Source organism: Centroberyx gerrardi, chromosome 8, assembly GCF_048128805.1.
Source record: "Centroberyx gerrardi isolate f3 chromosome 8, fCenGer3.hap1.cur.20231027, whole genome shotgun sequence".
In the NCBI taxonomy this organism is placed as follows: domain Eukaryota; kingdom Metazoa; phylum Chordata; class Actinopteri; order Beryciformes; family Berycidae; genus Centroberyx; species Centroberyx gerrardi.
Window position 1 is genome coordinate 9,422,406 of NC_136004.1, and position 58,991 is coordinate 9,481,396.

A 58,991-nucleotide genomic window follows, 5' to 3' on the forward strand; every position below is an offset into this window, starting at 1 on the left:
TGAACACATTGGATATCACTTTCCTCTGGATTCAAGCTTTGAAAGAAAGTCGTGCGTCTTCAGCACTGCCCTTGATCTTACACATCTGGGAACAACACATGCGAAAGGTATTTTAGAGTGCAGTTTCCCATTAAGATCTGCTGCTTTCACGGCCGAGGCATCAGACAGTGATGCATCTGTGAGACTGGATTAGCACGGTGACAAATCACAGATGGTCACACAGTTACAATACAGGTGTGATATTGCCACATGGGTTCCTCAGTGGAGCACCAATGTCACACAAAGGACATTCCAATAAAACTACAGCGTCGGACGCAAACAAAGGGAGCGTGTTGGTAAAAGTTGGCACACGAGTGAACACTCAACACTGCACTCATCTTTTACACCTTACCTATAAACATTCACTCATACATTCCTGTACATCAAAGTGGAGACATTCTACAAGACACATAGTAATGCCATGTCGAGGTCGAGACAGAACGACAGCAATCTACCCATACAGTAAGTTATATAGTGAGAATTAAAGTGCAAAAAATGATAAGTTGGACAATCATCAGCTAGGCTACAGCAAATTCTGCCTCAGTTGAACTGGAGACCTTTTCAGGAAGAACACTTTTTGACAGAAAGTGTGAGGTGATTCCTCGCTCCGTAAGATTCAAGCAGTTTGAATTCCAGTATCATTCAGGTTTGGATGGCTCAGAGATCTTAGCATGTCCTCTGCTGTACTCAGTCAAGTATAGAGAGGGGCAAAGCTTCACATTCAGGACCGATACGTTTCTGATCAGTCGTTCTGTCCGTCTTAGCGAGACATCATTCGTACGAACTCTGTGAAGAGAGCGGGTGAGAGGGACAAAATGGAAGATGGTGAGTGCAAAGGGAGTCGTGCAGCAGTTGTACCACATTGTACGATATATAGCGCTGTAAATGTCCTGGTGTACCTTCAAAGTCAACAAGCCCGTCCCCGTTCAAGTCCACATCCCTCAGGATATCTTCTACATCCTTGTGACCCACCTGGGAATAAAAAAAAGTTGGCATTAAAAACCAGAGGGTATCCATAAAAGAATGGTTTAACTGTCAGTTAAACATAATCCAAACCTCACCTGCTGGCCCAACAACTTCCTCATTGCCTCCCGGAGCTCAGATGTGCTTATTGCACCGTCTCCGTTAGTGTCAAACTGACAGAAAGAGAGAGGTCAAGAGGAGAAAGCAGAGGAAGAGAAAGGCAAAACTAAGGTTAAGAATGGAAAGGTAAAAACTGAAAAGGTCACCAGAACAGCAGAGCAAAAGACAGCAGAACTCTTGCTCTGTAAATCTTTATCCACGGACTCTCACCTCTTTGAAGGCATCCTTTAATTCCTTTATTCCAATCATGTCTGCAGTTTCGGCGAGGAGTTTTGGGCCCATTAACTCTACGAAATCCTCAAAATCAACATGTCCTCCCACTTCAGAAAAAGAGACAGAGAATTTGATGTCAAAAATAAAACCATCACACAACTATAAAGCAAGACTGTAGCATGCAGTACCATTATTTGCATGATATACACAACGTAGTAACGTCCTTACAGTTCATGTTGATCTGCTGGCTCAGTTCTATCAGCTCCATTTCAGTGGGCATGTATCCCATGGTTCTCATACAGTTTCCAAGGTCTTTACAGCTAATGAAACCGTCTTTGTCCTTGTCAAACTCTTTGAAAGCGTCCCGCAACTCTGTTGAGTAATGACGCAGAGAAATGATTGGAGACACATGAAACTTGTCTTTGCTCTCTTTGTTATGACTTGCCATGTCTTCAGCCAAGAAAGAGAAACTGAACCCCGACTTACCATCCATCTCCTCTGGCCTCAGCTCTCTGTCCTGTGAGGAAATAATATTAAATCAGTGATGAGAACAACAACACATGAAAGTAGCAATCATCATGCATTATGAAGACACTCCTATATTTCTACGTATAACCTACAAAGAAACATACCGGAGACAATGCTGTGACTGGAGTGACTGCTAAACCAAAATCAGTGAGCTTCTCCATCTCTTCTATCTACTTGTGAATCTGAAGCAAAGGACCCCAAATCGTACAGGATGTCATCAGTGGAATGCAGCTCTCTCACACCTCGATGACACTAGTTCCATGGTACGGTAATAGACCGATCACTATCGAGCACGAGTGGGAAACGCATCCTCTCAGAGTTCACAGAAGAATGCGGCCGTTTCTATTTTTTCCAGCGCTTGCTTACAATGAACGCAACCTTTAAAGGGCACAGAGGGAGAGAGACATATCCCAGAGCCCTCAGGGGTTAACAGCGGGAGCAGTGAGAAGTGTAAACACAACACTCACTCTTGACGTCAGACCCAAAGAACTGCCTGACCGGAACCACTGACACAGAAAACACAGGAGGCACATGGTCCCGAGGAAGTGGAACCAGCCAGTCTAACGGGCCGGCACGCACAAGCACCACCTTCAAGTCAGTCCATCAGTCAGTTGATGAACCATCTTTGCCCAGCAAAACAAGAAGTCTTCACATAAAAAATGTCCACGTCCTGATCCGTCCCCGACCGATGAAGTATTTTTAGGTGCATTACTAATATTTATGATTGGTATAATTTATGATTTTCTTTGATGGTTGCAGGAAAGATAAACATCTTCAGAAAGGATCCTTAAAATTTGCCTAATTGTAATTGAGGTCAAGTTAATAATGTGATTGTGCTAAAATCTCCTTGTTGTGTCATTTTTACACAGGCATCATTGGTTAAATACACTGAATGCACAAAATATTAGGACACTTACTCTTTTCATTTAGTGCACTGATGAGGTGAATCTAGGAAAAGCCATTATCCCTTATTGATTTCCCTTATTAAATCATCAATCACAAAGGAGGAGATGTAGATAAAGAGAAGCAGAGGAGTTATAGAAGGATTTTGAAGCTTTGAGACAACTGAGATGTGGATTGTGCAAATACTTGCATCACTATACAGTATCTGTTCGACCCTAGACCTGATCTACAGTCCTATCACTAGATTTGAAAAACCTTACTACATGCACACTGCATAGGCATGTTGGAACATCACACATAATCATCATATGGGTGGATTCATTAAAGAAGTTGCATGTACTTTTCATGTATGTATATCATGTATGCTCATTGTTCGTCATTATATCGTTATGAAATTGGTTGTGATGACACATTGTAATGTGACAAACAAACATAATAGCTGCTGTTACATGCAGAAGCCTCTATGACTGATTTCTTGCAGCATTTTAGGAGCTGAGATTGAATCTCCAGGCAAATCTAAAAAGTTCCTTCCAGAAAGTTGGTAAGACACCATTCAAAAGCAGCAGTGGAAGTAACAAAATATGGCAATAGAAAATAGTTCAAAGGATGTCTACAATGTAGTGCTGATAGTTGTTGCCGCAGTTCTTTTGAAAATTATATATTTAGAAGAAAAATCCTATACAGGTTAGCTTTAATACTGATTTTAATGCAGACAGTAGCAGATAAAAGGGTGTTTGTGTGTGTGTGTCTAGACTTACGTACAGCCTGCCTGCTCTTGGCCATGCCTTTACTCAGGAAGATACAGGTTTGCCCAAGTATGTTGCTCATGAGAGCGCAGTTTTGTGTCATGGACACAAGGGACTCCTGATAGGGCCCAAGACCCCCTGCCTGGCCCCTCTCCTCACAGGACAGTACCCCTCTGAATCCCCTCTCAGCGTCCCGGAGCATCTTTCCAGAGGGGTGCAGGTGGGGGGGCAGAGACAGTGTTAGAGACCCGTAGCAGTTTCGGAGCAGAATGGACATAGAAATACAGGTTGAGAGAGGAGGTGTGAAGGAGGATATCCATGTCAGTGAATGTCGACTTTCTATATTCTTGACTGTAGACTAAATGTTGTGCTGCTGTAAGAGTGCACAGGATCTTCTGTGTGTGTGTGTGTGTGTGTGTGTGTGTGAGAGAGAGAGAGAGAGAGAAAGAGAGAGAGAGAGAGAGAGAGAGAGAGAGAGAGAGGGAGAGAACGTGTAAAATAGAGGAACATGGCAGGAAGATGAATCTGCCACATCAATAAAATAGCATGTTGCCAACTTTCCGCTCATTATTCATAACAGTTTACTTGCCACATTGTACGGACTGGCACTTCACACCTATACACTGTCACAGGGACAGTAAACACACATAGAAGCAGAGGAGAGAAAAGATTTCGCACAAGGGAGCAGGCTGCACATGTACTGAACACATTATGCTCTGAAGACATTAGGAGACATTGCCCTCTGCGAGACATACAGTCCTGGTTAGAAAATATTTTGTGTTGAGCACCAAAGGTCCATTAATCTAACAGGAGTTTGACAGCTACACTCCAGAGCCACTTACAATGAGAGCAGCGGTGGAGTAACCTTAAATTCCTAGATTACCAACATTACAAACAACCAATAGTAAGGAGTGCGGGTTGTTGTTTAGCTCCTAACTCCATATGCTAAACCCAAGCTGAGTCTAGTCTGACCATGATACACACTGATTTTTGATCATTTTAAACCAAGGCAAGGCATGTCTCACAACTATGCCCATGTTTGGATATAATGGGTATAAAAAGACTCTTCTAGTGGTTTTGAAATATGATGACTGACTCTATTTGCACTTTTAAACAGAAAGAACAAACAGTGCCCACAACTGCTGTATGCGGTGGAGTGCTACTAAATCAAGCGTCGTCGTCAACAAATTTTGCATGAAAGTCCTGGTACTGTTCAGTTTCACGCCCCACTAGAATGAGATATATTTCAGTTTGAGACCCTTCATGTGTATTTACATAATCATTTCAATTCAGAACTGCACACCACAAAATCCACCAAATGGAACCTTTAACTGAGAAAAAGAGGGTGCTGCATGCTATGAGTGCATCACAAAGATGACGATCTTACCTTTCTAAGAGGCGATTCTAAGCAGTTTCCCATACCAAAGGAGAAAAGACGTGCTAAAAAAGAGCATGAGGACCTTCCTTCTGTAAAGTCTACAGTTTGGGTTTTGAGAGGAGAGCTGGTTTCAGCAAGACCCATGAAGACGTGGGTGTTCACCTGTGTCTATGCCTGACTGAAAGAGTAGTGAACTGCAGGGTACCACTAGCTAGTGTGAATGAAACTAACAGTGGTAGGGGTAATACTAACACAGAGGGAGGGAGAGACAGAGAGAGAGTGAAGAGTGAGGGTGAGAAACTGCATGAGGGAGGGAAGCAGAGCAAGGAGGGAAATGGAGAGTTATGCCTATTATAGGAAAAAAGGATGATCCACTGTCTGCAAGTTATTTTCACCCAGCTGTCACAGTGGCCAAACTATTATAGTTATTCAATAAGCAGCAGAGGTGATACAACAAGTGAAATAGTTTAAGGATAAGCAAGAAATGGGGTGAGAGGATGCATGTAAATATAGTCAGCTATTCCATAAAGCTGCACCTAACAAGTAACCTTTGCTTTGGTTCGGCACAAATATTGTAAGGCGTTCATTTTTTCTAGGCTATGGAAATCTGTACCAGGCAAGTTGACTGAGAACACATTGTATGCAATGGCCTATTTCCAGTCTTGTTTTCCTCCTCACCTGCACTCACCTGCCTCTCAACACTGAGTCCCTCTCAAAAGGTTGCATTTGAATTCACATATTGATTTCCAAACACAACAACAAAACAATTATTTTCTATACAGCTGTACCTGGGTCTGCTCCGTTTTTCTTGTCTTCCACTACACCCCCCCCCCCCCCCCCCACCCCCCCCCACCCCACCCCACACACACACACACACACACTCATCATCCACTGCCCTCTGTGAACAAAGACAAGGTCACTCTGACCTCGCAGCCACATGGAGCCAAAGGGGATAAGAGGTAGAGATGGTGAGAGGCAGGAATAAATAGTATTGCATTCATATTGGAATCACATTCAGTTATAATCCATCAGTTACAGTGCTTTCTGATGAAATGCATATGTGTATAGCGCTACATGTATACTGTACGATTATTAAAATATTCAATATTCAAATTACAATGACAGTGTGACAATGGGCTAATAAAGCAATCTTTTTCCAAATGCAGAAAGCTAATGCTTCCCCTTCATGCGGGTTTTAAAACCATTTCTGTCCCCAGGTGCCTGGTCTCCCATCTGTTTTGCATGTATTTCCCTCCTGCCTAGTCCAGAAACCTAAATGACATGGAGCCAGTGCAACCAAATGATAACTCTATTTGTTTTGTATGCATTGTTCAAACGAAATGCCAAAGGCAGTGTGAGGATCTCAAACCATGTGTTACATTTCTGTCATTCAGCTCCTCTCCACATAGCTGTCTCATCAAAGACCTTATTCAGGTCACGCTAATGTTTTTACAGGCCTGCTCACAGACTGACTCACAGGATATTTGTAGAATAGGCTTTCATCAAACAAGTAGGCTTCCTTCCTTGGAGCCCCAATAGCCGATCTCCATCTTTCCATATTGAGCCCATTCGATGGCCAAGAGGTTCAGAAATCAGCGACCCGATTAATTCTCAAATTAAAATCCAGCCAAACACCCTATATGAAGGCAACTAGAATAACACCCACTCTGAATGCTGTGGAAGAGATTGGCAAGATTCCCTCATATACAACATATTATATCAGGGGATTTAGCAGCAAGGTGGACCTTCATGAAACCAATTCCTTTGAGAGCCCTTCAGCTCTGTGGGCCAAAATGATGCGAAATCATGTGTCACTGATAACAATCCAAGCTTAATATAGTTAGCTGAACTCTTTATCCTCAAATATCACATGATTCATTTGTATAAATAGCTTTGTGAGAGATGCGATCGACTCAAAATGTTCCTTTCATCATCACAAGGCACATCAAAGTGATTTCCTTCAAAGACACAAATCACTGTGGTCTTTCTGATTAAATGACGCAGAAACATGAATATATCTTGGTCTCCAGCCACACACAAATTAGCACTACAGAGATTTCTACCTCTCTGTCTGTACCGGCACACTTTATTCAGCCACAGCACATCGACTTTCAATAAACAGTCAGTGACGACAAGTCTGCCTGGTTGAGGAAATCTGTAGGAGGTAGCACTGTATCCATAAATTACATAATAAATGAATATGTAGAAGATACTTTTCCCTCTATAAGTCTGTCCAATAACGACAGTGTTTGCAGACTGCATCACAGACCACACTAGCCTATATTGATTGTGGGTTGGACGTCACTGAAGGCACAAGCACAGTTAACCACTTCACATCTGTGTTACTTTTGCAACAAGAATAACAACAAATTGCTCTTGTAGTTCATAAGCAGAACAGATATGGTGTGCCTCAGTGCTTTACAGGAACATCTATTATTAAGGCAAGTGAATATTTTCTTAGTGAGATTAAGCCTGTACCACAAAGAACAAGTGTTAAACGAGTGTTAAAAAAAATTGCTGTACCAACTGAGAATTGCCTTCAGAAGCCTATCAAGCAGTTCAATCCTTACAAAAAAGAACTGTAGTAATCCTATAATACAATTTTAGAAGGACACTATACAATTACCACACCAAAACTTTAAAATATGATGCAGCCACTATAGGTTAAAAAATACACCACAGACAATCCTATAGCTAGTGATACCATAGCAGATAAATATACCAGAATGTAGTACCATAAATCCATTATAAGTCCCTATAGGAGCATTACAGTGATACCAGGAGATAAAGATGCCATAAAGTCCAATAAGGTCACCACAAACTCACTATTGAGTTATCAATAGCACGTCCAGGATGGAGGGGGCACTACTTTATCAAGTTAGATAAATTAGGGTGGGGGGGTCAGGGGCCCAGAATTTATTGTAGCACCCCTGCACCTTAGACACTAAAAGTCTTAGGAATATTATAGGTGGGGTGATTTAGGCTACATTAACCAACTGAAGATATGGCATTTAATTGCCTTTATGTTTTTAGCAATGTTGTGATATGCATCGACTTGATGTCCCATAACTTGTACTACAGGCCCTTACCTGCCCGAAGAGTGAATTGAGGATGGTGCGCAAATTGACATCAGACGCAGAAGACGCCGCACTGGACCTCCGCGAGCGGCGAGAGGACCTGCTGGACAGCGGGACCAGGGAGCAGGAGGACGGGGACGGACTGCTGACCTGACCGCCGCTATTGGACAAACTGGCCCCCTTGCGGTCCCTCGGCTCAAAGAAAGGCGCCGTATCATCGTTGCTGTCCGACAGAGAGGGGACCCTGGGGACCGCGCGGGTGTGTGTGTGACAGCGACGGTGATGTTCGGGTTCAGGGGGTCCCACCGGTGGCTGGGTTTCCTCCCGGTTGGGCTTCCTGCGGTGGTGCCGGTGTGTGGGTTTGGATGACCTGCAGCGCTCCCTCACACCTCGGTCCGCGTCACCGTTTGGCTCCGACGGGTCGGGAACTTGGCTATGAGGGGCATGGGACCTGCTCTTGCCCCGGGTGGTTGTATTGTCCCGGGTGCTGAGGAGGGAGGGGTGGCACAGGGGTCTCCTCGCGCTGACGTCGCACTCGGCCGACCAGAAGGACTCCTCGGCGGTGTTGCTGCTCTGGAGAGCGGCGGGACGGTGATGATGCTGGTGCTGGTGCTGATGCTGATGCTGACTTCTCCGGCTTTCCGCTGTGCGTTCAGGGAGGTGTGTCGGTCTCCTCGCCGAGGATGATTTCAGTAAGGAGGTCGTGGATTCGGATTTGGGGAAGGAGGAGCTCATCGCTGCGGATCCGGTCTCGTCTGTCTCGGTGGGTTGATCATTGACAGCGTAGACTGTCGTTTTCTGTCCATTGTCGACCCATAATCTGCAGCAGAGCCTGCCCGCGTTAAGTTACATTTCACCACCTGATTGCTGTGCGGCAGCGCGGCCGGAGCGCGCGCAGACAGCGAAATACGGGGCACACACGTCCCTGCAGAGCGCGTCACCTTTTCATTGATGTGAACGCTAGTCTCTGACATCTTGACAATGATGTGGGTGTGGAGGATAGTAGGCTAGACCAGCGGTTCCCAAACTTTTTCATGGCAAAGAGCCACCAAATAGATATACATTAGACCATGGACCTCCCATTTGCTTTGCTGAGATTTCCCAAGGAACCACATGAGATTTTGTTATTGGTAGGCTATAGAATTGCATAGGTGGGGTGATCCACAATGAACAGAGTGAAACCTATGATCAAAATACTTATCCTTACACATTCTCTGGTTGTGCTCATTTGCAAGTTAAAGAAATGAAATCGAAATTAAACTATTCTTTGTTTTGTTGGGGACCCCTGGAACCCCTCATGGACCCCTAGAGGTCCCTGGACCCCACTTTGGGAACCACTGGGCTAGACTACTAAATAAGGAGGTAATGGATTCGCCTATGCATCTCTGACCTATATAGAAAGACAAATTTTATTACATTTCTGCGCCCTATAGGCCCGTCTGAGTATTTGCAACTCTATGACTCAATGATGTCTGTGTGTTTGTCAGTAGCCTAATCCTTATACATATCTCTGTGTATGGCCTGGAGCTTCAAACTGTTCTCCCATCTCACCCTGCAACACCTCTCTGCTTTCTCTCTCTCTCCTTCTCACTCACACACACTCACTGTCACACACAGTCACGCTCACTATTCTGATGTCCTACCCTTTAATGACACCGCAACCAACCAATTCCCTGTCTGTATCATATAAGCACTAAGGCCTATCTAAACGAGTTCTGTGTTATTATTGATGATTATTAGCATCAGCCTCTCAAGTTTGATGGAAACTTGAGAGGCTGATGCTAATAATCATCAATAATAACACAGAACTCGTCCTTCTATTGATAGATGGTATCAATAGAAGTTATGGGGCTTTAGATGGGGAAACGCTAATAGCAGTCAGAAAACTCAGAACTCATGAGCCTTGAATTTTATCACACAATATGACCAGAAGAAGAAAAGCCTTTCCCAGTGAAGAATGCCGAAATAATGGCAGCACTTGTAGACTCGAATTTGTGTTGTGATTCCATTTGCTTGGCTGCACAGACAGCTGTAGGGCCTAATATGAACCCGTTCCTAATTCACAAGACTCATGAACAGGCTCTGTTGAAACTGCTGTTTTTATTTAACAGGAACATATTTTTTGCCTCAGTCAGCATCGGAGTGCTTTTTGGCTTCATATCCTTCCAAGGCAGCACAGCTCTGACTGGAAATAACTGCTGTTATATGGAGAAAACAGAGCTCGGAAAATGTCATTGCATGCCTGCGCCTCCCTGTGCCACGAATATAAAACTGCATCTGGTTGCAAGTAAGCAACACAAATGTCCTCTGCTGGTGTCATATTGCAAAGTCTATTATCAATACCAGAGTGGTATATTTCTACAAAGAGCATTTGCTGAGGTCCTTTATTCTTTATGCGTGAACTGTTCAGTTTTTCAGATTGTACACTTTGGAAAGAAGAGAAGAGCTGTATGAAACAGCACTTATAGTTGGTTGATTCAGCAGCATGGACTAAAAATAAATGCAAGGCTACCTCTTGCTTCATATCTGTGTAATAGTGACACGTCTGACAACAAATGGTTAAATAAGATACTTGGCCATTTATTAAATGTACAGAAATACTGTTCAAAATCCACACAAGAATGAGTTAAAGGCCCAATCCTTAATCCAAATGTAAACAAAATGGAAGCCCCATCATATGTATAAAGCTAATGCATGGGGAATGACAATTTTCATACTCTAAAGTGGACTGACAGCACTGTTGATTTAAGACCTAATTATGGACAGCTCAATGTGAGTGTCAGTGTATTTTGATGTTGTAAACAGTTTGTAAATGTTCATATTCATTGTAAACATTAGAAATGAATAGATATCTTGAATTGTGACGGGTTGGGAATGCTGCAAAATGTTACTTTTCATATGCAACAAATCCTACCCTTTAAGATTGTGTGCATCCATGATATGCCGTTCAAGAATTAAGGATTGTGGCTTTAATAATGGATGTCGTCACCATATGGCGCCGAAAAATTACAGAATGACTAAACAGAAAAAACATCACTGAACAATATCACTTGATAAACATTTTATAGAACCTACAAACTGAATCTATCAAAATGACTTCATCATGGTTGGTGTTTTGGAGCGGAGAATGAAAATGAAATGCAATCACTTCACCTGTAAATCAAGACAACACAATACTTACAGCGTTTAAGACAATTATTTCAAAACATCTCAGATTGTATTGTTTTTACTCCAACCCTATTTACAGAAATACAAACCTGATATCAAATACAACCAAATTACAAGGATTTAGTAAATTTACCAAAAGCACTTCCCAGTGTTACAGCACAGGCCGACTCACACAATTTGATCTAAAAATGTGCTTATCTAACCATGTCTTGTGAAAGCAGGATTGATTCTCAAAAGGGGAGCACAACAAACTATCACACACCGGCAGGGATAATGACAGAGACATGGGCTGAGTCTGTAAACATTCATGTAATGTTTCACATTGGACCTCACTTATCAAGGAATATATGAGTGCATTTGTTCAGAAATTGCTTGGAAAATGATAAACACAAGGAAGCTTTTGGATATGAGATTTTTTTTGTATAAACGTTACGATAACACTGTGTGCACATGCAATGACCTTCTTGAGGAATAAATAAGTTTAAATATATGTAAACAGTTGTCAGTTTATTCAGGATGGTATAAGAACCGATTTGTGCGTCACATAAGCAACTCAACTCCAAAAATTGGCTCACAGAATGATGTTTGCGTGTTTAATTATGATCTGCCAATTATACGAGGTAACAGCTACTTAGTGATGTTTTTGTTATCTGGCTTGATGTAATGTGTTTATTAGAAACCTTTGCACAGTTGGCTTAAATGCAACCAGCACTGTGCAAACAATTCCTGCTTCTAAACTTTGGCTGTGAGTTTGTATCAATCATCATGGGCACAGCGTTCACCCCAAACATTTCCCCTTTCTGCCAGCGGGAGACTGTCCATCCATTCATGGCTATTTAAGTTTCTACAGTATGTTCCAAATGGCAAAGGGAAAATGTGCAAAACCCACTGACTGATCTTGTTTGTCTTTATTTTGAATCAAAATGTGAACATCCACTCTAGATAAAGCATGACCGGATATGCTGATTAATATAAAAAAAAGGGGATGCTTCTTCATTATCGGCTCAACAAAAATGATCAAACGTCTCATAGCCCTTGCAGGAATGTAGGTGTTACAGTAAGTGTTAAGCAATTAGTAATATGTGTTACATGTCAGATACGTGTTAAGTAATAACACTGGCAAAATGGAATGTTTTCTTTAAGGGTTATTCAGTCTTTCATCATGCCTGGGAAGAGGTCAGGACCATAAACGCTTCACTGTTGGTTTTAATTCATGTACCGCTAATACAATAGGTTTCCCCGCTATAAAAGGAGCATGTACGCCGAGCAACAGCAAGAGAATGACTTTATTGCTTGGCTTGTTAAAGACTTGGACACGAGTCAGTCTTTATGCCAATAATGTTCTGCTCTCTACCAGCACACTGTTAAATTGAACCAGGCCACAAGCAAAAACCTATAGATATCCATCATAAATAACTGATACTGGATGTACATCAAAGCTTAACTTCAAACAATTTTAGCCCAGAATTCCTTCCAGCCATTATGAGACCGATAAATCATTCAAGGAAACATTTTGCCCCGATTGTCGGAAAATTAAATGAAAATTTATCAGACATCTGAATAGGGGTTCACTTCTTTTTCTGTAAGGCAGAATAAAAGGTTGAATATATGGGGGAACTGATTAAAAGGTTGTAACTTTTGTAATTGTCCTATCACATCATTTACCTATATGAAACGTCATGAGACAGTGAGATAGAATTTTGATTCAAAATAAAATACAAACTACAGATAAGCAAAAGGATTCCCTTGCCACCGCATGAATGCATGTTAATAAAATGGTTGCATGAGCGAGCGAGGACCTACTGACATTTGAGACTTATGGGACTGAAAAAGAACTTTTTAGTACGGCTGCAGTTTACTCGTAAATATACAAGCAGCATGTGAACAGATTGATAAAAGAGGCCCATTGTTTGGTCAGTCGATAGCTGCTAAGAGGAGTTACGGTGAGCAAGAGGGTATGAGACAGAGAATATGTACACAGTGAATGTGAGCGTTGGTCTGGAAGCTGAAAAAGAGTTGCTCCCCAATCCTACAGACACTGCTCTTTGCTAAATGTCATCTGTCTCTTGCTTGGACATGGTTTCTCACACACGGCTATTCCCCCCCCCCCCCCCCCCCCCCCCCATCCTCCTCCTCTTCCTCTTCTCAGCGACCTGGGGTAAAAATGTAGTCCAAGGCCTGCCTCTCAGCGGCGGCCACGTTGGGGTGCCAGAGGTCCACCATGAAGACCACCCTGGGGCCGTCCTCTGCACTGCCTGGACACACAGAGGCACAGAGGTACAAAGATCAAGAACCCCGTCTTGTCGTGGTTCCTAATACCCCCAATCACACTCAGATTAAAATTCTCGAAACAAATCACATTTGCTAATCGGCTTTCGCTAAAACATTTGTAGCTTTCTCTTCACTTTTTTCTTTGGCGATATTGGTGAGGAAAGTAAAAACTCTGGGATTACCATTTTTGGGTCAATCCTCTTTCAAGGAAAAATCCAAAGAGACAGAGTGCAATAAAAACATCTAGTTTGAATCCCTTCTTACCCTCATGGAAGGCCCTGTGGAGGAAGGAGTCATCAAAAAGCAGACAGCTGCCCTCAGACCAGCACTGCGGCTCTCCACCAACCACCAGCTCACAGGAAGGGGGCACTCTGAGACCTGCAGGAGAACGACAACAAGTCCGTCCACACATACAGTATGTAGCCTATGTCCTGACAGAGTGTCATTTAAGAGCATCCTGCAAATGAATCTCACACAATAGTAAACGTTGCTATTTTTAACCGTCTCACAGGGACACAGTTGGAAAAAGAATCAAAGCTCAGGTGCAATGAAAAGAAAAAACAATTCATAGCTTGAGCCAGTAGTTCTCAGTCATGTGTCATCATGACCTGAGAGTATTCAGGTTTTCATTCCAACCAAATACAGCAGCTCATTTCACTGATTAGTTCCTCATCTCTGGTTGAAGGTGCTAATCAGTGAAATGAGCTGCTGTAGTGTTTGGTTGGAATCAAAACCTGCAGACTCTTGGGCCTGGACATCAACACGGTTGAGAACTGTCGTCTTAAGCAGTTCTCGCCCTCTAAGCAGTTCATTCTCTTACCCAGGTGGCAGCGCAGCCTGACATTGGTGGGACCGTAATGCTCGGTGATCAGAGCTCCGGGCGTCAGCACAGAGAAGCAGGCGTTTCCGAACACGTTGTTGGCGATGAAGGTGCGCAGCTGGCCCAGCACCCTCCAGGCCCGCGGACACCTCCTGGCATTGAGCGCCAGAGGAGTGCCTTGGTTGACCAGGTAGTAGGTCCACCACTGCCCGTGAGGGGTGCTGTTGGCTTTCCACCCCGGAGGCAGGGAGGAGCCGCCCCGCGCCGGAGGGTGGTGGTAGATGTTCTCGAACTCAGCCAGGAGGGCCGGGAAGCTCCGCTCCAGCAGCTCCACGTCGTGCTTCTGCGCGTCCCGGGAGAAGAACGGGGCCGAGGGGAGGTCGGGGAGGAAGAACACCTCCGGCCGCTGGATGGTGGGCCGGCTGTTGAGGTATCGGCCTTGGTCGCGAACCCCTTTGTGCACCCTGCCCATGCCGGACCAGGTGTAGCGCTTGGCGTAATCCTGCAGGCTGTGGTACAGCCTCTGGTTCAGGCCGTCTCCGGTGCTGGTGCAGCGGAAGCACTCCGTGGACTGGCAGTAAGCGAAGCCGTTCTGCTCTTCCACCGTGGACGACTGCCTCCCTTTGGACCTGCCGCCGCCCTCTGAACTCATCAAGACCCCCCCGCCCCCTCCGACGCGGCCGGGCTCTCCGCCGTACCGCCCGCGCAGGGGGCTGGAGCTGTGCTCTCGGCCCACCCTGTAACAATACCACACAAAGAGCAGCAGCAGGCACATGGCCGTGCCGAACGCGCTGGACTCGCACTCCCTCATAGACTGCATCCCTCCAGCCACCATCTCCCTCACGCTCTCCAGTGACCACTCCATCTCGGCTCTTCTCTGGATCGCTGAGTCTGACGGAAAGAAAGCGCTGATGAAAGATCAGTTAACGCGGCTTGCTTGATGCTGACTGAAAGGGGCCTTAAAACACACACAGGGTGTTTCGTGAGTCTAGTGGCAGGCAGCTCTTATCAGCCCCCCCCTACTGTAAACAGTCTGCTGATTTGATATGACACACTCGGTCTCCAGTCCTAACATTTCAGCACTCAGGGACGAGGGGAGGTTTTTCCTTGCATGGTGTCTGGCTGTGCGGTATTTGTGCTGCTCCCTCTCTTGTTCATTCAGACAAATGCAGACAGACACCGCACCTTAGGGTATCTGTGGTCTGAAAAACAGAGAGAGAGAGAGACAGAGAGAGGGAGAAGGAGAGAACAGGACACTGTAATTAACGGCTTAAGTGCTGCTGTATAATATTACCCATTCCGATTCTGTTTAATGTTGGTGTTGCTGTGTTCACACAGCTGAATGAGTTAATCTGATTACACGCAGGTCCCATTACACAGCTACGTTGCTTCAACACATCTGTGACACATCTTCCTCTTAAGCGTTTGACAGAAAATACACATCATCTATGCACCACATCTAAAAAACACCTGCTGAAACTCACCCACACACTGTGGACTTCAAAATGACTGCACCGTGCACGCACACACACACACACACACACACACACACTTTGAAGGCAATTTGGAATTCAGCTATCCACACACCCCTGTACTGCACTGTATAAAACCATGAGTCATGGGCACATTGCTGCATTTAACACAAATCTCTTTCTCTTTCTTTCTTTTGCGCACCACGCACACGAGCGCGCGCGCACACGCACGTACACGCACACAGACACACACACACACACACACACACAGTGAATTATGTAAACGTAAACAGTGTTGATACCCACCCACATTTATAATAGGCATTCATAGGTTGCTCAGCAGTAGGCTGCATAAATGGATCCTCGGGGGGTTTGGCGAGCTGTAGTCTGTGCAATCGTATGCTACCTAAGTAAAAAACTGGATTACATGGGTATGATTACATAATGATAATGGTCCAGCAGCCAAAACTCGAGGACTCTATGCAATGCGTCAACAGTGATCACAACTCCACAATGCTCTCTCACCAAAAATGGTCGGGTAATCCTGCTCCAACAGATCCTCCCCTCTATCCTGTCTGACAGCAACAAGACGCCCCCACATCCCCCCATACTCCCGCTGCTTTTAGGACAGACCAGCTCTGGTTATCTAACACAACCTTTGGGAAAACCAAAACCATCTAAAGCAGACAGCCTCTAGTATTATTCCTCCACTAGCCCCCTCATTGGCCAACTGTTTCCATGTCATCTGGCCATTACACGCCTGCCTGGGCTGCAGTCATCAGGCCAAGGTGTCATGTCAGCCCATACAAACAGATGGCCAAAATACTGATGAGCTATTACGTTCAATAAACCACGGTAAATAAGCAGATAGCTCCTGTTTTTTTTTTTCCTAAGCTACATGGTTGGTGTGTTGATTCGTGCACAGGTTTGCATCCATACCTACTCAACATTCATGACTGTGGCCAGTGGAGAGGAAGCAGCGGCGCACAGGTGTTTCTCCAGGCGAAGCTGCGCACCACTGCAGTGCAATAGGTAGACGGATATCACTCGCCAACATTATAGGAAATATTTCCAAAATGCACAACAGGAGTCCTAACTGTAACGAACACGCATCTTATTCCGCGAAAAAATGACAGTAAACAGCCCTACCGACGGCTGGAAAGCCTCCCTGTTGGTGGTGAACAGCGGCGTCGGACTGTGGCTTCTAACAATATTGTTGTAAATACTGGAGCTCCACCGGGGAAGCCAAGCCACATCAAGCGTCAAGCTGCCTGAATGCACAACACCACTTCCGGTTACCGCTTTCAAAATAAAAGTATTATTGACGAACATGAAACGAATACATTTCAGGAGGAATTTGTCGTAAATTAAAGTACACTTTATGTTTTTATGCCAAGTCCTTCATACAGATCTATGTGAAATGTTACGGACACTCCATATTTAATGTATTGATTCCACTGAGTATTTTGCTGTTCTGTACACCCAAATACATATGCCTTTTTCAAAAGTGACTAATTTTATGCTTTTACTTTGAAGGCAAAATCTCATTCTTTCCGGTATTGCTCTGGTTATCTCCGGCTGACTTGACACAACTGGAAGCCTCCCTCTTCCGTATGGCACAAAGGCTCGAGACTGAATGGCTCGCCCATCGACAACTGTTTGATCAAGCTACAGACTACAGTTCCCAAGATGCAGTGCAACTTGCGAGGGTTGCGCCCACAGCACCCATTAAGCAATTGCTTAGTGATAAAGAGTTTATTACAAGTGTGGCAGCATGATACGCATGTTTTCCTGGAAGTTTGCAACAGTACATAGGCTACTTTCAACAAGTTCCGTTTTACATTATTCTCAACGGAAAACAGGCTACAGATGATTAGCCGAGTCAAAGAATTAAGGACCCTTACAAAAAAAACACTATAATATGCCTACAGACACTTACAGTGTGTCTATGGTACTCAGTGGTGAGTTTTTCTTATAATATTCCCATATGGATATATAATGTATAGTTTCCGTGATATTTGCATATTTTCCCTCTAAAAAAAACATCATATGATTAATATAGCCTTTTTCGAAAGGTTTTTCAAGTGACTTTAAAAAAGAATCTAATATTTTAAGACTAAAGATATTTTTTTAAGTTTATGTCTGGTTACAGTCTTACCTGCGATAATAGCTCCACATGCTTCAGACATATGTCATTGCAGCCTGTTATTATAAGAGATTGACATTAATCATGGGACAGAGGTAAGACATACCTCTGCTTTACCTGCTGCTGCCACTGAAAGTCAGACTCGGACATATACAGCTGATATTGATGGCCAACTCATGCTGTGATATTGCAACTGTATAACTCAAGGAAAATATTTTCTTGTGCGCGCTATTGAAATGGCTGATTAGTGGAGAGTACACCTACACTTTAAAACCTGCTATTCCAGAGCCCCTAATCTACCAACCCACCAGGTACTGTAATATTGAGTTAGGCTTGTGCCAAGTCTCCCAACTGGCCCACTCTGGTGTGCGGGACTGGCAGGTGTCGCCTACTGTAAATGTCTCAGTAGATTTAATGTGGATATACTCAGGTCTAATTCACTGTCGCTCCGCCCACAGATCAGTAACTTCTGCATCATGGCTTGAGGTAAAGCTCTTTTGGCATGACTCAACAACAACCGTGCCACTGTTTGTGTCAATGACAACTTTCATCAGGCAGGGGGGGCAGGGGGGGGGGGGGGGCGGAGCTAGACTGTGCAGTACGCCCCTTCAGACGGGGGCAACCGGGCAACCAGTCAGCCAGCCAGTCAGTCAGTCAGCAAGTCAGTGAAGTTATAATAGTATGTCATTCAGAAGAGACAGCCTACAATATTAGATCAGATGAAACTTGAATGATCCCCGTGGAGAAACTGGATAATATCAGCCATGGCGAGGTCAAAGGCGAGGGTTTACATGTGCTGGTCACTGATGCTGCTCTGTGTAGTTGCTATAATTGTGTGTATTGCTGTATTTGTGAGGCGACGCTGTCCAGAGGAGGCTTTTCCAAACGCTGCAGTGGCCGCAGACTCTGCAACATGCTCAAAGATTGGACGGTAAGTGGCAAACACACATCTTACCTATTTGTTAGGCCTGCACACATATTTCCTTTTGATTGCACAGACTGAATCTGTTTGGGAATTGGCTTGGAGGAACAGCAAAAACTGCACACAAGTAATTTTTTCATCATTCATTATCCTATATAAGAATTCAAATATGCGTGAAGAGAGTTGGTGACCATTCTGGATCGAGGTTAGGAATCATGACCAAGTAATAAATTGCCCCTTTAAGTTGTTATTTCCCTACAGTGGTCAAATCTGCCGCTGTACATACAAAACAATAAACATGTAATAATCATCTGTATGTAGATCTCAATAGCAGGCTAAATTAAAAAAATATATGGTTCATTTGCTGGTTTTATTAACGCTGTTCAACGTTGGATCAAGTCAAGTCCAACTTCATTTTTATAGCACATTTCATACACAAGGAAACTGAGTGTGCTTCACATGAAAAGCCAGTTAATGCAAAACACATACAAAAGGAGTGCAAACCCGCCATATATCCACATATCAGATGCATGTGCCATAGAGAAAATACACAGTGAAGTTATTCAGTCGCGGCTTGTGTGTGAAATCTTTCAGAGACATGCTACGGAGAGGCGGATCAGCGGTAGATGGCGCCATTGCTGCGCTGCTGTGCACCTCGGTCATCAACCCGCAGAGCATGGGCATCGGAGGGGGGGCCATCTTCACAGTGATGGACAGCACCGGTAACAGACACAGCCCATAGCCCACCAGCAGAAATAATGATTTTTTGTTTTACTCCTGTTGGGAACACAAGGCTGATTTTCATGTTTCTTCTTCTCTAAGGTAAAGTGAAAGTCATCAACTCCAGAGAGACCGTCCCCAACACCTTCAAAGCCGACCTGCTGACTGCATGTCCCAAGACCTTCAAGTTGGTTTCGGGTACTCGTCTTTATGTAAACAAAATACGTATTGCATAATTATGGGTAGGCTACACAGATGCACCAACCGCGCACACACGCAGACACACATAGTTTCCTCTTCTGGTTTCTGTTGTAAGCGGCCTTTCTTGTTTTTCTTGCTCTTATTGTTGAATTAGGTATTAGGTTACAAATGTGGAGCACTATCAGACAGAGGAAAACCTGGTGTATAGGGTTAGGGTTGCACACTAGCCTTCCTTCACGAAGCCCTCTCTGACTGTCTCTTCCTCTGAGTCTGTTGTGTTCAGCCCAGTTCAAGTCAACAGGACTTTAGTTACAGTGTGAAAGATGTATGTCTGGTCCAGTTCGTCACGCCCGGGGCTGCAGATGCTGTCGGCCCTTTCTTGGACTTGCAGATGGCTGCGTTTCTTCCTTTTCCTCTTCCTCCATTCAGTACAGTCTGATTGTATACACACTGGGGCCCCAGCGGCCCTGACAGAGGAGCCGGCCACGTGCTGAGCGCCGAGCCAAGACCACACACGGTGGAACGGCGGACCTAAGCTGCCTATTAATCTTGTTGTGACATGTACTTGTAAGCCTACCTAAGGAGAGAATAACAAGGAAGTACAATGTGTAACTGATGTAGAGAGAACATCATTAGTCTGGCTTCCCGCACACCTTACCTCCCTGAATCTGTCTCTTCCCGTGTCAGTCCAGCTGCTGTGGAGCTCAGCGGGTAGAAGATGACGTTTTTTATGTAGTATGCAATATAACAATCAAATAAAAGAAGAAGAAAAAGAATGCTAAGAATAGAAGGTAAAAATGCTAGAATAAAAAAAAAAACAATCGGATAAAAGGCATCACATAAAGGCAAGTCTATAAAAATAAGTTTCAAGAAGTGATTTAAATGATGGAAGTGATTCTCCCAGTTTATCTATCTATCTATCTATCTATCTATCTATCTATCTATCTATCTATCCATCCATCCACCCATCCATCCATCCATCCATCCATTTTTCCCAGGTAGCCAATGGATCGGGGTCCCAGGGGAAATCCGAGGTTATGAACAGGCACACAGGCTGTATGGGAAGCTGCCGTGGGCCGGTCTGTTCCAGCCCACTATCAAACTGGCCAGAGACGGTTTCCCCATTCCTGAAGTCCAAGGTCGCTTCATCCACATGCTTGATAACAACGACACCCTGCCGTTACGGTACGAACAACAACTGATGGATAAAATACATGAATGTGCTGCAAGGAAAGCATTTCACCTCTCTTCATCTGCAACGTTTAGGCCAATATAGTGTCATGTAATGTTGTCTTCCCTTGTGTCTGTCTAGCAAGTTGTTTTCAGATGAGAATGGAAAAATGCTGAAGACCGGTGATACTGTGAAGTTCGAGCGGCTGGCCGACACACTGGAGACCATTGCAAATGAAGGGGCAGACGCCTTCTACACTGGAAAAATAGCAGAGGATTTAATCCGTGACATACAGCAGGCAGGTATTGTCAAATGAGTCTCATCATGCTCTCTTTTCCCAGCCATTTTATACCTCCACCTGACAGAATGATCTAATTACAAATGAACAAATCAATCAGTCTGTAAGGCACTAGAGTGATCACTCACAGACTCCACTGTGCCCTGCCCGGATCCATTGTGAGCACTGATTATGTAGGGCTGAAATGCATTTATTCAGTTTTGCTTGGCAGAACAATTTGTTTTAATATTTTTGCCCAGGAGGAACGCTCACGATGGAGGACTTGGCATCGTATAAAGTCACGGTGACTGATGCGTGGGCCGTTCCCTTGGGAGACTATCAGATGCACATACCTCCGCCCCCTGCGGGAGGCGTCATCCTCAGCCTCATCCTCAACATCATGAAAGGTGCCTATATAGGCCACATAGCAACCGCTCACCTACTCTGTCCGGTCTCAAACTGGAGCTTGTAAACCATGCGCTGCTATTCCCATATGTGTGTATGTTCTCAAGCAGAGCCTATAAGCCGTCCCTGAACGCCAAATGTATCTTATTGATCAATTGAGTTATTTCCATATCATCTAATTGTTATAATATACAGGATACGCCCTGGATTCTGCTTCTCTGATGGGTGAACAAAAGACGCTCACCTATCACCGCTATGTTGAAGCCTGTAAGTTCGCCAACGGACTGAAGAAATACATCCGTGATCCAAACTTCAGCTCAGAAGAAGTACGTTTCACACGATTTAAAGATGAATATTCACATATAGCGCACTAACTAGTTATGTTACTGTCATTTTATCCCAGCAGCATTTCGCTAAAGGATCTCAGAAGTCTCGACAACATACTGAAATAATGAATTATTTGTGTAGATTTCTGCATATTTTACACATGCTATTACTTATTTATCAAGTTTATGTTTGAGTAATTAAGTTTGTTTACGGCTTGTGTGGGATCCCACGTTCAGAGTTAAAACATGGATTGTTAATCTCCTCAGAGTTTAGGCCTGAATTCATTCTTTTATTGTTTTCTCTGTGAGACGAACAGAGAGCTGGAGCCGGCTCTCAGACCAACACTGCAGCTGAATACATTTGTGTTAGTGTGATATGTGATTTCTTTTTTTTTTTTTGTTGTTTCCTAAAATGATTTCTCTGTTCTTCTCTCAGATGGCGAAGAAGTTCACTGAGCAGAGCTTTGCCGATCACATCAGGAGCTTGATCAGCAGTGACAGGAGCCACGAGCCGCAGTATTATAACATCACCCCGTATGTAGACAGCATGGGGACCACACATGTGTCTGTGCTGGCTGAGGATGGGTCTGCTGTTTCTGCCACCAGCACCATCAATCACATGTGAGTATCTGATCCCAAGAGCTTTGAGAGATCCACCGTTACAATGATTGTTGGTAGGAAAACAAAACTCAGTGTGGGCTATTCTGCAAATTGTAAGCTATCATAAGACCTTTTCTTGTAAAATCGCATATTTATCTGCATTTTGAATATTGTGCACTCAAGATTAAGGAAGTGGTTTTCCTATCTAGAATAGAATTTGGAATGAAACTTACCAAAAAAGTCTCAAAAAAGTCAGCACTGTTAGTATATATTGTGTATAATCATTTAATCTCTCTTAATAAACTCATGTGTGAAAGATGCTGTCCAAGTATGAAACAGTGTGATTTCTCCACATCATAAGCATTACACTGTATATCCAGCTTGTCCAATGCATTTTTCCATAACAGATTTGGCTCGAAGGTGTTCTCTCCGAGCACTGGAGTCGTCCTCAACAACGAGCTGTCAGATTTCTGTGGGAGAACAGATCACATGATCGCGGGTAATGTGATGAACATGAAGCGACTTTTTCCATTATCACTGAAGAACTGCGAAATACAGATAATCTATGTTTTTCTGATTCATAAAGTAGCATCCTTGCCCTTATTTAACTGGGCAAGTTGACTGAATTAATTTGTATTTATAGTGATGGAAGTTGCAAGGGGAGGGAGGATTACATACACACACACACACACACACCCCGCTGATGTACATACATTCACAGCATTCAAAGTAACTCTCCTGACGGCCTTCATAATTGCTTTTTTTGTTCTCTCTTTACATCGCTGTTTCTGCGTTGTCAGCCGAGGGTTTTGTTGTTGTGTTCACAGGAGAGCAGCCTCCCTCCTCCATGTCTCCCGCTGTGTTGACGTCCAAGTCGAAGACGCTGGTGGTCGGAGCGTCTGGTGGGAGCATGATCACGGCTGGGGTGGCCTCGGTACGTGTCCACGGCAATCACACAGAGTGCCGTTAGGATAAACTGCCGCAGACAAACACCCCTGGTCAGAGTGATAGCAAGTGCCGTCCTCACCGTCCACCATGTGCTCCGAATCCAGTCTGTAATAGTCACCTTCTGACTGTAATGTAATGTTTCTGGCAGCAGCGTCCCTCTTTAACTTTATTTCTGTCTCTCTTCCAGATGCTCATGAACCACCTCTGGTTTGGAAAGAGTCTTGAAGAGGCGATTGCTGCTCCAGTTGTCTTTGTAGACTCTAAAAACGCACTGAAGTTTGAATCCAACTTCGATAAGGTAATAACCACACTCATCTATTCTGTAACGCATCTTATCTATTCCCTTCCAACAATGCGATGTTAAAGTGGTAATCCTTTTTTAAAATTTTGGTGACATCTTTGCAGCTTTGCGGTGTTTCTGCACGGCACTTTCCAGAGATCACCTGTCAATCAAACAGTGTTGTACTGTACTCCAGTACTGTGACGTCTTTTTCCTGGGATTTTCTGTTGATGAATTTTGAGTTTCTTTGTCTGTTCAGCCATGGTGGCTATCGCTCATGTTAACTCCTCAGTTCTTCTTCTGTTTATTCCAAACAAACTGCTGTTGCTGCTGCTGCAAACCTAAAACGCATCACTTCTTGTATACCAGACGATTTTTCCCAAGAAAAGACTTACCAGACACCGGTTGTTTAGAACAGCAAATGTAAAAGCTTTCATGAACTGAATACAGGCTGAATCACTACTGTGTTATATCATATTCATATAAAAATGTCATGGATTTTCACTTTAAATGAAAGAAATGACCAGCTTAGAAATGATTGATTTCAGCCCATCACCTGTAACTGAGATCTTTCTCCATTCCTAAGGTTGTGGTGGAGGCTCTGACAGCTCTGGGACACACGCAAGAAAACGCAAAGTACTTCTACAACGTGGTCAATGCTGTGGAGAAGGAGGACGGCTGCATCCGTGCCATATCTGATGCCAGGAAACAGGGCGAAGCGGCTGGTTACTGAGAAGAAGAGCCGCTGTCTTCGGTTACGCAGGATGACCTCAAGGTTAGTGGGACCATCCTGTAACCCGGAGGGCCACAGGTTCAATTCCCCAACAGACGGTGTGTCTCCTGCCATTATCTCCTTGAACAAGACACTGAATCACAGCTAGGCATCGGCTAAATGCATAGCCTCTCCACAGAAAGACTGTAATAGTGACATGATGGATCTGGTCACGCAAGAAGAAACTACTTTCCTGTATCCTACCTCTTCCTTTTTCTCATTTGTACACACTTCTATCTCTCACTCCTGCTCTGTTTTCTATTGTAAGGGTAGAACAGATGATGATACTGATGTACAAATGTTCATTTATTCCATTTTTTTTTAACATATTAGAAGTGACTTTTGATAGCTCCTCTTAATGCCTGAAATGTAAGATACAAATAGGCCATTTTAGAGCTCCTCATTAACCAAGCTGTGCATGTGTGTGTATCTGTTACAGGTGCCATTCAGTTGTATACAAATTCAGTGCTGGAGTTATTCTTTCACCTTTTTTGTATGAGCTGTTTTAGCGACTGATATCCCAGCACTATATACCACTGTCCAGTGAATATATGTATGAGCAATTTGTAACACTTGTAATATTCAAATATTAAATATGTTGTCTTTTTTTAACATATGTTAGAGTGAATACTATGTTGAAGCTGATTGTAGTATAAGTAACTGAAAACCTTCTCCCTATAAAGTTGGTATTCAGGATGTGAATTCCCTGCAAGAAACACGTTGGATTCCCACACTTTGAAGGGATATTTCAGATTATTATTAGATATTTTATTTTATATGAACTTTGAGTTCTTTTGCTTCACCCAAAAGCTCTGTTTTGGTTTTTGAAATATCAGATGAAGACATTAGTAGCAATCCTTGTGGTCGTCAATGGGGTTAACAACCCATGCCATTCTTAAATTATAATAAATTCCTTCTACACAGTGAACAATGTTGTGAAACAGTTGGGAAACAGCTTGGAATGTACTACACGTGATTTAATGGGTTTTTATCCCCACTGATTTACACTGGCATTGCTAACAAAATAAATAAATAAATAAAATCCTGCTTCCAATATATTAAAAAACAAGCATTGAGGGAAGTGGTTTTGGATGCACTGAAGTGACCCTCAGTAGATGATAAATCAGATAGGCCTGTTAAACCTAAAGCAATCCCTTTAAGCCAAGGACATTTCTATTGAAATCTGCTCTATAAATCTGTTCCTGCATGCCATATTGTATTCAGTAGAATCTACGTGACTTCCCTGTGCTGTTTTTCATAAATCATTTTTCTTTTTTGTGCCGGAGCATGCCGCAGCTGAAGCAAGATAATCAGATCAAATAATGACTCATGCAAACACAAAGCTCCTTCCTGAGTGAAAGTTTCTGAGGAATGCGACGCATTTCATGTCTCAGCTCATCGGCATTACCTGTGAAATACTTTGGATCCGCGCAATACGTTATGGGCTTTCACAGGTGGTTTCTAAACTCTGACTCAAAATGAAGAGGAAATTAATTGATACTGATCGGAAAAGGTCAGATAATAAGACCCTGGTGGTTTCCTAGCGTGTCTCTATTGCCCTGCATCATGGTATTTGGACCTTGGGGGGTGTGACAGTCACACTGTGCCCTGACCTTATAGGAGCCACCTGTTGCAAATGCCACATTACCATCTCTGGCAGCAGGGACAAAAGGGTGCCTGGAGAGGACCATGGGTAGGGCCTCATGCGACGACCACCCTGCCTTGCCCTGGCACATGATGGCAGCTCCGGCGTTTCCCCGACGCCGCGCACCGACGCAGATCATCTACTAAACAACGTCAAACAACCAATCCAAAACAGCACCGACTGAGCTGCTTCCTCTTATTGCCCTATTTACAGACTAATCTGCATAAATAAATCCTCTGTTTGTTTCGATGAGCAGCTGCAGGTTCTGCCGGTGACCCAGATGTGCAGCGCTCTTTCTTATTCTGGAGCTCTTCAAAACCACAACAAACCCACAGATCACTTGATTTTTGATCGGTTCTTTTATTGGCAGTCAATAATCAATGTTTGGCATGAGACAAATACACACAGGCTACAACAACTAAGAGTTGGACGTTGACACACAAAACGTGAACTGTGAACCAAGTGTACAGTGCTCTCCCTTATTCAGATAAAACATTTTACATAAAAGTGTCCGCACTAATTGCAACAACTAAGTATTCCCAGCTGAATTTACATTTCGCGGTAGTCTAATCATATCAGGCATGTCCCCTTTGTTTGCTTCCCAATTGTTTCAGCTTAGGAGGTTACTGTGCTCAGTTTCATAGTCATTAGAGTAATTATTATAATTATCAGGTTGGACAAAAGACAAAACACCAAAACAATAACACAAATAATTACAGCAGTAATCAGACGTTTCACAACGACAAACACACATAATACACACTTAAACATTTATTATATATCTGATGAAGCGAGTATGATTTTCAATGATCCCTCTAACAATCATGAGCCTTTTGGTCATCAATTCACCTAAAAGAGGTATGCTTTCAAATGATGTTTTGTAAATATGATCTCCGATGGAATTCATAGTCAAAAACAGTGTATGTGCCCATTGAGGAACTGAAAAAGGTCTGAGTACATGTTAAAAAAAGAAATAGCTCCTTAAAGTGCATTGCAGTGTGTCGGTCAGTCTAACTTAATCACTATGTGCTACTGCGAAGGATATGACCGCTCAGTCCAGTGCTTTGTCAGTCTGCTCTGACTACAACCAACACGTAACAGTCATGGCTGTGCCTCACAACAAACACAGGGCCACGTAGGTATAAATAAACATAAATTACAACACATTTGTAGAGAGGATCGGCAGTAGGAAGGGCTCAACCGTGACTCCGTTTGCGGTGCCCTTACTACTCAGACTCAGCGGCCCACGTTAGCGGTCGGCTGCAGTGTCATATATGCATTGTAACACTGTAATTCACATGATAATGACTAGAATAATTCAATAACTACAAAGAGATGAATATCAGCATTTAGGCAAGTACAAAAACAATCAGTGACAGCTACCCATTGTTGAGTCCTACCTGTTGTCTTCTAAGATTGCTTTGTTCACCAAAAGTGCACAAAAATAGCCTGTGGAAATACAACAGAGCCATGTTTTGTGTCCTCATTTACATCTACACAAGTGATGCGTGGGTATTCACAAGTGGACATTTCGAAAGGGGGGGAAAACGCAAAAAGTCTTGACTTAGCAGTTTTGCCGGTATCACGTGACGGGTCGTCGGCTGTATAGTCTGTTGAACTTGTGTCATAGCTTTTGTTGAGAGATTAACAGAGAACACACAATGTGGAGCTAGGCCCTGCCTGCCAGAGAGAGTCTCAGTCCTGGTAGAGAACCCAGAGGGATCTACTGTTTCCAAACGAACTCTAGTTCCACTTCACCTACCACCGGGATGCTGCTCCTCCACCCAACCAATTGATCTAATGTCCTTGGGATTGGCTCCTCAGCTGCCACTATCAGAGAGAGAGAGAGAGGGAGAGAGGGAGAGAGAGAGAGCACCGGTTCATTAACTCTTCCAGCCCCCCTCCAATGAAACCGCACCTTGTTCCCAAGAGCACCATCCGCCAACACAGTAAGTCCACCATCGTGATTGTCACTTTGCCGTCATCTTGTGTGGGTTAACTCATAGATGGTTAAGATAGGCTTTGGTTGCCGTGTCGGGACAAGGGTTTCACAATGTGGGCACTGGACTCCCTCGTGCCTCAAAGGGTGACTGGGCTCATGGTGTGAGGGCAAGAGGGCAAAGGAAGTAACAGAGTGCTGCGGGACGACATTTCAACCACAGTTGGGGCGAGCCTACGGGAAAATACCCCATCACCTCTCACAGTAGTGGAGGGTGAAGTCTTTGCAGAGACGCTTCCCCCCCAAGCCCCACGGCTCCAGCTCCAGCTTGTTCCCCATGTCGTCCTCGTCGTCCTCGTCATCCTCCTCCTCCTCCTCCTCCTCGTAGTGGCTGGGCTCCTCGATAGACGTCTCCAGGTGGTAGCAGTAGGGCTGGCCCTCGGTGTACTCGTAGATGGTGGGCAGGCTGCTCTTCAGGCTGCAGCGCCGACGCAGGGCGACCAGCAGCGGCTGAGGCATGGTGAAAATGTCCACGTTGTTGCCGAGGTCTATCCAGGCCAGGCTGGAGAATTTCTTGGGGTCTTTCAGCATCTCTGTCAGGTCTTTGACTATAGCCAGGGTGAGGCGGTTGCCGTTGAGAGCCAGGGTGCCGAGTTTAGGCATCGAGCCGAGAAGAGGCAGGAGGAGCCGCAGGTTCTCGTCGTGGAGCTCGGTGAAACTGATGTCCACAGACACGACGGCGTCCCCGTTGTTCTGGAGGTAGAAGGCCACCTGGCGGACGTCCCGACTGGACAGCGGGATGCCGGACAAGTCGACCGTGTCACTGGACAGCTTTTTCTGTAGGGTTGTCTTGAGACTGTTAGGGGAAAAAGGAAGGGGAAGAGAGTACGGTTATTTCTAAGGAGCATCTTTGACATGAAAATGCATACAACAGTTCAGGTCAGGGTTTAGCTGAAGAGGGAGAGGGGCGAAAAGCTCTTCGGGGTCTGAATGTTAGCATTCTTGCCCCAAGTGTATCCTCTACCTGACCTGGGAACATGCCCTGGTGTCATGTTATGTTTCCTGTGTTGTATAAAGGAGGGGGTGGTGGGTTGGCTTGGAGCGGAAGGCTGACATAGAGACTCCAGCATGGGGATTTACTAGTGTAAACAGAAGAGCCAAAACATCCGAACGAGCCAGCAGCCTGAGCTTAAAGCACTAAGGGCTAGAAGCCCCGAGCTCCTTATATCACACAGCCAAAATCCTTTATTATTGGAGTGTGTGGCGAAAAAAGAAGTTTGAAAATCCTGAAATAGAAGCCTTACTATGATCTAGTCTAGAAAAAGATGGAATGAAATTTAAGTAAAAGACATTTGGCCACTCTAATTGTAAGACAGTCAAGTACATTAGAAGGAGAGAGATGAATCAAAACTCATAGAATTGTAAGAAGACACAATTTTGTGCATTAAGAGGACTTAAGACATCTCAAGATAAGATACGGGTGATGGCTGAGTATGACACAATATATTGAAGTGATTCATCAGATGTATGTCGGTCATTAAAGGCAGGATCAGGCTTTATTAAATGTGACTCATCAGTGCTGTCAGTGTGTGCTGGATATCTGTCTGTCTCGGTCCACAGCCTCACAGCACAAGCTTTGGAAATCTTTAAAGCCTTTCAGGACAACATTTGTGTGATCCAAGCATCTGAGGCAGCACTGGTATATACGTAATACTCGGTTACTTTGATGTAGCGTTAATGCTGGCTTTCAGAAGTTGCACCTGATGGAACTGACTGAGAGAAGTTATGTTACGACCATGGATGCAGCTTTACCCTGCAGCAGATAATATTTGTGCATTATTTACACACTGCGTTGCACTTTTGTTTCAAGTCATTCCCATTTACCGGTGCCCCTTCTCCCCCGAGGATGTGCGTTTAACTTGAGCTGTTATTGAAGTGGCCTGCAACGCTGATTCAGTGTCAGTGTGAATTATAACATCTGCCGGCACTCAGTGACTTACTGTGACATCCATTGCAGTACCTGTCACTTGTGATGCATAGAAGTATTTTTTGGTCAGTTTGAAAATGGAGGGCTGCGGTAACATTTCGTGCCCGGTTGTGCTGTGTAGTGTTTACTAGTTCATATTAAAAACAGTGGATTATGAGCATGTAAGCGCGCTTTTTATTAGTGGGAATTCGATATGAGACCATCCCAACTTGCAAAACACACAGAAAGAAGCATGACGCACCCCCCTAATGGAGCCACACAGGCTTAGCGGGAACTTAATCAGCTGTGAGTGCGCAGAACCCATATGATAAAGACAGTGTCAAGACGGCTGAATCCTAATAGAAGCGCCATGAGAACAACGTCCTCCCCCTCCCTATTCTTCCCCTCCAGCCCAGCCCTCGCCGCCTTTTCTTTGACCGAAAACCTCATCTTCACCGGCAGCACAAGAGTCCTAATGGCCGCGGCCAGGCGGGGCTCCCCGGCAGGTGTGAATGGGTTTTGATCAGCCAATTCCCTCTCCGTCAGACGGGCCCGTCCTTTTGAGCTCAGGAGGCAAGAAAAAGAGATTTCTGAGGCCTCGTCTCCAGCAGCCTCTTTCATCCTTCCTCCACACTAATCTGATACAAGGAAACAAGGGATGGAGCGGTTTTTGTGGCCATTACATCCACAAGAACATTGCTAGTCGGGGTCAGTGCAAATGAGAAGACTAGTTTATAGATCAGAGAGATAAAAAAATAGAAGAGCTTAAAAAGGAATCAGCTAATGTGGTTTCTTTGGCGGTTCAGAGGTGTGGCTTACTTGGCTACATGCAGATTACAGAACTGCTATGAGCACAAATAGGCTGTGCTGTTTGGTACTGAATGTACTTCATACATCTTGCCAAATAGAGGGCCAAAGCAGATGGCTGAGGAGAAGTAATCCCTCTATGCACCACACTAAATATCAAAGTGAAATCAGTACAGGAAAAATGTAATAATGCAAATGGTATTCAACATTTTTGTAATAAATGATGCTGACCAAACGACATGCATAGCATAACCAAGTAATCTATTAAATATCCATTACGTAATTTAAGTCATCTATTAAATGTCCATTACATAAAGAAGTCATCTATTAAATACACATTACGTAATTAAGTCCTCTATTAAGTATTCCCACTTAAACACCGGGGAAACAAAGTGTGTCCCTCGTCTCCAGGTACGGATCATCAGTCTCCGTGTGTCATTGATTTAACATAATGTGGCGTCATTTGAATTCAGAGAGAGTGAACAGCAAATCAAATCCCTGTTGTGACTTCTTCACATAAATATTCATATTGGGAGGGTTAGTTGTTGCTATTGAATTGAGGTTAAAAAAAAATATGCATAGGCTATGCAAAAATGAACAACGGCAAAACAAAAACTATGAAATGAATACTTTGTAAACTGTGCATGTGTTAGTAAGCAGCTGGATAACAATAGCTGTCATAACGAATCCCATTTCAGTCCAACTTTAAATAAGTATCTTCCAGGAGTCCATTTTCTCCTTAACTGTCCCCGGGGCTATTATTGCGCTGCTCGCACCATTTTGTTTTTGCGGAGTCATTAACGTTTAAGCTTTGCTCTATTATTCATTTCAGCCCTCTCATGGGTGAAGAGAAAGGCTGGAGGGAGAGGAGATGAATATCAAGTCTAATCAGATTGCTCGGTGAGGTTTCCCTCATTTTTTTCTGAACATTTTGAAGGCATTTCTGCCTTAAAGCATGACATTTCTAAGAGTATGCACTGAGTGTAGGACAGCATTAGTGGAAGGTCTGGGTAAATTGTTATTGTGCCTTATTGTGTATTTTCCTGGCAGAGCGGAGCTTTTAGCCGAAGCTATCAATAGAAGTGACTGATGGCCCCCTTAGGAAGATTTAACAGACATGGGCTTTAGTCTGCTCAATATTTATTAGCAAATTTGAGTGATAACAAAGAGATGAGAACACAGAAAAGTTACAATGAAGGTGGATATATGAGAGGAAAGTGGTGTGAAAAGTAGAGGGAATGGTCACTGAATGGTAGTTTTGGCAGTTTTATGCCCAATAGGCCTATTTCTAGTTGAATGTGAGTGATGACAGTGACAAAGGAAACAGGTGATTATCAGGTCAAATACTGCAGATATAACAGGAGGACATTTGTGTGAAAATCAAAGAGAGAAAAAGGTCACAGAATGGTAATGGTGGCAATTTTTACGCTCACATGAAATTACCCTTAAGGTGAGAGCGACTCAACAGCATTCTGGGTCGCCGCTCCCATTAGCCCATTGTCAAGCTCTCCTGATTTCATAGGAGTGGGGGGGAAAAGAAATAACCATTCCTAGCTAAAACCCAAATAAACTAGTTAGATAGATTAGCGAGATTAGTGAGCTTCAGACATTAATTCAGCGTGGCATTCGAGTCCAAAATGTGTATACAGTATTTAGAGCGACCAGTGTGCAGTGCTAATGCTGGATAATGACGGGATGAACAATCCAGTGGCATTAGAAGGACAGAGACGTTTCTGTTTCCTCTGAGTACAGGGAAACCTTAGAGAGGTGAGACGGAGGCATTTTTAGACGGAGGAGAGTAGTCCGCCTGCAGCCGAACAAGGGCGGAAGTTAAACGGAGGTAAAATCCACCCTAAAACATTATTTATGATATGCTATTCCTATTATCTTGGACAATTTGATCCATATTTATTAACAGGAACAGCTCTCTCCTGAAACTCCACAGAACCGTCACTTTAATCTGAACTGCAACCAAGAGAAACTTTCTGGAGCTGCTCTCCATTGACAATGAATGGGAGCTTGACTTTGCACTCAGACAACTCAGACATTATTTCATAGTTCTAACACTTCTAAACCAGAAAATGCATCAGCCTCTCTGGAAACTCACTGTCAGTTTCCACTAAGTCCATCTCCTATTCATAGTCAATGGAGAAGTAAGTGTCACCGGGCTTTTTTGTTTCCAGCTCTGAGGGAGTTGTTCATGTACACAGCTGAAGCTGTCAGAGCCCACAGTGGCAACACACTGTATTAAAATTCTGTTTTGGGGTGGATCTTTTGCTTTAATGATTAATGTTGCTCCTGCTGTCTCAGCCAGTGTCAGACCGTCTCTCTCTCTGCAGGTTTTACGAAGCCAACAACATGACTAAGTAAAAGGAAGCCCTTCAGCTAGGAATTCAGCGATGGTATATATCTGCACATTCTCAGAGCTGCTGTCAGTGTCGGTTAAATCCAGTGTCTCTCCTCTTTTGGGCCGAATTAAACGTCCACGGGCACAACAAAGCCTCGCTCGTGCGGGGAGACAGTGAAGCGTCTGATCCGTGTGAATATGTATTCCCTTTTCTCTGATTCTCCGCGTTGATACCGACCACTAAGTCGTAATGAATCTGTCTCCTCTCGCTGCGTTCGCATTGTCCTGCTTTTCCCACTCTGAGATTATTCTCATCTCCAGAAAATGAATGCATTATGCGCACTGTCTATCCATCTGTAGAATAAGCAATTACATTAACAAGCCTCGTGATATCCTGTTTCTTTTCATGAATAGGATTACCAGACAACACCTAGGCGCACAAAAACCTGTCTGCTTGCACACAAGCTAATTCCGCATTCATCATTTGCACATCAAAAGCAATTCATTCTAAGAAAAGGCTTTCATCGAAACAGGAGGAATTATTATTTTGAACGTGACCCTCTTAAAAATAACCAGATGGAGTCATTTGTTGCTGTGCCACTTTTGAAGAGTGTAAGGCCAGTGGCAGTGCACATCCCCTGCACGGACCTGAGCACTTAACAGAAGGATGATTGACAGCTGTGGTTACCATGGCGTTCCCGTCAGGTCAGCCTGTGGCCAGCTCTGTCCTAGTTCAATGTCAGCTCCGAAGATGGAAATCCGAGCGGCGCTACATGAGGCCGAGCGCCGTCTTCTGTTGTGCGGAGCGGCAGATTTATTATGGACTGGGTGTCTGGACAGAAGGTCTTACCAGGCTTGGGATTTCCGTCTGGACATGCTCTGCCTCAGCCACTTGGAGTGCGGGGTCAGGTGGTAGATCAGCTGTCGGCAAATCTTATCAGAGGACTTTATGGTGTCTGTGTCCTGTAGCAAATGCCAGAAAGTATGGATTAGTAAAGCGGCAAACAATAACGAAGCAGCATCTTTCAATATGAGACTTTCTGTGTGCTGTCTCTCTTGGAAGATGCTACATTCTGTGCACAAATCCCTACATCTCATTGTTTCACACTGCAGTTGCCTTATCTAGGTTTTGGTCGCTGGTCACAACAGTAGTTTTCTCTGTTTCCCGAAACTTCAGCGGTTATCAACGTGCAACCGCAAGATCCTTAACACAAACAGGACAAAGGCTTGTTATTATCTCCGACGCCTTGAGCTATTCCTGAACAAAACACAATTTAGGTGCCTTGCCGGAACAAGAAAATCTAATCACATGCAGTGTGCATCAGTGGGAAAAACACAGGAAGAGCAGAGGTGAGGTGAGACTCAGCACAGCCACTGGTAAACTCAGTTCTGTTCATTAGTCATGTTTGTTATGTTGTCGCTTTTGGTAGCCATTGCCTACATCAAAATAATTAATCATTTCACTGTTAGAGGTTAAGACACACAATGATTTATGAATTCCTCTCCGTGTGCATAAAACACGACTCTCTCTATTTATGGAGCTCGCTCGCTTGATTCCCCGAGGCTTAACATTAAAGGGGAATTCCAAATTGTTATTTTGCAGAAGTAAACAATTTCCTGAACATTTTTCCTGTTGTTTCATGACTTTTCAGTTATGACTCCCACAAAATCAACAAACTGCACTGGTTGAAAGAAAGCGTTATGAGCAGTCATTTTCCAGGATCCATATCAACTGGCTAAATTGTGCTTCATAATTCTAGATGCTTAACAGGAAAACATCTCCCTGCAAAATTTCTTTCAACCGTCCGAAGCAATGCAAGTCGATGACATCCTCAGATTGCATTTTCATTGATCTTGAGAACTCATTACTGAAAACTCATAGAACAACAGAAAACCATCTGGGGGATATTTTTTAGGAAAATGCCTACGTTTGCAGAATACTAACATAAAGCTTGATTTCTTTTGTGTGAGAAGGGAAAGCACAGTGAAGTGAGCGGTGTGGAAGGCTGACCTTCTTCGGGCACTGCATCTCCCGGGCCAAGCTGAGCAGCAGCTCGTGGGAGATCGGGTCCACCAGGTTGAGGAAGGCGGCGTTCTTGTATAAGATGTCATTGAGCGAGGTGCCTTCCAAGCCCAGATCCTACCAAACCAGACAAGATGAGGAGAATCAGAATCACAGTTGTGAATTATGCTAAAGATTTAAATATCTAGCAGCATGGCTTTGGACCTAAAGGAAAAAACACAACTGCAATACTGATGAAAACAGGTCCATGCAGTGTCAAGGGCAATGTGATTCAAAATGGAGAGATAAAAGAAGTGTTTTGTTTTAAATATTCATTAAAGGAGACAAGAGCTTTTATCTACAGAAGGAAAGTGAAATCTAGGGGGAGTTGCAGTAGGAACTAGGTCTTTTGGCATACATAATCTCCCCTCTGTGGCACTGAGCCACAGAGAATTTCCCAACATGCCACAGTGTGTGCGCATAAACAAGACCGCTCCCGACTGATATCGCTGTTGTCATGTGAAAACCTCAGAAATCAAATTTTAGTGATTGTCATTTTTTTTTCACTACAACTAAAGGATTACATGCATTCTACCATCTTTGTTCTATTCAAAACCCCACTGGAAAAACTCAAAAATGAATGGCGATCAAGCTAAAAACAAGCCTGTTTTTCTGGAAAAGCTGACATTTTGGAGATACAAGGTTTTCAACCTGCAGCCAGGATATATTCCCAATGCTGCATGTTATTTTGGGGAGAAAAAAAGAATCTCTAGACCCTTTATCACTGTGGATGATTCTTTCTCCCTCATAAAAGAAGACAGTGGCCTTTTAAAAGGTTAGAGTTTCAGTAAATGTGATTAAAACATCTGTGCACCACATAAACAATCTATAAACGGGTCAGAATTGACAGCCGTCATGGCGGGTTGCATTAGGACATGATGAGTCAAATGTGGTCCGCCATAAACACGAATCAAAGCAGCTAGAAAAGGGGAAGACTTCCGATGACCTTTTGAGTGTAATGAGAAGACGAACAGTGAGCGATGCGGCTGTGTGTATTGAACTGAGAAGTACAGTACGCTCTTTCCCCCTGTCTGCCTTCATCACATGGATCTGAATCACCACCTTCCATCCTGAAGGTCCTAATGAGGCAAACCATGATGACAGGGTCAAGCACTCACGCAGCCCATGCAACTTTAATGAGAGAAGAAAGCCTGTGAGACACAGATGCATACACACACACGCACGCACCTGCACACACACACACACACACACACACTCAGACACATACATTTACTCAGAACACAATCGGCATTGATTGTAATAGACAGTTTGAGTGGGAGGCTGGCAGCTCCACATAACTGGCTACCCTTTTAACAAGGGCAACAGTAAACACAGACTCAACCCAAGGCGGGGGAGAAGCTGCTTCTCTCCTTCTGAGAGGCAAGGTATAAAAATAACTCACTTCTGAGTTTAGACATGATCAATTCCTGTGTGCGAGCACGACATGAAGACATGAGTCCCTTTCCTATCTGTGGCAAAGCTCAGTGTCCTTTCATATCTGTAGCAGAGCTCAGCTGAAGACACTGCCACATTGTAACACGCCAATTAACTGAACTCTGTGTTGAACTCCTTTTAAATGGAGATAGATACCAGAATAGAACGTCTGAGACATCTGCCTACTTGCGATGCTGGGAGTAATGATAAAGTAAAGGCTTATTTAATAAAAGTGGAGCTCATTTGGAAGAAGCGAGCCCCGCTCCCCTGTGATGTGGCTGTCGTGCAGCCTAGGCCGCTCAGTTTATCTCCTTGGCTTGATTAAGGAGGTTCCACGCTCTCCTCTGTCAAGTCTTCAAAGTAATTAACATTGGATTGGCCGACAACTAAAGGAGAGAGGGGAGCCTAAGAGCCGGCAGACAAATGAGACCGCCACAGCTGCTGTCACAGCTTTAATACACCTACATATTCTATTACGTATGTTATAATACTGCAAATCCCATTGCAGGCACTAAAATGCTTTCAAAATAAATCCCCTCGCAGTGAAATCCAACGCTGATGAGAGAAAACAGAATTCAATGCATAATTTACACCGTATATGAGCTGAACCTTGTGTAATACTCCATATCACACACATATTAGATTAGCTACCTGTAACTGCATATTGTTGCTGTTGGGTGAAAACCTTGTATCTCCAAAATGTCAGAAGAACAGCCTTGCTTTTAGCTTGATGACAATGCATTTTTCACGTAATCCAATTTGTTTTGAAAGGCTTTCATAAGCCAAAGAGGTTGGAGGATTTTCTCAACCCATAGAGGAGCATGTAATCCTTCAGCTGAAGTGAAAACAGGAAAATCACTGAAATTGGAGTTACAAGGTTTTCACATGACAGCGATATGCATGAGCAAATATGAAAAGACATTTCCGTTACAACAATACAAGCATCACAGCTATCTGGATTTTAAATTTTGTGGACTTCCTGTTCAAGAAAGTGAGAGTTAATAAATCCTTATGAGGTGGAATCATTTTGTAGTGTGAAATACAGGAGTCTGGGGCTCACAGTGTTGCTGCTGGAGCACAGGTCCATTACAGAGAAAGAGACATTAGGACTAGAGAGGGGTGGAGGGGGTGGGGGTGGGGGGTGGGGGGCAGGTTGCTCTAATGGGAGCGTACAGCCTAGGGAGAGGTGAAAGGAGGATAAAAGCAGAGATGTAGAGAGGATGGTGGAGAGGGAGCCAGTGGGAATGTCCAGATCCAATCTAAAAACAATGAAATTTGACAGAATGCAATGAAATACTGGGCACAATTTGACAATTTCCACAATTTAACGCGCAGATTATCCTTTTCGAATTAAATGCCAACATAAAACCACAGTTATACCCAGGGAGAGAGTGAACTCGGGTGAGTCACACTGTGCCTGCTGCTGAAACAATGTGTCATAGGTGCATCGCTCTGAGTGGCCTACTTTCTCCAAAAAAAAATTACTTTTGGGAGGGACGGTGGAAGCGGCGGGGTCACACAGAGACACCCAGAGGCAAATTGAGGGATGAGGTGAGCCCATGTGAGCCGGGCAAGCTGGGTTAGGGTCAAAGGTCAGAGTATATGGAGCTATGGTGCAGAGAGGAGCCTGCAGCAGAGGCACCTGTTGGCCGGCAGGACAGCAGCTGACCCGGACCAACACAACAAGTCAAATCAAACCGGGTCTCATCCACACATAACACTCCCTGCCTGCCTCGATTCCCCATCTGTTGCTATGGGATGCACGTGAAGGATGTAGCTGCATCACGTGATCCAAGCAGGCGTCTAAATGCAACCCAGTAACGTATGGGTAAACAAGTCTGACTTGCAGTGCGCACCGAGGCCAAGGACGCAACCTGCTGTAGTTTCTCCTTACCTTCCTCAGTAATTTGAGCACGTCGGTCGCCTGCTCTATCCTGCGGTCGCGGAGTAGCTTCTGTATCTCTTTGATCCACGCCACCCGCCGCATGTACGGGCTGTGGTTGGTCCTCCGCAGCATCCCAGGCAGTTTGTCTGATTTCAGCATCAGTGCAAACAGAAAGTCCCCGCCGCCCCGACTGCCCCTGTCGCTCTCTCCTGTGCTATCTAGATGCTTGCGTCGCTTTTTGGAAAAATTGTCATTGTCCAGACTGCTCTGTCTGCTCAGCCTGGAACCCATGTTATTTTCTAGAGATGCAGGCTTAATTTTTGTTGTTGCTATTGCAGCTTCAACAGTGTTAATAAAAGGACGATCCCATGATCAGACACAATTCTGGGCAGCAGATGCTCCTGGTTGAAAACAACGCCGTGCCGTCTGGCTGCAACCCCGAGCTGCGTTTGGCCGCGATCAGAAAAGACGATCCAGAAGAGGTGCAGAGGAGACACAAGAATATCCCTCGACAGTCTAATTTATCGCCGTTCTCTGATGCGCCCGTCACACACACACTGCTATTTTGATTCCCCACCGTGGGCTACGTGCGCCTGCCTCGGATGATGAGGATGCTCCGGTTGCCTCATCCTCCGGCCGTCCCTGCTTTTTTACGCTGCTGTTTAGGTTTGTGCAACGTGGAGCGTCCGACCAATCCCAGCACCCTGCGCCCGTTGCGCGTCTCTCCTCCCAGGCTTGAATTTTTTCTACTCTGCAGCGACAAGAGAGAATAAAAGAATAAAGCGTGTCAAGGTTGTGTTTAATGCCTTTTCTTTAGGCGACCGTGCGGCCAGCGCAATCTGTGCGCGACCTGTCAGATCATGTTTGTTTCAGAGTGACTTTGTGACTTCAGGAGCATTGTATTTCGGGAGTTTGAAGCATTTTTATCTAGGTCAGTTATCTTATGTATTGGTCACATTTACCCTTGGTCATTAGAGCTGATTCTCAGTTGTGCTCTCCCATACAAATAGTACCATTGGCCTCATATAAACACGTGTTTTTCTTTTGGCAACCTTGGAGCCAATATAGCCATTGCACAACCTGTCAAATCATGTCTAAATCTTCCACAAGTCCACAAAATCTTTGTCATTTTTTGAAGAACATCCACAACCCAATGTGCCATGGTGTCATATGGATCAGTATGTGTCTTATAGGTCCCCCAGCAAAATGAGGAATAGTTTAATGTCACTATTATTTCATTCAGGAGAGATTAGCATGTTGGGAGAGATGAGAAAGGAATGTTTGGCTCAGAGAGAGTGCCCCATTCCCATTTACAGTATATAATTCTTTAAAACTATATATCTAACAACAAAAATCTTCTCAGAAGGGGTTCCTTAGGATACAATTTTAACAAAATGATTCATATTTTGGTTGATCTTGCTCTCTTAATAAATATGTCCCTCCTCTGGATGCCCTCCTTGGGCCTGGCCAACTGTATTGCCATATTTTCCTTGAGGTAATGATGATTGACTGGTCTCCTTAACTTCATGTACCATCACCAAGTCACTTATGTATAATGTCACAGCTTGCAATAATTTGATTCCAAGCGATGTCGATCAAATAACTCATTTTCACAACGTGCTAAATTGACTCTCAAATTTAATTGTTATTTTGTTGTTTTCTGCTCTTATCTTTTCATTAGACCTCTTGAAATCCACACAAAGGTAAAATCTTGTGCACAACACTCTTGGGGTTGTTGCTTTGAAGTAAACATATGGCATTTGATCCAAAGCATCTTACAGTGCCATGAGTGCATTATTAGTATGCGTGGCACCAGTAAGAATCAAACGTCAAGCCTTGGCAGTGTTTGTGCCCCGCTACGCCCATTGATCCATACTGAATGAGTCCATCCATCCATATCTGCTTGAGCAGAGAAATGAGAAGTTGAATTTCCAGCTTATATTTGCAGCACATACACAAGTCCGAGACAGAGCCTGTTTGTGGAGCCCTATCATTAAAGGACTGCAGTCACCCAGTAAGAAAAACACATGATGTCACCTCTTATTTCATAGTGGTCATCTCTCTACTCTAACTGTTCATGCGGTGTGGGTTCACCTCTCACCGCGGAACAGGATTAGTCTATGATGTGATTTGTTGCTGAGCGTACAGGCACAGACAGGTCTCCCTCTGTAAAGCCAAAGCAAGACCTGTGTGATCTGCAACAAACAGATATATAATTGTCCTCTTCCGCTATTATAAATCAGCTCAGTCCATTAAATAAGCTCCAGCTCCTTGGGGCAGCTGTGAACCTGGGAGATCCAGAACAGGATAGCGGTGATTAGATTTAGACAGGATCGCAGCAGCAGCAGCAGCAGCGGCCCACAGGCTCCTGCGCCGGTGCTTTATCAGTGTGGCCCAGCAACAGGAGTGCATGGTGGATTAGCTGAGGTAACACAGAGGGGTATTTGCTGCTGAGAAGCTCCTGTCACTAATGCTGCCAGCTTGGGCCCGCGCTGCCGGGTGAAGGCTCAGGCATCTCAATCGGTCTGAGGACGCCGGCAGAATAAGCCAAATAGACTGTGACACCGCTGCTGTGCGTGGCACCGCTGCCGGCTCAGCCAATCACACAGCCCCGAGCCAGGGCAGAACGCCGCCTGCATCTGTAAACAGATCACCCTCACCTTCACTTTGGCAAGCCTGCCAGATGCATATCACAACGGAGTGGAAGGTTACAGAGGATTAGAAAGACAAACTCGAGAGTTTCAATTCCAACACGAGATATCCGCTATTTGAAAAGAGTGGTATCTACTTTTACAAAATGATGGATAGGACAAAATTATAGGATTTTTTTTTTAAGGAATAGAAGGTAACTTAAGTCCTCTGGTGACAAAATGCCAACAATTTTATGGATGGATGCTCTATCAGGACATTCTGGGAAAGCTTTCTGCGTATTTATTTGTCTGTTAGTCAGAAATGTGGAGCTCAGTATAGTCTGAAGTCCCAGAATTCATTGCTGACTGTCTCAAAAGCTCCAACAGAGTTTCTGGAAGAAAATCTTCATGATCTCTGCCCTCGCTGCTGCTCTCTCTCTCTCTCTCTCTCTCTCTCTCTCCCTCTATGTCCTTCCTTCCTTCTCTCTCCTTGTCCTTGTCTCTGCTTTTTCTGTCTGTAACTTTCTGTACCGCTGCTGTCTTGTCAAGGTCTCCCAGGTCAAGATGCCAGCAAAAAAGAGATTTTTAATCTTGATGGCACTTACCTAGTTAAATAATTAAATAAATAGAAATATATAAATAAATAAAATATGTTAGAGCTATTGAATGATAAAGTCCAGGTAATGATTTTTCCCTCCAAATTGGACATACAGTGTTATGGAATTCAAGCTGTCGTGATGATTTGGCATTTCAGATCTCTTCAGGAGTGTCATAAACATTTGCAAATTAAACATATGCTTATCATCCAGATAGCTTTTGCTCATGGACATTAGGCAACACAACATCACAGCGTGTCATCTGAGCTAACTAGCAGCTGAAAGCCATAGATGACGCACAATGTTAGACCACCTGTGACTGACGCTGGCCATAATAACCACCATGGCATTACTGCTGACACTCTCCTTTGTCCTCTCCTGTCCTCTACCTCCCCACTGTCCAAGCACAAAAAAAACATTAAGGTGCGTCGACTACCTGCTCTCCTTTCTTGAGAAAAAAAACAACATAATGACACGGCTAGAGCACATGTTGATTCATGTGCTGATTCAGGTGACCACAGTGAAAATTATGCTAAGAGGCGTCTGGAAGTGGAGGAGTCAGAACGTTCTGCTGCTGCCTGCCACTCTGTCTCTGAAGCCGTAGCGTAGGTGTTCAGGATCCTGTCTGACTGTACGGTGTGTTGAATTTCCCGGGCAGGAAAATGGTCAGGAAGTCCCTGGTGGCTGGGCTGGTGGTCCTGTTGGTGGCTGCAGTGGGCCTGTTCCTCGGGGTGTTCATGGGCTTTGGGAAGAAGAGCACCACCCCCACCGCGGACCACTTCTACTCCAAGGCTGCTGTGGCTGCCGATGCGGGAACGTGTTCAGAAGTGGGGAGGTGAGTCGTGCGTCAAGAGGCTGAAACACTTCGGATAGGCATACGCTCCCTCCTCCCTGTGTTCTGTAATGTGTGTGTGTGTGTGTGTTTGTGCTCTCAGGGACATTCTGAAGAAGAATGGCTCAGCTGTGGATGCCTCCATCGCAGCCTTGCTCTGCGTTGGTCTCCTGAACGCTCACAGCATGGGCATCGGAGGGGGGCTCTTCTTTGTCATCTATAACGCTTCCACAGGTGAGCATGTGTCTGTGTCACAGCTTCCTAATGTAATTACCCGAGCCAAACCCCCCCTCATCAATCTGTCCCCACTCCCTGCTCAACAGGGAAGGTTGAAACCATCGATGCGAGGGAGACGGCGCCCATGAACGCCACTGAAGACATGTTTGGCAACAACACCCAGCTCTCTCGTAAAGGTACCGACTGGCTGCACTGTGTTGGAGTATTTCCCAGGCGCAGGGGAGACGGGGTTTCATTCGACACAGATCTGACATAACGCCGCATTGTAATATTGAAGCAGCTACTGTAATACCAGTAACTCTATTGTGGCATCAGTGCTAGAGAAGGATTTAGAGGATAATATATTCTGGTTTCAAAGACATCCAGGCCGCCTCTTGGATGTTCCATCATCCTTAACAACCTTACAATATTTTCCCTTGTACCCTCTGCTGGTTAATACGGGGCACAGTACAATAATAAAACAGCAAATCTGAATGCCTCAGAGCCTCTTGTCCCAGCCTGGGTGCCTCTTAGCATGCCGGTCCTTGAGTCAGACAAGGGGCAGAGAGAGCTTGTGAAATTCAAATATCAGTAGTGCTGTTTCTGCATGACAGGTGGATTGTCCATAGCCATTCCTGGGGAGATCCGTGGTTACGAGATGGCACACAAGAGACATGGCAGGCTGCCATGGAAGGAGCTGTTTGAGCCGAGCATCGCCTTGGCTCGCGACGGCTTCCCTATAGGAAAGGCCTTGGCTCACGCCATCTTCAAGAGCAAAGAGTCCATTCAAGGAGATGCCAACATGTGGTGAGAATAGAACATTAATGAAAGAAAGCACACGCTAAATTTAAGTGCAGCAACTTCTATTTAAAATCTAAACATGTTCCCAAGTTTTTTCTGCACTGTAAAAATTGCAGCTTGTATAAATAACACTTATGAAAGATGTATTGCTTTTTATCATCCAGTACAACAGTGAGAAATTGCTTCCCTTATTCTGCTGCAATCCCCAATTATATAACTTGAATACACACATCATACCTCTTGTGATTCCTGCACAAATTATTAGACAAAACACAGTTGCTGCTAATCTTCATATTCTCCAGACATGAACACTATTGGAATTTAATTGCTTCCTTCTGCTCTTGTTCCTCTGTTCCAGTGAAGTGTTCTGTGATTCTCAAAAAAACATCCTGAAGGAAAATGATATCGTTAGATTTCCCAAACTAGCCGACACATACCAAAGAATAGCAGAGGAGGGGCCTGATGTGTTTTATAACGGGACGATGGCACAGAGCATCGTAGAAGACATCCAGGCAGCAGGTCTTCTTCTTGTTCACTGTTTTCTGCACAAACACATGAATAAATGATTGGTGAATGAATTCTGAACATATTGCACAAACTAAGACATTGTACACCACAGTAAATGGCAATTGATAATATGACCATCATTTCCCATATTAGGTTTATTCTTACACTTGTGTGCTCCTTCCAGGTGGGATTATCACCTTAGAGGACTTGTTGGAGTACCAGCCTGTGCTGAATGAGAATCCCCTGAAGCTGAACGTTGGGGAATACACCATGTATATCCCAGACGCCCCCTCCAGTGGCCCAGTGCTGGCACTCATACTCAACATAGTGGATGGTGAGCAGCCTGGCCAAGTGCTTGTGCAGCCATGCAGAAGAAAGGATGTCAGGTTTCCCCAGGTCCTCCCTGGGATGTTCCTCCGCCTATTCTGGAACCACAAAACAGAACCCCGACTCTGCCGTGCTTGCCAAAGTTAATTCACCATGAACACACCGTCTGTTCGGGCAGAGAATCTTCAGTCATGCTTTTAACAAAAAAACAAAAAAAAATTCAAATTAAAGATCAGCTTAAATTGAACACGTTCCTCCTGATTCATATCACGGATATCTGCTGGAAGGGTTCATGTTGTTATTTGGCTTGCGAGAGAATTTAGAGTGATAGTTAATGACCTGCCACCGCAATGACAGGGTCTGAAATAGGCTTTTTGGCACAATGATGGAGAAATGTAATTACCTGATTAGCGCAAGAAGCAAATGTGATTCCTCATAGACTTTAGACATATTTCCTGTGGGTATTTTGCAGGGTACAACTTCACAGGCACAAGTGTCTCCACAGCAGAGAAAAGGACCTTGACATACCACCGCATCGTAGAGGCTTTTCGCTTTGCTTATGCCAAGAGGAGCAGACTGGGGGACCCGCGTTATCTCAATATCACCGATGTAAGAGCCTTCATTTTTATTTTTTTTATTAGCGTCATTCAAACCTTTATTTATGAGCGTCCGTGCTCATTTTCAGCAACACTCCTACAGCTGCACACAGTCCCACCTGGGAGCCGCCCAGCGAGACCGCTCCACCATGGGGCAGGCTGGGGTGAAGTGCCTTGCTCAAGGGCAAGCCTTGTTGGCAGGCATGCATGGGGAGAGCATTACTTTCTATTTACTAAGCATTGTTGAATACAAACAACACCGATTTAAAATTCAGGTAGTGTTTTCTACATCATTACGCGGGGCAGGACAGGTGCTCTGCTGCTTCATGATCTTCCAGGCAAACTGTCAGGAAGTCCCGCTGTGACTGATTGCTTTGTTCTCCTCAGCTCATCCACAACATGACCTCAGACTACTTTGCTGACGGCATCAGGAGTAAAATTACGGACGACACCACCCACCCAGACAGCTACTACGAGCCAGAGTATTTTGTCCCAGACAACCACGGGACGGCTCACCTGTCCGTCATCGCTGAGGATGGAAGCGCCGTGGCGGCCACCAGCACCATCAATCTGTAGTAAGATTCCTGCAGGTCCAAACACGCAGGGCAGTTTGTCCAACAGACAGACCTAATATATCAGATCACTGTCAGTGTGTCCAAAAAGTCAAGTTTTCATTTGAAGAACAGCCTTTCTTTCAGATTAATGCTAATGCGTTTCTTGAAACTATATAATGGATTTTGAATGTCTTTCTTCTGCCCTATAAATCTTGCTCAAGCCATAAATTGTCATGTAGGGCTACTTTTCATTTCAAGCAAAAACACTGTAATGACTGGGTTGTTGCCTGACAGTGGTGAGATACAATGTAACTATCCAGTGAACACAGTTTTACCACTAATCTTCACTGACTTTTACATCCAATCCAGATTGTATCACTCACTCATCATGACTAAATCCCGTTCTACCTCCTCAGCTTTGGTTCCAAAGTCATGTCCAGATCGACTGGCATCATTTTCAACGATGAGATGGATGACTTCAGCTCCCCACACATGACCAATGGTTTTGGGATCCCTCCCTCCCCCAACAACTTCATCCAACCAGGTGTGGCCGCGCTGGACTGTCATGCTGCACACACTGATGTCTTAATCGAACAGTTTGGGCTATAACTGCTGGACACTGAGCTTGATGGATGGATGGATGGATGGATGGATGGATGGGCTGATGGGTGGACTGATAGATACTCAATTCCTAATAGGGAAGTTCATAGTGTCATGAGCAGCACAATATTGACAGAACAAACAGACTGACACAGACTTTAACGGTGCTATGTGTTGCATTTTTAAACATCAATATAACATATTGACAACAAATTAACTGTGATATAATTACTGTAAACAAATGAGACCATGGTGGAGATGATGGTGGCCTCTGTCTCACACCAGTAGCATTGTTAGTGCTAGTGTCTCAAAATTACATTTCTCATAAAACCTGTTGCTTCCTGTGACAAAAAGAATGTTGTTACTTGTCCCCCCTCCCTGACATCGCCCTGCATGCGTTTGTTTTCTCTTTGGCTTTACTGAAGAGGATAAACATGTTGGAAGTGCTTTTTCCATTGGCTTTTCACTCAATCCACCATCTGCCGTCTCCCTGCTTTGTGCCATAAAGCAATCCAGCAGATTTCCCTCCAGATCTGGCCTAAAATGCAGTGTAGACGCCAGCAGAAACTGCCAATCTACTCAGCGATGGTCTTGTTTGTTTACTGTAATTATACTAATGTCTCAAAACTGATGCTGCATGTAGCACCTGTAAAACAAAAGATAACAATAAAGCATTTATTCATAAAACAGCCATAGCCACATTCTGTTAATCTGTTGTAGGCAAGAGGCCGCTCTCTTCCATGTGCCCTACTATCATCTTTGACAAAGACAACAGAGTGAAAATGGTGGTAGGAGCCTCTGGAGGAACAAAAATCACCACAGCCACTGCCTTAGTAAGTCTGCTCCATTCACATGCATCTCCAGGCTGCAGAGACTCACGCACACTTCTCTGATGCAACATGTCTCACATTCTCCTGCTGAACACAGGTCATCCTCAACTCCTTGTTCTTCAACTACGACCTAAAGAAAGCCGTGACAGAGCCTCGGGTTCACAATCAGCTCAACCCAAACATGACAGTGGTGGAGCAGGGCTTTGAAAAGGTATGTCGCACACGCACAGACACGTATACTGCATGCAAAGCTACATGTGGAGCATATGATGAGTGTATATAGAATATTGTATGAATAACAGGATTAAAGGGGCATTAAGTAATCTATGAACTTTATCAACCTCTATTGTTGACCAGTAGGAATGATCTCTATCTCATGGTGTGATAGAACTTGTCAGCACCTGGCAAGAAAATCGTTGAGTCATTGGTATTGATCAACCCCTTGCAGATATATTATGGTCAATTTTTGCTATGGGGGCAGTAAAAATACGTACTTATTGCCCCTTTAAGTGTGTGTGTGTGTGTATGTGTGTGTGTGTGCGTGTGTGTGTGATGCTGATGTTGATGATGATAATGATGAGGATGATGATAGCGATGATGATAACTCTGATGATGATGGCGTGGCAGAGCGTCCTGGATGGCCTGGTTCAGAAGAACCACGTGACGGAGCTGCTGCCCACTCCAGACTCGGTGGTGCAGGCGGTGGTGCGGCAGGGAGAGCGCCTCTGTGCGGAGTCCGACCCCAGGAAAGGAGGCTATCCGGCCGGGTACTGAGGGCCGCTCGGCCTGGACGGACTCCTCAAAGACACACGGACAGAGATACAGCGCGTGTCTGCGATGGAGACACACCAGCAACGTCTAAGCTATGGAGACACAGCCACTTCTCTTTCTTTGAGCTTAATTGACTCAATCGTGGAAAATGACTCACTCCGTTTCAATACCTCTGACATTCAAACCAAATATTCAGCATTTCTGCTTTTCTTGGAATTATTTATTTTTTTGTGTTTAAAAAAGAAAAAGAAAAAGAAAGGAGATTGCACCTATGATTGTGGCATTTTGACTCCTGTATCAAGAGATCATCATTATTGGTTATTGGTTATGATGTTTTGAGGACTGGAGAATGCATCAGTCTTTACCATTTGGATACATAAACCAGTGGCCCAAAACTGTAGTGGTAGAGATGAATCCTCTGCTACATATTAAGCCCAGTTTGTTTATGACATAGTATCCAACATATTAAAAACAACTCAATAAGGCTGTATGGATATTGAGATAGAGAAACCACCCCAACAATTAGGCAAATGATACTGTGATGATAAGAAAAACATGTTCTTAGGTTTCATCAGTATGTTTTAGGGAAGAATCTGAGTGGTTGTAGGTTGTCCATGTTTGTTTTTGTCCAAAGAAAAATCCAGTCAACCAAATGTGAATGACTGGATATTTTGTCTGGGAAAAAAGGGTGTGTTTTCATGTCTTAACCATGTAAAACACCCTAACTGGTCATAGAATATGAATTACAAATGAAGACACCTCAGGTCGCCTGCCTGTTCTAGCAAGATGTCTGCCTACATCTTTCTCCTGATGAAAGTTGATGCTGAACTTTACAGATTTAATGGAAACTCTGACCGTGTCTCAGATTCTGTTGACGAGGGCCCAGTCACTCTGGTCCTTTTGCTTACTTCCATTTTTTTTGTGATGCAGAGTGTTGTGAGAGACACATTTGAATTGTAAATGTTTAATACCGAGTAGAGGTTCAGTGAATGTATGGTGTATTCTGAAAATACATTTGCAGATATATTTTTCTAAACATGCATTGTTCTTATGCCATGCTTGTTGCCATGCTTGTTATTAAACATTTTGAACAAAGATGTTATTTTTGTTACACGTGGATCCTCTGGGTATTTCTGTACTGCCTCCCTGCTGAAATATTAGGCGCAAAGATTTATTATATATCTCATCTCACACTTATCCTCAATAAGCTCAATGAGGTTATGTACTGTAAAAAATAGAATGACCCAAAGTTTCAGTGAGGGTACAGTTGTGAAAATTACATTTCAAGTTGATCAAGGCCAGAGAAATTACACAACCTTTGCAGAACTCAGGATCCCTGAAGCAAATGACCTTCCTTTACTTTCATTGTCTAGTGAATTGGGGCCTACAGTAAATACCTCCACTCCACATGCACTTTTTTTTCTCTCAGCAGCTATGAATAACTTAGTAGCGGCAAGAGTGCCAGCATTGCTGTCGGGTGAAAACCTCGATCTCCAAAATGTCATCTTTTCATGAGCGAAGAAAAGCAGCCTTGTCTTCAGCTTGATGACGATGCATTTTTGAGTTTGTCCAATGGGGTTTGAAGGGGTTTTATAAGCCCAAGGATGGTGGAATGTTCTCAATCCATAGAGAGCCATGTACTCCTTGAAAATGAGACTTGAAAATCACCAAAATTGTGAGGTTTTCACACGACAGCAGTGATTTGTAACCTGGCAGCATCAAATTCAAATACGAAGCCTTCTGGTCGTGTATAGTATGATGGGTAGAACATGGCACCGACACTGCTGTTTGGATAAGAGCATCTACCACATGGCATATGTTCAACTCATTGCTGTTAATGAGCACATGCTCCATCTAGTGTCTCATGATGACACTGAGTTTATCCCAGAGCTACCCCAACCCCTCAGCTGTCACTGAGTCACTCAGCTGTCACTGACTCTTGATTGTCATCACATAGGCAAACTTGCAAATACAGGTAGGCCTACTGCTTGGCCCCGCGCCCAAAGTCGACAACCAAAACAACAACCAAACACCTCGTCAAGTGAAAGCAGAGCGAGTCATGTGACTGTCTGTGTCTTATTTACACAGAGCTGCTCTGGTTTTTTCCAAGAACCACCATGATCTATCTGTTTACGCAGCAAAGTGACACGAAGCCAAACACTGGCACTCGAACTCAGCCAACAGAAACTTTCAGAGGGCTGGAGCAGATGGTAAACGATGAAGCTAGTTAATGTCAACTGGCCCTGAGGGTTCCTCTCAGACCCCCCACGGACCACAGAGAGCTTTTGTGTGAGGAACATTAACCAAACTGAGCTCGCATGGAAACAAAGTCAAACGCATTTAGATCATGTGATAATACCTGTTCCAGTACTGTGTTTTATAAAAGCTTTTGCTGAATGAACACCGCCATGGGCTGTAGGAATAAAGTAAATGTACACAAGTGAATACAAGTGAAAAACTCTGCCAGTGGGGTGAGATAATTCCACTTCTTTCCAATGCAGTTTCACTTGTTCCAGGAATTTTAGACAAACAAGTATATCATGATGCAGGGCAGAATAGGGCAGATCACTCCACTAGTATCAATAAAATGACACTTGATTCAAGAAAACTCTCAAAACAAGTTGATTTGTATTGGAAACAAGTGAAATTATCTCTTCCCACTGGCATATTTGTCACTTGTTTTAAGAAATACAAGATTTCAAGACTCAACATTATTAAATGACTTGGATATTTTTGCAGTGTGACAATGAGTCACACCTAAATACTATTGCAACTAGGTTAGCTATAACTGCAACGGATGAAGACGATAGACACCATGAACAAAAGCCATATAAAAGACAGCTTTAGTTTAACAAGTTCATATGACGCACACTAAAGGCTCATCTAGAACATAGATATCCTGCTTACTGACAATGATTTATATATTCAGTCACATTAACTGATAATATCCTACTAAACACTTTAAAGACATTTATTTTCAAGAAAATAGTCATTTGAGTAATAGGATTACAGGCCCATCAGACCACCCAAAATAGTTCACATATTATGTCAGACTCAAGTGGAATACAGATATCTGCTGTTATGTCATCTCAGGTCTATTACATTATAAATGTGATCATGACTCAAGGAAATGTTCCTCCTCTGCCAAAATGGATTCCTGCTTCATCAGTATTCTTCTGGCGGAATAAGAATCATCCAACCCACTGAAACACATTCATCTTGTGGCTAACTGTGATATTACCCTCATTCATCACAGAGTGGTGGGTAAATCAGCCCCGCTGTGACAGATGCTGATAAACTTTCGGCGTGTTCTACTACACCGTCTGCTGACATTCATGCCTGACAACCTGCCACCTTTGCTGTGGTGGATGCTATCAAGCCCATTGTTGTACTTATTATCAACACAGGCCATCATTCAAATTCTGTGTCTGACCATCTGCAAAGGATCTATTCTGGATCCACTGGAGATTCACCGTTATTTTTGATTATTTAAATGATCCTGCTTCTTGAGTATCCAGGCATTGCAGGCAAAGAGGTCAACAACTGCCTCTGGTTCTAAATATTTATAGAGAAGATACTCTAGTTCTGACAGCAAACAGGCCAGATCTTCACCACCATCTAGTGGTGACCCGGCAGTGGATCAATTCAGTAATTAAGAGGAACTGTTGCATGACAGGGAGGCAACGCAATGAAAAAGACCAGAATGTATATTTATTCTACATAATACAAAATTTACTGTTAACAAATGAGTGACAAAATCCCTTACTGTAGAGCGATTTACATCATAAGGTAATACAGCTTTTGGTAAGGTTTCAGTTTTTTTATGTACATAATCATATGCTTTTGAGCAGCCAAGACACCTATGGTTTGTAGGCAGAGAGGAGAGTGAGCGGTTAGAGTCGCATGGAAACTGGTGCTGCTGGGGACTGCAGCTCCTGGTCCAGCAGGCGGAAGAGCATGGCACATTTGTTGCACTGGGAGGTTTGTCCCAGCGAGCGGTGGAGCTGAGCCTGCAGGTAGTGGACGTCCCGCAGCCGCTCCTTACAGTTCAACATGGAGAAATAGGCGGCGGCCTCGTCTAGCGTCTGAACTGCCAAACCCAAAGCTGAAGGGAGACAACAAGGCACGGTGTTTAAAGAGGAACTGCACCACCGCAAACACTGCGATATAGGGATCAGTATTTGGCAAGGAGCCAGGGCTGTTACCTGCGTGCCCTTGTCCGTTTGGCCTGAATCCAGCCACGGCCATCTGACAGCGGGCCGTCAGCAGCAGGGCACGGCCTTTGTCCATGACGGCTCCGTGGGCCAGAATGGGCTCCATGGCTTCATGGAGGACACTCAGAGCCTGCTGAGGCACTCCCAACATCAGCTGCACAGAGGAGCACAAATAACAACAACAAACCTAATTATTTTGAGGGACACATGCATGACTGTGCTGCTTTTATTTTGCACATACAGCAACAGTGTTGGAGATTAAGGCTTTGACAATTTGCATGCATGAGAGCTGCGATGGTGTCTATTTTAGCGAGCTCCGTTGCCCTATAGCGGCTGACCTGAGTGAAGGCCAGGTGAAGGATGGTCTCCGAGGCCAGAGCCTGTAAGTGATGCTGTCTGGCCAGAGCCAAGGCCTGCAGGAGGAAAGGAAGGGCTGTGGAGAAGCCAGACGACTCCCAGTGGAGCTCAGCAGTGGAAAGCATAACCCTGTATGAGACATGATGGAGTGAAAAATAAAAATGTGGGTCTGACCTCCAGTCATAATCATCAAAAAAACATCATCCACCTAAACAAAAATATCTATTTTATTTTCAGAAAGGCATTCATTTCTGTTTTTTTTTCCTTAAAAGGCCCTATCCCTATATCACTTCCATCAGTTTGATGCTACTTACGATGATGTATATTGTGAATTTTACATCAAAGATTTAAACAAGGTGGGCAAGCACTATTCCGCAAATAAAAAGGTGGGTTCATCCTCCTCTACATCCTGCAAACAGGTAATCGGGGTATTGAACAACAGGGTTATCAAGCAGTCGTGGAAGCTGCCGTCCTACCTGATGATCATCTCTGTACATTTGCTCTTCTCACAGTGCACCTGCAGCCTCTGTAAGATGCCGTAAGCCTCAGTGGTTCGGTTGAGCGCCTTCAGAACTTGAGCTTTCCTGCCGGCAAACACACTGTTACAGCTAGAACAACGATTACAGAAGTTTGAGACAGGTAATAAGAATGAGAACTGAAGATTTCGCCTTGGCTTTACCTGTAGAGACCCTCTGTTTTGTTCAAGGCGGCGATAGCTGCGACTTGTGGCTCTGCCAGATGATATTTCCCTTCATTCATGTGCCTCTCAAACTGGATTTTCAGGTCACAAAGCATCCAGAGCTGATTCAGAGAGAGAAAAAATAGTAGCTGAGCAGGGACTGTCCATGGGTCTGAGCACTATGGCGCCATGTTTAAGCGAAGCTGTAAGTCCAACTCATGAACTATGCTGTATCATATCTTGCATCGCATCATGTCATCCCCCGTCTTTCTCCACTATATATTATCCAATAAAGCAATAAATAAATAATCTGGCGGAGGATACTCACCTTGGCATGCTGTGTGTGAGGAGGAAACTGCTCTTTCAGATGCAGGAGAATCTCAGAAACGGCTCCATACAGGCCCTGCAACAGAAACACAGAAAGAAAAGGCTTACTCTCAGCCAACTGTTGAACTCTGCCCAGGAGCTGGAAAGTAGACCTGATCAATGTTGATTACCTCGCCGCATTGCTGGGCCAACTGACTAATGGATATGTAACAGCGGGGCAGAAAGCAGACAGAGACGAGATCAAATCAAACGCACTACCTGCTCAGCATGCAGCTCAGCCAGGTGGCACAGAGCCACGGCAAAGGCCTCCGTGTTGTTCTGCTGGACCCCGAAGTTGACCGGCTCCAGACTGCTCATGTTGAGAAGCAGCTGGGCCTGCTGCAGAGCCATGGTGCTGCACACAGGAGGTCACACAGAACAGTTAAGAAGAGCGATGGTCATCCGAACACTGAGTCATTTATTTTACCGTCTAAGTTTTGGGAGTATTCATTTATGCTCTTGAAAAGTTTGACCTATACAGTAGATGGAAACAAGTTTAGCTTTATAGCTCAAGATACAGGTGCATTTTACTCAAGTGACTGGAAGCAATACAAATGTGAACCAACAGAAAGTACATATACATCTTATGCTCAGACGTCTCATACTGTTAATCCATGCATAAAAACACCAGACAACAACTTCAGAGAGAAATATCAACAAACTACCCACAAATCATTGTGTATAAAACCTGTAACAGTGTTTCAACAGAGCGTGCCATACTGCTATTATAGATGGGGAGTAAAAGTGTGTGGGGAGGTGAGAAGGAGGCTGCGTGTCAACACGTAATCTACTGTCAGTAACGGTGAACTGCAGTGACAAGTGTGTATCAGGGAGACAAGGTGAAGAGCCTGACCTCTTGCCGTACATCCTCCATATGGAGGTAGTCTGGGCCAGGCTGATTTCTATTAGCTCTGACAGACTGTGCTTCCAGTGCAGGATGTCCGTGTCCTTCAGTGCATCCATCAGTTCATGGGCTGTCTTGCCCTGTATCGCCCCCTGCTGGACCAAGGACTGAATGCCCAGAGATGCCAAGTACTGAAGAGGAGAGAGGAGAGAGTGTGTTGGATAATATGTGTCAAGGATCAGTTATATAAAGGTTATCTAGCTAATTTGAAGAAAACCATTGGTAACCATTATATAAAACCCATCATTTCTTTAAGGGTGTTCTTTAGTGTGATTATGGGTCTAAATAGTCTAAATATCTTGCACCCATTGCATAACCATTGTACCCATAATCACAGTAAAGAACACCTCTCAGGTATTATTGTTCTAATAACTGCCACAGCCACTCTCCTAAAAGCGTTTTTCCTTGAGGCCGTATGCTTCACTCACTGGTAGGCAGAAATGGGCAGCCATTTTCACTGAATCCTCAGTCAACACCGAGCTGTCAGATCCTTTCATCTGTTCGAGTGTGTAGAGCCAACTCTGAAGCACAGACGACACAAAGAGACAGAGAGAGAAAGAGTGTGAGACAGACAGATTGACGTTACAGCCAACATAATGAACCATCCATCATGGCACCAACAAGCAAAACAACACAGACAGAATTTGTTTGTTTTTTTACCAGACAGTGCTGCAAGCACACATGATCGTTGGACTCCTGGGCGATGCGGATAGCCTCTTGTAGAGCCAGCTCAGCCTGTTGACTGGAGGCCAAGAAGAGAAAAATAGATACAGATACTGTAAGAATGCAGTTACTTATAATCTATCCATACACACAGAACCCCTGTTACTCACTAGTGGCCGAAGCGACAGTGCAGGCTTGCCAGGTTGAGGGCAGCGTAGCGAAGACTTCGCCCGTAGCCCTCGTCCCCGTTGCTCTTCCCCTCACTCCCGGACAGGATGAGGCGGTCAAAATAATGTAACAGACTGTGGGTGGAGATGAAGATGTCCTGGACTCGCATGCTGTTCAGGTAGTTCAGGTAATGCTGAGGACAGACAAAACAGAGCTGATAAAGGAGATATCTCCCTCTGGACTCTCACTGAAATTGCAAAATCGAGGGTATAATCGTAAAAATGACTGTGAAAGTATGTGGATGGGAGTAGAGCCTCACCGCCTCAGCAAAATCTGGGTTAAACTTCAGCATGTTGTTGAGCTCGTCCTGCAGAGCGGCGGGCTTTAGCGCTTTGTTCTCATCATTCTTCAGAAGGTACGCCTGGGAGAAGATGTTTTCAGTTACTGTGTAAAACCCCTAGGTTTGATGTACAATGCAGTCACGGCTATTTGTCAGCTATAGACAAGCTGACCATCAATAAAATGCAGAATGAGGCAACAGCATAGCTCTAGCCGAACGATCATGGGACTGATTTTACCCTTGATTTCCACACTCACCTGTCTTGCGAGAAAGTACTCAGCTTGTTTTTGTGACAGGGGGCCTCTGCTTGGAGCATCGTCATTTCTAAAACAAAACAAAAAAAAACGTCCCAATAACAAATGTGAATCTGCTGTGAACAATCAAGAGGCTTCCAAATAGTGGTATCACACCATTTCACCCGTTTCCACTAGTGTCAATACATAGAATTAAGATTTACACTTTTCTGAACACGTTATGAGAAATTTGTAGCAGCGAGTAAAGAAAATACAAAAGTGTGCAGGCAAGGTTGAAATTCTAGGGCTTATTATAGGGCTTCCCTTGACGGTAAAATACATTATATAGAATTAATGACATTATACAAGAAAAGCATGACCAACCGAAGCTCTGACTCATGCAGTGGGGTGTCCAGCTCCTCCTTGTCTATTCTGTCCCCTACAGTGTCCTCGGTGCTGGTCAGGTCCATGTCCGAGTCGTCCGCCACCAACGCCGGCAAATCCACCTGCCTGTCGGTGGGCTTGGCATAGTGACTGTGGTAGTACTGCTGTAGGGACTTGTACAGCTTGTACACCTGGCTGAAGGACAGCTTGTTGTAGGCCAGAAGCATGTGTCTCATAAAAAGACCTAAAACACAGGCAAGACACAGCGATGACACAGTCTGAATAATGAGAACCGTGGTGATCTTTGAGGACGTTCTGTCAGGCTTGTCAGATGATGTACACTCACCAACAACACTGGTTTTATAAGCCTCAGAGTCAAACGCAGTGAAAGGGGTGGGAAGGGTGGAAAAGAAGTATTCCATGTCTTTCAGCTCTCCGTCAGCCATTTCACGCAGCCTTTGAAGAGAAAAAAACATAAGACTCTGCAGCTACAAATGGAGGATACGCTCATTTTCAGTCATTCTGGATAGGAGTGTCAGATAATTGGCTAAAATGGAAGTGGAAATTGTATAATACGCCAGTCATGGTTAACAAAAATCAACTGACAGCTCATATTCAGTGTGGCTACAAATGTGCAGCGTGGGACTGAAGGTTTTCAACTGAAGCAGCATACCTGAGTTTGACAGCATATGCCGTCTGAGGGCAACAATCCTCCACAGTCTTAAGGAACTGGCCGAGAGTCAAGTCTGGACCCTAATGATGACCCCAGATGAAACACAGACAAACAAAGGCCAAGATGAATGACCAACTTAAACACAGCGCAGTGCAAATACCCAAGGCATGAAACCAACCTGCTGCAGGGGCAGAATGAGTTTGTTAAGTCTCCTTCTTTCTGGCAGTGCAATCTTGGACGTGGTCATGTCGTACAGTAAGGCCAGGACGGAGATTTTATACGGAGTCACCCAGTCTTTGATACCAAAGACATTAGCATGAACTACTCCGTTCGTCATCATTGGGTTGAAATACAAACTTTCATGCACGCTCGCCATCGTTTAAAGGTTTAGCTAGGTTGTAGCGAAGAAAGAAACTGTTTTTTGCCAAACTGAATGAACATTTAGCCAAAAGAAACGTTACAGTCAGTCAGCAGCGGCAGCTAGCTAGCTAGCGTACCGATAAGTTAACTTAGTCCCGTGTGGAAGCTAACGATGCATAACACATCAACAGCTGGCAGTGACTAACTTGCAAACCAATTATCCTTCTGAGAGCAAACGGTCACTTTGGCCATGTCATTCGTAGTTAATTTGAAGCATGTTTACTAAAATTTGCTCTTTTCCTTCAAACCGCCCTCCTTCTGTCCCCTTAAAAATACGTCACACATCGCGTTCAGTACAAACAATCGAAAACAGAAAACTCGATAAGGGGATTTACCTGTTTGGGGTCACCTGTAGCAGAGCACCATAGGCTATAAATTTGAAAGAATGGCCACTTTCAACATGCAATAACTTACACGTTGCTAATCACATACATTCCTCTTAAATTAGAGAAGGGTAGACCTATATTATACCCGTGAGCAAAGTGTAATCTGAGTATCTGCAAAGGTCACGAGCTGGTCCCAACCCTGACATGTCTGCCAAGAAAGGATTGTTATATTGTTCTTGATCATTTCCTAGCCTGTCACCCAGTTCTTCTCTTTGTAGACATTTAACGCTATGGTAACAAGCCTAACTGGAATCAGAGAACCAACAAGGAACAAACAAGGCATTTAGTATACACTTTGCATTTATTACCTAGCAGCAACACTGGAACAGTTGGGGTTAAGTTACTTGCTCAAGGGGACCTATATAGTTGTTGCTGAGGAAAGGGCAAGTGCTACTCATTTCCTTTATCCATCTGATGTGATGATGACCAGGTGCCTTTGTAGGTAAATCATCCCATCTCCACACTTTTTAATGTGTTCCACTCAGGTTCGCTACAGGTTGGTGGCACATCCTGAAAGGCTGACAATAATGATATATATTATTATGGATTGCACAAGAGATTATTGTAGAATGTCTGTGGCTAAACTGAGTTTAAGTCTGTTTATCCTACATTGGGACTGAGGTGATGTTGATAGAAATTATTACTGGAACTTGCTTGCAATGTGGCACATTGTGCCGTTGTGGTTACTGTTCCCATATAGAGACTGTGGTAAACTGATCCCCAGGGTTTCCATATCAGGACCAGAGTCACCATGCAGGGACTGATTCCACTCTCATTATCAAGTATAACAAGGACACAGTCAGTGATGTAGGGGTAAATAAAATGGTGTGTTAACAATGACCTTCAGTTGGTGATCATCATAAGGCAAACAATTACCAAACAAAAATACATTATTTTCAGAAAAGCATTCATGTATGCCTTTTCCCCTATCTTCACATAACTTACATCTGTCTTATATTACTCACTATGAATTTAGCTCATAAAGATTTATAATAATTTTAAAAAGTGGCTAAAATGTATTCCCCAATAAAAATGTAGGTAAACTGCATCCCTGGGCACAGTGTCAACAGAATGTAGTTGGAGCTTCAAAATTTGGAAGTGTACTTGTTGGTCCGCACATCAATAGAAAGAAAAGAAAATGTCATTGTAGAACCATAAATGTGATTAGGGTACTCAGTTCACTCTAAAAAGGTTTTAATATCTCAAATAATCAGGGCTAGATGTGCAGATCATTCTGACAGATATGTGATTGGTGGTTGTACGGGTTGCACCCGCCTCTGCACGGGTGTTATGATTGGTTGACTCATCACAGCAGGTCACTGTCATACTGTCATGCTGCCTTCAAGTCACATGGAAAATGCGGTAGATGACTCCCCACTTGAAAATATCATTC

The 58,991-nt window shown here is 44.1% G+C and overlaps 6 protein-coding genes across 13 annotated transcripts; 2 read left to right on the plus strand and 4 right to left on the minus strand.

The window, feature by feature from the left end:
- Positions 1-799: 799 nt before the first annotated feature.
- cabp1a (calcium binding protein 1a) lies at positions 800-8,702 on the minus strand. 4 transcript variants are annotated; one of them, XM_071909489.1, is made up of 8 exons: positions 4,902-4,932; positions 3,529-3,728; positions 1,822-1,852; positions 1,564-1,707; positions 1,333-1,442; positions 1,101-1,175; positions 939-1,011; positions 800-825 (listed from the first exon to the last, which is right to left on the minus strand). In XM_071909489.1, exons 1-8 carry the CDS (start codon positions 4,930-4,932, stop codon positions 800-802), a joined length of 690 nt encoding a protein of 229 aa, XP_071765590.1. The 4 variants fall into 4 exon arrangements, with proteins under 4 accessions (XP_071765590.1, XP_071765589.2, XP_071765592.1 ...); XM_071909488.2 differs by lacking the exons at positions 3,529-3,728; positions 4,902-4,932 and adding an exon at positions 7,980-8,702; XM_071909491.1 differs by lacking the exon at positions 3,529-3,728 and having other exon boundaries at positions 1,822-1,865; positions 4,901-4,932.
- Positions 8,703-13,254: 4,552 nt separating this feature from the next.
- On the minus strand, positions 13,255-16,927 carry asphd2 (aspartate beta-hydroxylase domain containing 2). Of its 2 annotated transcripts, none has more exons than XM_071909493.1 (4): positions 16,848-16,927; positions 14,227-15,428; positions 13,671-13,784; positions 13,255-13,390 (listed from the first exon to the last, which is right to left on the minus strand). In XM_071909493.1, the coding sequence occupies exons 2-4, from the start codon at positions 15,089-15,091 to the stop codon at positions 13,281-13,283; spliced, it is 1,089 nt and encodes a 362-aa protein (XP_071765594.1). In that variant the 5' UTR covers positions 15,092-15,428; positions 16,848-16,927; the 3' UTR covers positions 13,255-13,280. The 2 variants fall into 2 exon arrangements, with proteins under 2 accessions (XP_071765594.1, XP_071765593.1); XM_071909492.2 differs by having other exon boundaries at positions 16,638-16,896.
- A 1,588-nt stretch (positions 16,928-18,515) lies between these two features.
- On the plus strand, positions 18,516-25,078 carry ggt5a (gamma-glutamyltransferase 5a). 2 transcript variants are annotated; one of them, XM_078285352.1, is made up of 12 exons: positions 18,516-18,775; positions 19,361-19,488; positions 19,589-19,684; positions 20,686-20,872; positions 21,000-21,160; positions 21,396-21,542; positions 21,736-21,866; positions 22,303-22,487; positions 22,874-22,965; positions 23,267-23,400; positions 23,602-23,712; positions 24,281-25,078. In XM_078285352.1, the coding sequence occupies exons 1-12, from the start codon at positions 18,609-18,611 to the stop codon at positions 24,425-24,427; spliced, it is 1,686 nt and encodes a 561-aa protein (XP_078141478.1). In that variant the 5' UTR covers positions 18,516-18,608; the 3' UTR covers positions 24,428-25,078. The 2 variants fall into 2 exon arrangements, with proteins under 2 accessions (XP_078141478.1, XP_071765602.1); XM_071909501.2 differs by having other exon boundaries at positions 23,294-23,400.
- Positions 25,079-28,302: 3,224 nt separating this feature from the next.
- On the minus strand, positions 28,303-38,842 carry lrrc75ba (leucine rich repeat containing 75Ba). The gene is made up of 4 exons (XM_071909523.2): positions 38,561-38,842; positions 35,182-35,310; positions 34,021-34,133; positions 28,303-28,906 (listed from the first exon to the last, which is right to left on the minus strand). The coding sequence occupies exons 1-4, from the start codon at positions 38,840-38,842 to the stop codon at positions 28,303-28,305; spliced, it is 1,128 nt and encodes a 375-aa protein (XP_071765624.1).
- A 3,576-nt stretch (positions 38,843-42,418) lies between these two features.
- ggt1a (gamma-glutamyltransferase 1a) lies at positions 42,419-48,800 on the plus strand. Of its 2 annotated transcripts, XM_071909503.2 has the most exons (12): positions 42,419-42,612; positions 42,713-42,843; positions 42,933-43,022; positions 43,440-43,632; positions 43,985-44,145; positions 44,318-44,467; positions 44,933-45,069; positions 45,444-45,631; positions 46,027-46,154; positions 46,931-47,043; positions 47,138-47,251; positions 47,668-48,800. In XM_071909503.2, the coding sequence occupies exons 1-12, from the start codon at positions 42,440-42,442 to the stop codon at positions 47,812-47,814; spliced, it is 1,725 nt and encodes a 574-aa protein (XP_071765604.1). In that variant the 5' UTR covers positions 42,419-42,439; the 3' UTR covers positions 47,815-48,800. The 2 variants fall into 2 exon arrangements, with proteins under 2 accessions (XP_071765604.1, XP_078141229.1); XM_078285103.1 differs by lacking the exon at positions 44,318-44,467.
- Positions 48,801-51,550: 2,750 nt separating this feature from the next.
- Positions 51,551-57,466, minus strand: anapc5 (anaphase promoting complex subunit 5). Of its 2 annotated transcripts, XM_071909511.2 has the most exons (17): positions 56,971-57,466; positions 56,793-56,872; positions 56,466-56,575; positions 56,120-56,363; positions 55,760-55,826; positions 55,482-55,583; positions 55,165-55,355; positions 54,992-55,073; positions 54,760-54,852; positions 54,281-54,462; positions 53,647-53,782; positions 53,390-53,464; positions 53,062-53,183; positions 52,859-52,966; positions 52,364-52,511; positions 52,017-52,179; positions 51,551-51,916 (listed from the first exon to the last, which is right to left on the minus strand). In XM_071909511.2, the coding sequence occupies exons 1-17, from the start codon at positions 57,166-57,168 to the stop codon at positions 51,705-51,707; spliced, it is 2,313 nt and encodes a 770-aa protein (XP_071765612.2). In that variant the 5' UTR covers positions 57,169-57,466; the 3' UTR covers positions 51,551-51,704. The 2 variants fall into 2 exon arrangements, with proteins under 2 accessions (XP_071765612.2, XP_071765615.2); XM_071909514.2 differs by lacking the exon at positions 56,793-56,872 and having other exon boundaries at positions 56,971-56,997.
- Positions 57,467-58,991: the final 1,525 nt, after the last annotated feature.

Excerpts from the sequence above, each read along its gene's own strand:
- cabp1a (XM_071909488.2), bottom strand. The coding sequence starts at position 8,702 with ATGAGCTCCTCCTTCCCCAAATCCGAATCCACGACCTCCTTACTGAAA. Across the intron at positions 1,853-7,979 it reads TCAATTCACTCTTCGGGCAG|GACAGAGAGCTGAGGCCAGA; the intron begins GTAAGGGCCTGT and ends ATTTCCTCACAG. Across the intron at positions 1,012-1,100 it reads GGAAGTTGTTGGGCCAGCAG|GTGGGTCACAAGGATGTAGA; the intron begins GTGAGGTTTGGA and ends TTTTATTCCCAG.
- asphd2 (XM_071909493.1), bottom strand. The coding sequence starts at position 15,091 with ATGGAGTGGTCACTGGAGAGCGTGAGGGAGATGGTGGCTGGAGGGATG. Across the intron at positions 13,785-14,226 it reads CAGGCTGCGCTGCCACCTGG|GTCTCAGAGTGCCCCCTTCC; the intron begins GTAAGAGAATGA and ends GTTCTCCTGCAG. Across the intron at positions 13,391-13,670 it reads CCACAGGGCCTTCCATGAGG|GCAGTGCAGAGGACGGCCCC; the intron begins GTAAGAAGGGAT and ends CTGTGTGTCCAG.
- ggt5a (XM_078285352.1), top strand. The coding sequence starts at position 18,609 with ATGGCGAGGTCAAAGGCGAGGGTTTACATGTGCTGGTCACTGATGCTG. Across the intron at positions 21,161-21,395 it reads CCGTGACATACAGCAGGCAG|GAGGAACGCTCACGATGGAG; the intron begins GTATTGTCAAAT and ends ATTTTTGCCCAG. Across the intron at positions 22,966-23,266 it reads AACAGATCACATGATCGCGG|CCGAGGGTTTTGTTGTTGTG; the intron begins GTAATGTGATGA and ends CTGCGTTGTCAG.
- lrrc75ba (XM_071909523.2), bottom strand. The coding sequence starts at position 38,842 with ATGGGTTCCAGGCTGAGCAGACAGAGCAGTCTGGACAATGACAATTTT. Across the intron at positions 34,134-35,181 it reads AGATGCAGTGCCCGAAGAAG|GACACAGACACCATAAAGTC; the intron begins GTCAGCCTTCCA and ends CATTTGCTACAG. Across the intron at positions 28,907-34,020 it reads AGACGGAAATCCCAAGCCTG|TCTCAAGACAACCCTACAGA; the intron begins GTAAGACCTTCT and ends TTCCCCTAACAG.
- ggt1a (XM_071909503.2), top strand. The coding sequence starts at position 42,440 with ATGGTCAGGAAGTCCCTGGTGGCTGGGCTGGTGGTCCTGTTGGTGGCT. Across the intron at positions 42,844-42,932 it reads CATCTATAACGCTTCCACAG|GGAAGGTTGAAACCATCGAT; the intron begins GTGAGCATGTGT and ends CCTGCTCAACAG. Across the intron at positions 46,155-46,930 it reads CAACAACTTCATCCAACCAG|GCAAGAGGCCGCTCTCTTCC; the intron begins GTGTGGCCGCGC and ends AATCTGTTGTAG.
- anapc5 (XM_071909511.2), bottom strand. The coding sequence starts at position 57,168 with ATGGCGAGCGTGCATGAAAGTTTGTATTTCAACCCAATGATGACGAAC. Across the intron at positions 56,364-56,465 it reads TTATAAAACCAGTGTTGTTG|GTCTTTTTATGAGACACATG; the intron begins GTGAGTGTACAT and ends CCTGTGTTTTAG. Across the intron at positions 55,074-55,164 it reads CACTGTCGCTTCGGCCACTA|TCAACAGGCTGAGCTGGCTC; the intron begins GTGAGTAACAGG and ends CTTGGCCTCCAG.